Here is a 58,433-nt window from a genome sequence, read left to right on the forward strand (position 1 = left end):
CAGCGTGCGACGGTTGTTTAATTAGAGGCATTTTAAATGCGGCCAGTCGCAGTGTCGGTTTCAGCGAGTGCCGCGAAACGCTGGATTTTGTGTGAACAAAGCTGACTACGTGACCGTCGGAGGCATATCACAGAGCAGAGCCGCCGTAGCACTGTCGAATCCGCATCGACGGCAATTTCTGCGAATGCCCCTACGTACTGATCTCGTGCGGCGCTTAATTAAAAAGCGACCGTGGATGTGACGCAGGCGCTGCGAGTGCAAATGCTACCGCGGCTAAAGAACGACGCGCGACGCTCGAGACGGTGGGTGGCAGTCTTGCCACCCAGCGCGCTGGGAGCAGCCGGCCGGTCTGCCTACAGGTCCGCCTACAGATGTGTTCGGCTTAGCACTGCGGCGGATATTCGAGTGCCGCTCTCGTAAAGCGGGATTCACACGACGGAGAAACCCTCTCTTTTTGGCCCGCGGGACCCGCTCACGTGAACGGTTTTAGGCTCCGCCCCTCGGTGGGGATAGCCCGCGGTGGCTCCGCGAAAGAAAATGCCTCCGCATGTTTTCGCTCGACGGCGGTGGCCCTCGGCGGGGAATGGAACCTGTTCCTCGGCGCTGTCGTCTGCTAGTCACTCCGCGTAGCTCCGCACGTGTGGATGCGCCGCCAGGCCGGATAATCCGGTGACGTGCTGTTGACGTCACATATCCGTCCGCCTCCGTGAGAGGGTTTCTCCGTCGTGTGAATCCCGCTTAAGCGGTGCAGATGACAATTTTTAATGCAACCCGCCATCGCATCATTAACTCCTTTCTCATGTAAGCCACCATGGTCGGGACTTGGGGACAATTTCGTGCACGGTAACAAGCTATCACTCGAGCTACCTGCGCCGGCCTGGGCCACTTCGCGGCCGTGGCCGCCGCCTGCACAGCGACCGTGCGGCTAGCTCAGTGGGCTTTTCGTGCCTCCGGCGCGTTTTCGCATCCAATGGTAGTAAACAGTAATAGAAACAGAGTGCCTGGAATCGCTGTAGAACTTTGGTCGCGGCCAGCTGCTTGATGAGCTGACGAAATCACGGCGCCTTCGCCGCCAACGATCGGGTCGTTCGTTCTCGAGAGCAGAAGCTCCGCCCTCCGGCCCTCCGATTGGAGCGGCGAGCCGGGCGAGCCGGCGAAAAACGCCGGCAGTGCGGAAGCGGCAAAAACAAACTCGTGACGTGTTTGGATGTTGTTTATTTACACAATATCCTCGGGATGTCGATTGCGCGTGGTCCTCTGCTGGCTGCTCGGTTGCGTTTCGCACACTTTAAAATTGATTTTAAATATGTTCTAGGCTGTATTTGCCGCTGATATTTCGCAGATGATGTATATGTGTTCCCACCAATCTATCTCCGAAGTTATCTCGCCTTCAAAATTTTGTGTCAGTGCCCCTTTAAATCCCCCCCCCCCCCGCCACATTCTCAATATGGCTACCTCTCTATACTTTCTGGGGAGTACCCTGCTCCTGATAGAAAGGAAGCATTTTACATAGTTATCTCTGCCTTGAAATTCCGTGTCCCTACTCCTTTAAAGATCCAAGGTGGTCAAAATTAATCCGGAGCCCTCCACTACTGCGCGCCTCATCGCCTGTGAAGCGTCAACGCGTTAAACCCCACTATCAACTAATCAATTGAAATTATTATCAATTACCGCTGCAAAGGAAATCTACTCTTCTACAATGTCATGCCATACTTTGCACATTTTTTTGTGACCAGACTAACCAGACTACTAGACTACCCAAAAGCCCTGCTTTTCCAGAGGGCAGGAAAGTTAAAATTTTCTGTGTTGGTCTTCCAGCACATACACAAGAAATCTGTTTAGTTTATGTATCATTATATTTTGCAAGATGCATATTGGAGTCAAAGCAAGGGCTATATTTGTTTAAAACATTTTTATTTGTTTCACCGAGTTCAAAAAATATGTATTGTACTTTCGTAAATGTTTTCCGAATTTGTTCCAGAAGCCGCATGGGAGTGCCGCCAGGAGATCTTTACTGTCATCAACAAAACTGCCTTGACTTGTTTACCACTAGGTGATGAGCGCTTGTCAAACATGGAGGCGAACCGGTTATTTTTGTTGGTATCCGGAGGAAATTTCTCACAATTTTATCATAGCGAGTCGCCACGCTGTTGATATCAGGCTTTTTTTCCGCAAAACCAGCAATATTTATTCTGGCCTGCAAACACTGCAAACAGCACTTGCCCCTTCACGCCGCAACTGTATACAAAATTTTTTTCACAAATGTGCCCACGAGATGTACTGTGCGTGTGATGGCCACTGTGCCCAGAAGAGGGTCCGAGAGTTTCCTAAGGAAGCTTTTCTCTGAAGGCGTGTGGGACTACGTTCGCAGCAGCTCATTCCAGGTGGTCAGCATGCAGACCTGGAAGGGGGAAAAGGGCCATCTCGTGCGATGCCCCAGAGAAAGTGTCTCTGGGAAAACCAAGGGCGAATTCCTCACCAGTCCATCCCGGACTGCTCGAAGCTCCAGCGGTGACAGTTTCGAGTAGGCTCTCTGCAACACACGCAAAAGTTTGTTGCTGCAGTACAAGAAACACCGTGTGGCTCCAACCAAACCAGTTTTGCTGCAGATATGCATCGCCTACAACCGGGCCAGCCAGTGTGCCGGTCTGGGTGTGAGGGGTTTGAAATGCACACGGGAGCACCAGTCGAGAGCACCGTTTTCAATTTTTTATTCGTGTTTTTCTGGAATGACTGTCAAGGACAAATTTGCCCCTACAGAAAATGAGCCCTGCAAATTTGCTGCTTTAGGTTTAAAAATGAGGTCTTAAAATAGATTATGGTAAGGTTTTGTGGCCCACGTACTTTCACTGCACTCATGTTCGTGAAGCGGGCCTACAGGTACCACCAGGGTATAACCGGTAACACAGTAAGCAGTGATGCTGTTGATCATGTCCAGACAAAATAAAACAGAAAGGTGAAGTGCGGCCTCCATAAGTAAAAAGCGTCAACAACCCTGTGGGAAGAAGGGCTCTCCCATTGTCCTGCACTGGCTTCCCAGTTTCCTCACTCCGTCCCACTCGGTTCCACTGTGGTACAACTGCAGCCCTTTTCTTTTTTTACAAAAAATTGGACCGTGATATCTTGCCCTCCAGTTTGTTGCTTGATCCAGGAAGCTCGTTTTTCTGCTCCCAACCGTTAATCCTACCACCCATTGTTCCATGGCCCAACGTGAGTTTTCTCAGTAAGGCGCGATTTCGCTCAGTATGTTATCGCCGGTAGAACGCATTGGTTGAATAAAAGAGTGATAGAGGTAGTTGACTTTTAGGTAGTTGACTTTTCATTATTTGGGAGTGCTTGCCGAGTGCACTCCAGCCCATGCCTATTCAGCGCCAGATTTCTTTCTAGGGGTTGGGATCAGCACGGACAACCTGTCTAGCGGTCTAGCGTTCCATTACCTGTGCCGAAGAGGGCGCTTTCAGCGTGGATGTTTATGAATACAGTTATCCGCATCTATTTTCTAGCCCTACTAGCCTCCAATGGCTCAAGTATTCTGCGCTTATCTGTAATCTTGCGTTTTCCCCGGCAAGCTTCCTGAGTACCACCTCCATACATGCTGTGAACAATTTTGGCTAAATGGTATCTCCCAGTTGTATCCATTCCGGATCGAGAACTTTTCGCTTTGCTCATGAAGAATTTTCCTGCCCGTACATCCCTTGCATATGCAACCGGCCAGCTCTCCGGAATTGTCCGGGAGGCTCCCGAATTTTGACGCCACCTCCCGATTTTACGAATGCTATCTGAAATCTCCCAAAAAGTGTCCACCCCAGCTCAGAGGTTGGTTTGTTTAATCACGCGCATACATGAGTGTTTTCTACTGTGGCGGCAGTTGCGCAACTGCGGAAGAGCGCTCGCCACCATACTTGTCACTCATTGTATCCGTACCGTAGAGCACCGCTAAGCATATTCGAAGTGCCATAGTAAGATGTGCGGGACGAAGGCCAACGGGAAATGGAAGACGCAATTGTCGTTGATGGGGAAGTGAAATTTGGTAGAATGCCAAGGTGGTGCTCCAGCTACTTGCCATTCATTCCCAGCAGCAATGCTGATTGTGGAAGGATCTTTAGCACCTTAAAAGGATTGAAGGACTCTGGCACGGTTACGAAGACGAGAACCGAATTTCGGTCATGTCTTTCCAATAAGACTGTCCGCAACTTCCTTATGGTAAAGTGCCACCAAACCAGATATTCTTATGAACCCTGTCAATTTTCTGAAGCTTGCGAAGTCCTTATTACAACTCAGAAAGAATACACATATCTGCTAGAGTCCTATAATTACTTGAACCTAAATACCGTTCCTACGCGACAAACGGCTAAATCCGGTACATTAATTGACCATGTTTTAACTAATGTACCCTCACATGCCAAAGCTGACGTGTATGATGTGCCCATTTCTGATCACCTTCCTATCTCCGTGACTACCAATGATCTGATCCAACCAAAGCCACAGAAAACAGCACCTTCAACTAGAGTAGACTATGCTTTAGCACGGGACAAGCTTTTGTCATTAGACCCTAATTTAATATACAACGACGACGTGTTAACGTCGAATTATGTAACTTGATTGGCAATCTCACTAGCGTCATTGCCAACAGCAGCAAAACTATATCTACTGGGTCGTACCAGGAACGACTGTGCCCATGGATGACTGATTACATCCTCTCTACCCTAAAACAAAAAGACTACTGGTATCATAAATGGAAGAAGAATAAACACAACGGGTATTACCTACGTAATTATAAAGTGATGCGTAATAAATCAGTGGCAGTTATTAGAATACGCAAAAAAGAATATTATAGCCGTCTCATACAACAAGCAAATGGTTATACTAAAAAAATGTGGGAAATAGTTAAAGAAGTTTCTGGCAACAGGCCAAAACAGCAGGTTCTGCCCGAATTGATAGACAGAAACATTGTTGGCAGCTTTAATCAAATTTTCACGAGCGTCGGCCCCTGCCTTGGCAGCAAAATTTGACAATTCGACTGAGAACCCATTAAAGGGTTCTGCTGCTGAGCACGAGGTCGCGGGTTCGATTCCCGGCCGCGGCGGCCGCTTTTATGATGAAGGCGAAAACCAAAAACGCCCGTGTGTACGAGATTTCGGCGCACGTTAAAGATCCCCATGTGGTCAAAATTAATCCGGAGCCCTCCACTACGGCGCGCCTCATCGCCTGCGTTGAGTCAGCGCGTTAAACCCTACAATCAATCAATCAATCAATCAATCAATCAATCAATCAATCAATCAATCAATCAATCAATCAATCAATCAATCAATCAATCAATCAATCAATCAATCAATCAATCAATCAATCAATCAATCAATCAATCAATCAATCAATCAACCCCTCTCAAGGCCACCCCTTAACCAACACTTTCTATATGTATGACATTGAATCCAATGATATTGAAGCTGTTCTATTAAACATGTCTACGAATAAGGCTGCTTGACCAGACCGCATCACGGTGCGGTTGCTGAAGGAAAACATTTATATCCTGTGCCCTATCTTATGTACATTTTCAATCATTCTCTGCATGCTTCTATGTACCCATGTCTTTTAAAAAAGCTAGGGTCGCACCGATCTACAAAGACGGAGACCCCGCTGACCCATCTAGTTATCGGCCAATATCCGTGCTAAGCGTCCTTAACAATCTATATAAGAAAATTCTTGTAGCCCGAATACATAAATTTCTAGATAAATATCACATAATTTGCCCACAACAGTTCCCAGTACTCAACATCAACCGCGGTGCTGTCTTTACACAAGCAATTAACTCTGCCCTAAACAATGACAAATTGGTGGCTGTCGTGTACTTAGACTTACAAAAAGCATTCGACACCGTAGATCACTCAATTCTATTAGTCAAATTGAAGCACTACGGCTTTAGAAATACATCTTTTGACCTATTCTCAAGTTATTTTTATGACCGGTACCAAATAGTTTGCATTAACAATGTATGTTCTTCGCCGCAGCCTATACAAACTGGAGTTCCACAGGGATCCGTCCTTGGGCCCTGATTCTACTCTTAGTATATAAGCGATCCGCCATTATCCTTACATTGCTCAGACATTTTGATGTACCCTGATGACACTGCAATAATTATTACAGGTAACACTATCGAAGCAGTTGAATATAAAACAAACTGAGAGTTATCAAGAATTTCGAAATTGTTTTGTGCCAACAAACTAACAGCTAATACTAACAAAACTAAATATACAATTTTTCATTCTCGTAACAAGACCGTAAACGTTAACTCCATCAAAATAGCTATCAACAACCATTCTCTTCTTCATGCAACCTCTTACAAGTACCTTGGCGTTTATTTCGATAACCACTTAAACTGGCAAAATCATGTAGCGGAAATTTGTACTAGGTTGGCGTCCGGATGTTATGCTTTGCTGCAGGCCCGTGACTACTTCGATAAAGACATTTTACGAACATTATACTTCGCATTCATCCACTCTCACATTACATATTGCATTGAATCTTGGGGATGGACTTATAAGAGTTACCTAGAACCTATTCGGAAATTACAGAAAAGATCGCTAAAAACAATAACATACTCTAAGCCTGATCATCCGAGTAAACCACTGTTTCACGATATGGAAATTCTACATTTTGATGCATTGCGTCAAGCAAAGACAGCCAGCTGCGTAAATAACATCATACGACACAATAACCCTTTCAATGCATCCTTGTTTTACACTACTTCTCGGCCCACTAGAAATGCTGCGTCTGGTAATTTCAATCTGCTCCCCACAAACAACGCGTACGGAGAACGTCAGTTGCCGTTCATAGGAGCAAAAATATGGAACAGCTTGCCACCTGAAATAAAAAAAGCCCAAAATTTTAATACTTTCATTAAAAAAATTTGTCTAAGCTTGAATGATGCGAGCTAACTTTGCGATTTTCTTTCCTGGCACGTCGTTTTGTGGTAACAGAAATACCATACGTGCTGGATGGTTATTTGGTTTGTGCATTCTTTGATATCTGTGCTGCTGTTCTGGATTTTGAATCTTGTTGTGGCCTAGCATTGAATGTTTGTATTTGTATTGTATTTGGAAATACCGGTATTGGTATTGTTTGGCTACATAAATGTTTGTTAGCTGTCTTTGATGATATTATGTCCATTTTAGTGATTTTCCTGCATTGGTGCATCTTTTCAAACTATCGCGATTATAAATGTTATTGCTGGGCACGAATATTGCATGTTAAAAATGCTTGTACTAGTGTTTTACAACAGTCTGTGTTTTGGAGTGTTAGTTTTTTAATTTTCTGTAGCAGAAAGCCTGCATCACTGCATACTTTTTCTTTTTGGACCCAGGACTAGCCATTGGCTACGGGTCCAAACAGTCTGATGATCCTTGTATGATTTGACAAATAAAAGAAAATGAAATGAAAGTCTGCAACTGCCAGGCCCCTTCACAAGTAAAGAAGTTTGGCACTCTCCACAAGAAGCAGTTCAACTGTATTGTAATACCAATACCAGTCAATACCAATCTCGCAATTTCCGAGGACGTGTGCGCGCAGGTCCTGAATAACACCTTTTCTTCAGTGTTTACTCGATGACGCCACATCACCAGCTGTTAACGCTTCAATGCCCGAAATAGTTATTAACGAGGCTGGTATACTTTCTTTACTCAGCAAACTTAAAACCACTTCAGCATCTGATCACCTTGGATTCAATCACAAAATACTAAAAAATGTTTCTCAAGGCATCCATCGTATCTTATCACCTATTTTCACTCAATGCTTGTCATCTGGCTTAATCCCCGATGACTGGCGAATCGGTACCCATCTTTAAATAGCCATCTTTAAATCTGGCAATCGTTCATCCCCACTTAATTATAGACCTATATCGTTAACAAGCACACTTTGCAAACTTCTCGAACATGTCATTCACTCGCACATAATTAACTACCTAGACATCACTTTCAATTTTCATTTTCATTGCACATCATTTTCAAGTACCAGCACGGCATTCGAAAGAGCTACTCGTGCGACACTCAACTGGCCGGGTTCATTCACGATTTACGTTCTTCCATTGACGCTGTCATACAAACTGACGCAATTTTTCTTGATTTTTCCGAAGCCTTTTACCGGGTTCCTCATCACAAGTTGCTAATCAAATTAACACAGCTTAACATCACCCGCATGTACTCGCATGGATAAAAAATTTCCTTTCAAGAAGACTTCAGTCCACATCCGTTAATAACAGTTTCTGTTCTTTTGGGGAAGTGTACTCAGGCGTTCCTCAGGGCAGCGTGCTGGTGCTTTTTTTTTTCATTAATGATTTGCCTAACACGACTTAATCTCAGATCAGGCTTTTTGCGGACGATTGCGTAATCTATCGCAAAATTTTGTGCAAAGATGATGAACAGGCCTTCCAGGCTGACCTAGATGGTATAAGCTCTCGGTGCTCTAAATGGTTAATGTGCCTTAATAATTCTAAAACAAAGCAAATCTCCGAGCATCTCGCATTTAAGCCTCGTACTCTTTAAATAATACTCCAGTTGAACTTACTACTAATTACAAGTACATTGGTGTTTACCTCAGTTCGGACTTATCCTGGAATCATCACATTAACGTCGTACTTGCATCGGCTAACCGCTCACTATAGGTCTTTAAAGCATAACTTGAGGCATGCCCCATCGCACCTACGTAAACCCGCTTACATCACACTTATACGGCCAAAAATCGAGTATGCATCAGCCATTTGGGACTCTTACCAAGCTTACATAATCAACATCGAATCACTTCAAAACCGCGCAGTTCGCTACATCTTTTCCGACTACTTCCGTCATTCCAGTATCACAGCCTTGAAAATTCTGAAAACTGCTCCAACTGTCGCAGCGACGCACAGTTTCAAGGTTATCACTTTTTCATAAACTTTATCACCATGAAAATTCTGAAAACTGCTCGACCTGTCGCAGCGACGCACAGCTTCAAGGTTATCACTTTTAAATGCAGAGCATTTCAGTAACTCACGATGTCACCCGCGTTGGCGTCCGTAGTCCGCATCGCTCCCCGTCGGTCTGGCATTGGATTGGATTCGATTGGATTGGATTGGATTGGATTGGATTGGCTTGGATTGGATTGGATTGGCTTGGATTGGATTGGATTGGATTGAAGTGGATTGTGTTGGATTGTGTTGCGTCATAGCCGCGCCACGTTGCGTCATAGCCGCTCCACGTTGCGTCATAGCCGCGGCAGGGGGTTCACGGCACGTTTCACGTTTCACCATCGACTTCATCGACAATGTCTACGCGGGAAGAGAAGGCGGCGCGGCGGCGTGCTGCGGATGCTGAGCGCAAGCGCCGCAAGTGAGCCGCCGACGCCGAACTTCGCCAGCGAGAAGCCGCAGCCATTCGTGAACGTCGGGCGGCGATGCGGGAGGGAAAACAAGCACAAAAAGAACAGAACTCCTGCTGGCGCAGTTTCAGGCAGGGGGCGCGCGAGCACTGCGAAGGCGGGAAATTTGAAATGCGTCGGGTGGTAGCAGTGAGCGGATAACGGCGCTACAGCCCATTATGGCGAATCAGTGCTCTGCATTTCCAACAGTTTTCACGTAGAGTGGAACAGCTGTAATTTCATTTTCATAAACTTTATCACCACCCATTGCTTCATGACGATTTCTTTTCTTCACCAGCTTCCATTCTTCCTAGACACGACCAGTCTTTCAAAGTTAAGCGTTTAGCATGTCATGGTTTGAACTATTCACGGTCATTCCTTCCGCGTACGATAATTGACTGGAACACATTGCCATCACACATAGCCACCGTCACTGATGCTGTTAAATTTAATCAACTAATACTCGCAGAAGTTATGAATTGAAAACAAAACTATTGCTTTTTTATTGTATAACTTCTGACAGATTAATCTTTTTTTACAGAGATTTGTTTGTTTTTGCTTCTTCTGAGTTTCTTTTTACGCGTTATTTCGAGCTAATCTACATTTATCATTCTTGTGTTCGTGCATGCGCTGTACTTTTTATGTTCTATTTCTCCCAGTGTTCATATGTTTGTTTTTGCTGCATTGAGTGCGTCGCACTGACGCCTGCTGTGCGAGCAACGGGGACTTCTAGTCTTGCGGATCCCTGCCCCACCTACGCCTATACTGCCCTGCCCCTGTTGCTGAGGCGACATTGGAACACTTCATAGGGACATGTCCAGGGCTCCCACCAGCCTGAGCTCGGCACATGGGGCCACGGGACATCACCCAGGCGGCCCTGCCGATATTCATCGGTGGACGTACAACCTACTTTACGAGAAACTCTCGGAATTCATTTCCGAAACGGGACTCTATAGTTTCCTGTAGTGCCCGCGTCATTGTGTTTCTTTCTTTCCTGCTGCATCGTACTTCTGCCCTGTTTTGTCCATTGTTTCCTTGTTACTTATGCCCTGTGGCAAAATGACGCAATAAAAAAAAACTCCGCCGGTTTCAACGCGAGATTCAAAAACCACATAAAGTAACAGGAACGGTTCCACATTATTGTTTGATCCGGAAGCAAGTTTTATCTTGTTAAAACCCCAAGAATCAGAGGGAAGAGAATATACATCTTGTCATCTCGCGTGCAGTTGTCGCACGGCTCAGTGCCACGGTTGCCAGCATCGGCGGGACACGGCTGCTGGTAGATCTAAACATTCCAATTTCTAAAGCTCTGAGGGGCTATCAGCGCAACCGTTTCGGGTTAAGCCGTTTGAAGCGTTGCGCTTTCATTTGGGACGGAGGAAATACACTCGACAAAAATCTGTCCCTTCAAAGAATCCACGGAACCGTAGCCATAAACAGCGCCATTGCAAAACCGAGTGATGCTGCCCCCTTTCAATGCTCCTCACGACTTTCAAATTTTTACAGCCCAGCTCTTTACCGCAAGCGCCTGTATGCATGGCCCGCACAGAAAATAGTAGTCGGAAGAAAGGGCGTAAGGGGAGGTTTTATAGCACGGATCCTTTTTTTCTTGATATTTATTTCTTTGCAAAACCAAGGGGAAGCTGAGACTAAAGGCGGACGTGGCCTGTCAGAGGCCACCCGATTTACAGTGTACTTAATAACAGCGCTGTTCACAAGTTCAAACATGTAGAAATATAGCACAAAGCAAGGTCATTACTACATTTCCTGTGTATTATACAAAGCATAGGTCTAAAATTCGCAGAAGAATCACAGTGTACACACAAACGCAGTAATTCGTACGCATTAACTTTCAACAATTGCACTACTTCGTCATAATTGCGTATTAATGTATTTTAGTTTGTAATTGTTCTAATTTCAACCTTTAGGAGAACATACAGACATATACTTCAAACACTTAATTATATATCATATTGAGAGCGTTTCGCTGAAGTAACATTTCTTTGGCCTGTTTTTTAAACGTGGGTTCACTGGCGCGGAAGTTTAATTTTTATTTATTTATTATTTCAGTCGACTGGTACAGGAAAGATTGCTCACCATAGTTTGTTCTTATTTTTGGAATGTGCGGTATGGTAGCCAGAGTTATTGTTAACTTGATTGTGGGTCTTTTGCTTATAAATGGTGTGCAGAACCTTGATGTAATAGATTTGGTCCGCTCGAAGCATTGAATATTCAGATAATAAAGGATTTGTCCTCATATCTGCGTAACAGCCATGACAATCTATATATATGCGCAAAATTCCTTTTTGTAATACAATGAGCCTGTTATATAATTAGTTTTAGTTGTGGCTCCCCACACCAAAATCCCGTAGCATTGTTTCGAATAAATGAGAGCGTTGTATAAGTTTTGTTTCAACCAAATGGTATCAAATGGCCGATTCTATATTTGAGACCTATACTTTTAGAGAGTTCGGTGGACAGGTGAGCAATATGCGTATTCCACGAAAGTTGTTCTTGAAACTGAAGAACTGAACTCTTTCCTCACATCTATGCCACATGCAGCATAATTCTGATTAGTTCTTATTTTTTGTCGCTGTTTTACCTTTTTACTTTTTCACCTCTCTCATTCATGCCAACCTCTTCACACCCGTCTACCGATTAAGCAATTCATCGGGGCTTGTTGTATATTTCTGCAAATAGATGTAATTTCCTTTTGCGTTCGCTTCTTTACTATTTTGCAACTTGTAAAAATCACACAATTACTTAGGAGTGTTGAATTACCCTCTTTTCTTTCCCTGTAAATTTTCGCTTTTGTTTCTTTTTCGCTGTTCTGTTGTCGAATACCTTGTGTTGCCTACGAGGTATCTTGTTATGCTTTTTGCTACTCCTGTTTGCTGTTTCTATTAGATTTTTTGTGTTCACTAATATAGGAGGTCTCGATTCAGTCATTGACTATGGGACCTCCTTCTGTATACAAAAATTTTGTAATTTATCTCTTGCCTAATAAAATCCTTTCAAACTTCTGACTTCTTTTTCTGAAACAAAACACCTAAGAACTTCTGTTCTGTCACTCGGTTTAACTTGGTTCCGCTGAATATAATCGGGGTTTCTTTCTCGACATTTTTATTGTACGACCTAAATATCATGTAAGTTGTCTTTGTAGCGTTAAGTTGCGGTTTGTTGTCTAATAAGCAATTTGATAATTGTTCCAAGCAAACATTTACCATTGAGTGAAGTTTAATTATATTATCAGATGTGAAGAATAGGTTAGTGCCTTAGCACGAGCTTAAACTCAGCAATAGAGAGAACGCAGCCAAACGAATGAACAGACAGCGCCGAAATTCACCATCTTCACATCTCCTATTCATCATCATCACCATCAGAATCATCATCATCAGCCTGTCTATGTTCATGCACTGCAGGACAAAGGCCTCTCCCATAGATCTTCAACTATCCCGGTCCTGTGCTAACTGCGACCAATTTATCTCCGCAAACTTCTTGATCTCATTTGCCCATATAACTTTCTCCCGCCCCCTGCAACGCTTGCCTTCTCTAGGGATCCACTCTGTTGCCCTTAATGACCAACGGTTACCTTGCCTTCGCATTACATGCCCTGCCGACACCCATTTCTACTAATATGCCCTTAATACGTGTTTGTTCCCTGACCCATCCCAGTCTCTTCTTGTCCCTTAACGTTACACATGCCATCTTCTGTTCCATCGCTCGCTGAGTCGTCCCCAATTTAAGTTGAACCCTTTTAGTGAACCTCCAAGTTTCTGCCTCGTAGGTGAGTACCGGTAAGATGCAGCTTCCTCTTCAGGGACGATGGTAGGCTGCCATTCATTATCGGAGAATGCCTTGCGAATGCCCTACATCCTATTCTTATCCTTCGAATTATCTCTGCCTCATGGCGGGATCCGTGGTCACTACTTGGCCTGAGTAGATATATTGGCTTACCACTTCCAATGCCTCGCCACCTATCTCAAACCGCTGTGCTGTCCCGAGGTTAGTCATCATTACTTTTGTTTTCTGCATATTAATTTTCAGGCCCGCGATGATTCTACAATGCTTGTACAGAGCGGTAAGCATGCTTTACGATTCGTCTTCCGAGTAGGCAACGTCATCAGCAAATCCAGCGTATTCTCTATTAACCCTTACCTTCCCCTGTTCCCTAAACATCCCATTACGCGGCGGCAAAAATGAGCAGCGTCGCAAAACGTGGGAGACAGGTTGAAGCTGACCGCAAAGAGGCAAGCAAAATATCCATATCGATGGGAGCCGCGATATGAATGCGTGTCAGGCCCTTGAACATCTTTTCCTGTGATTTACGCGTTAAGATAAAACGCTACCTACTCGCCCATATGTTACAAAAAGAACACAAGGAACTTGCGGGTAGGAAATTTGCACCCACTGTTTTGCAGTCCGAAAATGTACGTGATTGGGAAGCTATTATTTCACAGAATCGTTTAGTGAGTAACTAAACGATTCTGAATACGAAGTGAGTAATACGAAACTTCTGAGAACGAAGCGAGTAACTAAAACGGGGAGTACTTACCAGCATTTCTCTTTGGTTTTCCATTACGCAGTCCATGTACTGCAAAGAAAAAAAAAGCAGCACAAGGCATTAATTACTGTACATCCAAGCAGCCTTGGTGCTTGTGCCTCGACGGAAGCAAAAAAGGGGGCATATGAACGCTCATAAGCTAAAAGCCATTCGGCGCATGTCCACTTTAATTTCACTATCATTCAGCTCGTGCTCAAGCATTATTGGGGGCACGCGCCGCCTGTCCCATTATCAGCGTACGGTACCAAGCGAACACTTGAAACACGCGGAAAAGACTGACGATTCTCCAGTGTTCATGTACTGCTGAAAACTGGAGGTTTTATACACTCAATTGCGCAGCTGCCAAAACGGGTCCCCCAGCAGCTCGGTCAAGCTGAACCTTGAAACAGCTTTCGAAACCTCCCTCCGGCATCGTGTACTCTGTATGTGATGGAGAAGTAAATTTTAACTGCGAAACGGGTGAGGACGAGATAGGGCACGAACGAGCGCAGTTTCACGACTAAATATTTTATTTAAAAGAAAGAAATAACAGTACATGCATACGTGCTGTGCAGGTGTTTCACGTGCACGTAAGTTAACAGGAAGCACTGAAATGCTGATGAAAAGGAGGGAACGACGAGGACGCCCATGTTTGAACCAGGGTGTCGAACCGGAACCCAACCGAATCGAAAACCAGAACAGAACCCATATTTTTGCCGGAACTGAAACCGAACCCGGACGGCTATTTTTTGATCCCGATGAACCCTAACCATAACTGAACCGAAAAAAGAAATAACGGTACCGGTTCACGACGAAATTTCGGTTCGACCATCCGCTGCTGAAACGCGCGGTCAATTTAATTCGGTGCTTTTCTATTTCGCGCCATTAATTTCGTAACTCACCCTTCAGATCAGTCAACACCATCACCGCACTATTCGCTGCTACAAAATGAGGAGAGGTAGGCGCACTGATGTTGCTACTTGCAGCTGTATTGTAGTGCTTGAGTGCAAGGCTGAGCAAACGAGATGTGGCCTCCTCGGCAGCCTGCATCCCCTCTTGCGCTGTTTGCGACTTTGCGCGGCGGCTGTGCAAGCTTGGCACTGCGCCGCCACGGTGAAGGCCAACACCCGAACTGACGTGCACACTTGTTGCATAATTATCTTTTAAATGGTCGCATACCCGGAAAGTGTGGCCACCAAGAACTGCTCGGTGGCTCAGCTGTTGGCTGCTGACCACAAGGATGCGGGTTCGAGCACCCCACCCAGGTGCCGGGAATTCCCCGATGTAGACGAAAAACAAAAACTTGCGTGTGTCGAGATTTCGACACACGTAGAGATCCCCAGGCATAGTATAATTGTTTTGCCGGCCTGCAGTATCAGTGTGTCTCATAGCTTCGGGGCATCCAAACACATCAGTATTTTAGATGCGACTGCTTCTCATTCACTCGCCTTGTCCCTCCATACGGCGTTGTTGTTGTCCGTCCACACCCCTCCCCCATTCTCCTCGCCGCGCCAGCTGCGCTCTCCGCCGCTCACCCCCTCTCCTCCGATAGCGAACACTCTCTCGTGAGGGTCATTGGATTGGCTCGGATTGGATTGGATTAAAGTGGATTGTGTTGCGTCATAGCCGCGCCATGTTGCGTCATAGCCGCGGCAGGGGGTTCACGGATCAACAACGGAACCCCCTATGCGTCGCATCTGCACAGGGGTTCCCGCGAGGGGAGGTGGGATTAATTTTTTGGGAAGTGGGTTTCTCCGGAGAAACAAAAACCACGTGGTTTTGAATTTGGGGGAGCAAACTGATTTTTGTCAAACTCTCATTACACAAGTGAACACCGAAGCAGTCTTGTTCCGAAACTCTGGCATACTCGTCCGCATTGTGCGGTGAACCTCAGGTGGTCCAGACGCTTGTGCAGCATTCTATGCAAGTAAAAAAACGCTTGCTTCGATATATAACAGTTTTGTTTGGACCGGATCAGGTAAAGCGCCCAAGAGCCCTCTGCCACGTGTGGAAACGTACCGGCTGGAAGAGTTCTCTCTGGGTGCAGAAAACTTCTCTGGCTTTGTCCTTGTCAGCATGAGATCCGGCGACTTGCTTCAGGCACGCGCTGTTGCGGTCCTCGCTCAGGGTGGCCACCTAGTTTGGAGGAAACAGAGACTTCTTACGTGCGCCTTTGCGAAAACATTACGTTTTCCTTCAAGCTGTTCGATTCCTCATATCTCCCGTATTTACTCGCGTAATGATGGCACAGTTTTTACAAAAAATTGATGCAAATTTAGGGGTGCGTTAATTACGCCGGGCAAAATTTTTCGCGAAAAAATTTTGAGCACAGAAAAGGCAAGCAAGCTGCGGGTCAAGATTTTTACCATAGGTCTCATGAACATAATATAAATAATAAATAAAATCATAAAATTAGTTCCCTTCCACTCTGTGAAGAAGGATGACCTGCAAAGCTGCACGCAGTTTACGGACTGCACGAAACAAAACATGCTTGTTGTATTTGCGATAGAGCATACTTTCTAGCCAATCAGCTTAATGAACATCTGAAGGGTACCAGCTTTGTTCCTGCAGGCAAACATGGAGCTCCGTGTGTTTCTCCCGCGTCATAAGCATCTTGCTGTTTGTGTAACGCACAAACTAAACCACTCTACCACTAAGGACTCCGGACAGGTCCCGTTTGGCCGTTTAACGACCGCGTTTAAACCTTGCACCAGCACAACGATCATGTCCTCCATCAGTACGGGCATGAAAACCATAGCTGCTCGTGTACGCCCATCCTCCTTGCGCCAACGATTCTCCAATACAAACATGCACACGCATAAACCGGCGACCGCTCATGTGCGCGTGCTTAGAAGTAACAGACGCGGTCGAAAATATACCCTGAAATCTCTCTGAAGAAGCGATATTGGATTGTAGAGCGCATGCCACGGAGGCGTTGAAACAGAGACGACCAGACCACGTAGCAAGCCGGTTTATTCCGAACGCCGTGGGGTCTCTATCTACTGATGCCAGGGGCGCGCGAGCCCTCCGGCGGGTGAGCGCGTCCGTGGGCCTGCATGCGTCACGCTGCTGCCGCTGGCACTGTGGCTTGCCGCTACAGGGCTCCCCCCCAACAGAGGAGCTGGTGTGACGCTCTGATCGCCCCAACGTACATGATGGTCACGGTGGTGTGCAGCCACAGTGGGAGGTCTCGTAGGGTTGATGTCGGCGGCGGTGACGTATGCCGGCTTCAGGCGCTCTAGGGCTATGTTGTCGTGAGAGCCATTGATGTCGATGACATATGTTGACGAGTGTCGTTATACTACAGGGAAAGGGCCAACGTAGTGTGGTTGCAATGGGCGGCGCACGGGTCCGTACCGCACAAACACATGTGTTGCCTGTTGAAGGTCCGGAAGCACATAAGGTCCTCTGGGTTTTCGTTCCCATGTAGGCTGCGGTCGAAGGTCAGCGAGGATCAATCTCAGCGATTTCACGTAGTCCGCGGCGGAAGATGCTTGAGACGGTACCTCGAACAGGTCGGCTGGTAGTCGAAGCTGGGTTCCAAAAACGAGTTCAGCCGAAGAACACGTCAGGTCAGTTTTGAAGGCGGTGCGTATGCCCAGAAGTGTGAGGGGCAAGCGCTGGACCCACTGTGTTGGGCAGTTGTGTGCTGTGAGCGCGACCTTAAGTTGGCGGTGAAAGCGTTCGACGAGTCCATTTGTTTGTGGCCGGTACGCTGCCGTGCGCAAACGAGTCGTGCCGAGGAGGTGAAGGAGCTCGGCGAACAAAGCAGACTCGAACTGCCGTCCGCGGTCGGTGACGATGGATGATGGGCATCCGAAGCGCGCTACCCACGTCGACACGAATGCTGACGCTACCGTGGGTGCGGAGATGTCGGGTAGCGGTGTGGCTTCAGGCCCGCGTGTGAATCGGTCCACACAAGTCAGTAGGTAGCGGTAGCCTTGCCAAGGGGGCAAGGGACCGACGAGGTCAATGTGCACGACGGCGAAGCGCTCATCAGGTTGTAGGAACGTCTTTGCCGGCGGAACTGGATACCGGTGAACCTTTGCGCGTTGGCATGGTGCACACGCGCGGACCCAGTCGCGAACATCAGCGTTCATTCGAAGCCAGACAAAACGAGCCGCGATGAGTTTCTGCGTGGCTCGAATCCCAGGATGGGCCATGTTGTGCAGGGCATCGAAAAGCTCGCGACGGCAGGCTTTGGGTACGAATGGTCGTGGCTTTCCGGTCGACAAGTCGCAAACGATCTGCTGTCCGGCTGATGGCGTACGTCAAGGGTTTGTGGTCAGTGAAGATGGTGAACTGACGACCCTCAAGAAGATGTCGGAAGTGACGCACAGCCAGATACATTGCCAAAAGTTCACGCCCGAAGACACTGTACCGGGTCTGCGGTGGGGTTAGACGTTTTGAGAAGAAGGCCAAGGGCTGCCACGCGCCATTTACGTGCTGTTGGAGGACAGCTCCCACAGCAGAACTCGAGGCGTCCGTCATCAGCGCGAGTGGACGTCCTGGATTTGGGTGAGCCAGGAGAGCGGCGTTTGCCAGCGCACGTTTGATGGCATGAAAGGCTGCCTCAGCACTGGCGTTCCAGTCCAATTCAGTGGTAGAACGCTTCCCGGAAAGCAGGCGGTCGAGAGGCTCAAGCAGAGTGGCGCAGTTCCTGATAAAGCGACGGTAGAAGTTTACCAGACCCAAGAACTGGCGAAGCTTGGTGACCGACGTTGGAGTTGGGAAGTCAAGAATGGCCTGGACCTTGTTGGAGAGGGGCCGAATGCCTGTCGCATCCATTCGATGTCCCAGAAAGTCGAGGGCGGGAACACCGAACTCGCTCTTCGTTGCGTTGATGACAACGCCATGGGCAGCTAAGCGTTCGAGGAGAATGCGGAGATGGTGAAGATGCTCCTCTAGGGACGTACTTGCTACCAGCAGATCGTCCACGTAAGCATAGACGAAGGGCAGTCCGCGCGTCACTGTATCGAAACGTTTGGGCAGCGTTCCTGAGGCCGAACGGCATTCGGAGGAACTCGAAAAGGCCGAAAGGTGTGCTGATGGCCGTCTTGTATATGTCCTCCTCAGCGACGGGAATCTGGTGGTACGCCCGTACAAGGTCGATTTTTGAAAATATGGTGGCACCGTGCAGACTGGCGGTGAAATCTTGTATGTTGGGAAGCGGGTACCGATCTGGGATGGTGGAGAGGTTCAAGAATCGGTAGTCGCCACAAGGTCGCCAGTCACCGATCTTCTTGGGCACCATGTGCAAGGGTGGTGCGTCGCGGCTGGAAGAAGGTCGGACGATGCCAAGTTCCAGCATGTGCTCGAACTCTGCACGGGCGATCTTGAGTCTGTCGGGAGCGAGACGTCGCGGACGAAAGAAAACGGGCGGTCCGGTAGTGGTGATATGATGACGGACGTCATGAGTCACGGGCTGAGTCCAGTCGGGTGGTGACGTGACGGTGGGGAACTCCTTTAGCAGGGCGGCAAACGGTTCTTCAGCAACTGTAGCGCAGGAAGGCGCTACGTCAGCAGCTGCTGTCGCTACGACGCCTTGAACTGAGAGGAGGGTCGTGGAGTCGAGAAGTCGCCGTCGCTTGACGTCGACTAGGAGGCCATGTTTGGTAAGAAAGTCAGCACCAAGGATGGCAGAGCGAACGTCCGCGACCGCAGAAATCCACCGAAAAGTTCTGCGAAGACCCAGGTTCAAAGTCAGGGATCGCTGCGCGAACACGGGAATGCGCGTGCCGTTCACTGCCTGGAGGTAGAAGACTGCGCTGGAGTTGCGGTCGTGGCGTGAAGCTGGCAAGACGCTGACTTGCGCTCCCGTGTCGACGAGAAACTTTTGTCCGGTGGTACGATCGACGATGTGAAACAGGCGACATTCTTCAATGGGGCCAGAACCGCTTGTCGCCGCTATAGCGGTCTGCCGGGTCCGTTTCCCGTCCATGAGCATGGCAAGAGGCAGTGGCGAGCGTCTGCGCCGAAACGGCGGTGGTAGACGCATACACCGGGGGCTGATGTAGGGCTGCGTCCACGAACGGCATCACGGCGTCGGGAAGATGAGCGGTCGCGTCGGCGTGACGGGCGAGCAGAATGTGTTGTGCTGTTTCGCCTCGTTGCCGCGACAACGAGTTGCTCCAGTCGTTCGCACAGGTGATCGACACTGGCACGCGACGCAGACGCACCTTCGTCGGCAGGAGTTGACTTCGTGCGAGGGGCGGGTGATGCTGGCGTCGCGGTCACAGCAGCAATAGGTGAAGCTGTGCTGGCTATTTCCATTACCTTGTCGGCCAGGGACGCGAGCGAAGGCAGATCCATGGATGACGATGTTGCGAGGGCCATTTGCACGTTCGCAGGCAGGCGCTGCAGAAAGAGCTCGCGCAGCAATGCGCCGTCCATGGCTTGGGCACGTGAGCCGAGGAGTTGGGTCATGCGCCGCAGGAGTTGGCTCGGTCTGCGGTCGCCAAGCTCTTCGGTGTAAAGTAGCTGCTGTAGGCACGTGCGCTCAGATGGTGATGTGCGTTCGAGTAGCGCTGCTTTGAGCTTGTCGTAGGCCGTTGCAGGTGGGTTGCGTACAGGCGCGTAGCCAGGATTTTTGTTCGGGGGGGCTAAGATTGTTCTCGTCCCCCCCCCCCCCCCCCGAACAAAAAAAGTGCGGTAGTTTGCAAGCACCCTTAAAGGCTATGAAGATAAAATACATGTTTGGTTCATTCAAAAGTCTGCCTTGTCCCGATATCAATGATACCAGTTTTATCGCAATCTTCAAAGGAATAATCAAAATATTAAATTAAACGTTTGAAGCAATGGCGAATCCCCGCCCACGTTCCGGCGGCGATTTCACTATGACAGTTCAGGATCTTGTTGGTACGATTGGCGCCCAACGACTTAAGTCACCGCCAAGGAACATGATTGCGCGATTGTAGACGGGCCTCCATTGATCTTATCATTTGAATTCTAACGTGCAGTTAACACACTCATAACTACGCGTTAGTGCTAGCCTATATATATACCACTCCTGCCGATATCACTTCACTGCAGCGCTAAATTTTAAAAATTTTGACATTTGTTGCATTGCTTCGGTTTAAAAAACGCCTGTGATTGGAATGGAGCTGTGCGAGTTACCAAAGGCTAGTTGCTATTCAATTGAACAAGGTTGTATTTTGTCTTTAAAAGGCTCTTTAAGGTTCTCTCATGATATTGGTGTTGATTATGATTGTATTTGTGCCAGCTGAAGTTGTAAACTGGGCGGAAATCCGCAGACCACGTGGTACAAATCTCTGCCCGTGATACGGGACGTACATTGCACGCACAGGAACCTTGTGCAGGCATTGCATTAAACGGCCATAGTTTCATGCAATTACTTGCTTTATCTCAACGTGTGGAGTATGATAGGTGTGACAACCACAATAAAATGACGTAGGCCGTAAGAATTAGATTTTTTTTATTTAGTTGTCCTTGTCCAAAATGCAAAATAAAATGTTTTGCGTACGCCTGCACAGTAGCGGCCAGTGCCAGATCAATGGAGCTCATTCTGTGCAGTATACATCGATTCTATGCACTTGCGTTATCTGTAGCGCAGATCTTATCTTTAGAAAATGAGAGGCTATGAATTATACATACAAGAAGCGTTATATCTCTAGCAATAATTTTAACAAATATCAACCCTAAACACACAGACATCATGCGCAATAACAGCGCTGTTAAGCACGAAAATTACATGAACATGGCAAGATTAGTCCACACCAAAGCGTAATAATTCAGCCATTGGTATTTGTAAAGTCATGCCAGTTTAAATTTGCGCTTCTGTTTTGAGTCTCAACACAGTCCATTTCGTAGCTTCTATCAGGTCTCCGGGCGGACATGAGAAGCCTGTGCTTTGTAACATAATGGATCTGGTTTACATTTCGGCACAGCCTAAATGTAGAGTCTGCTGTAATGAGCTTGGTGTTCTCAAATAGTTGCATTATTACCTGTCAAGTTTTCAATGCTTCGTGCATAAATGCCCTATAGTCTGCCTGAAGGCGTGTACTATCCAGTAACTTTTCTGGAGCAGCCACCCCATTTAGCTACCACTCCTAGATGAGGTAGAGCAAGTCACTGCAAAGTTCACCATTCGATGCTGTATCGAACTTTATATTTAGCAAGAAAAAATAGTAACGCAAAGACGAGGATGCCTGACCGTACTCTTGCGGTTAGGCATGTTCTGTGCAATCTGAGCAAAATATTGCTGTTTTGAATTTTGTCGTGAGATCTGAGGAAAGAGTTATAATGCGGTCCTACCATTTTGGTTTCAAACTTTAATGAAAGGACATACTTTTTTAGCTGACGCGTGCACTGCCATTTTTCAGCCGAGTACACACTGCCGGTTTTAAAGCTAAACGATAAAAAAATATCAGTGCATAAGCATGGGTGGCTCTGGAGTGTATGGGGCGCACATGAGTTTTGTAGTTTTTGTTAGAGACGCGGGAAATGGCAATTATGTTGGGAATCTCCTTGGCCCACCAGAAAACGGAGGATTGGGCAGCTGTGCAGAGCCAGCATGACCTTCGGGCGTGGTGCGATGCGCGAAACAAGTCAGCATTTTGTTTTCCGGAGTGCACCAAGAAACCATGCGCATTGGCATGGCCCCGTATACAGAAAGACCAAAGACTACCATGCTTCAGCATGAAGCGGACAGTAATGACATAGTTAAACTTGGTTGACAGCGAGCGTGATGTTGAAACTGAAGCATGGTTTCAGGCTATACGACAGGATAGATTGGCTAAAAGTTGCAAAGTTGTTTACCGTGATAATTCCTCGGTCATTTCGGTTACTTAGGAAATGCTGACGATTGCTCAAAATGTCCTTCATGCAACATTTTAGAATGTATAAGTAGCAGTTGTGGATTCAGGAATAAAGACAACAGAGCGCACCCGTATGTGTGTGTGCGGGGGGGGGGGGGGGGGGGTGAGCGGAGGAGGAGGGCGGAGGTGTGCTGGTGCTCTTGAGGGGGCCTGCTGTCTGTAGCCCGTTTATTTAATTAGGAAATTATGTTGTCTTGCACGACCGATTGAGCCTTGAAAGAACGATACTCCTGCGTCCACAGAACTTCAAAGAAGGCCAGGAAGAGTTAAAGGAAAATTCTACCAGAAAGGCACGTTCGTTTCTTCGCCACCAGTACGAAGGTCCTTCACTTGCGCTGTGCACGTACGCTGCTATGGGTTTAAAATTGGGTGTAGCAGTCGATGCACGCGTAGATAATAAACGCGGTAACAAAAGTCCCGATAACGCGCACACAATGCAACAGCGGCTACATCACATGGAGTTTCGTTCCAGTAAAAGCAAACTATTAAAACTGAAGCCAGAACAAATATATTTTTCACTCTTCATGTACTGATACTCACGCTGTCCCGATACACTCTGAGTAACCCTCTCCAACTTCCAGCATAATAAAATATTTAGGCGTTACAGGAGTTGAATTTACGTTTTCCCTCATTAAAAATCACCTATCCGCTCCACCTCGCCGACCAGGTCATGCTGACGGAGAGGGCTGAACGTGCGAAGACAGCGTTTGGACTTCTGGACTGAGAAGCCACTCCCACGCATAAATACGCTAAATAAAAGTTGCTCTCTCTCTATCCGCTCCACCGTGGGCGCCTTTAACAACCAATTCAAACGCAAATACTGCATTCGGAATAAAACGAAATACACAATTTTAGCTCGCAGACGCAAGGTACTGGGGCATCGTATAAATATAAAGAAATTATTATTTAAATATCAGAGAATGCATAACTGATCTGCACAGCACAACTTAACGTACAATGCAACCTCCATCGTCAAAAGACATCAGTGATCATGGAAGGATTAATCACTGGAAGGAAATGACTTACAATTCGAGGCCTCTTTTGGGTGTTGGCACTTGGAACATGAGCTTCTCAAAACCAGGGGCGCTTCTATCCTCGCGACATATTGCCGTTGTGTTTCAGGCCCTTAATATACACTGCTCTGGGCAGCCGCCGTCCAGAGAAAAAGCGGCCGTGGACGCAATGGAGGGGCTTTAGTTGTGATCGAGGTAGAATATGGCCACCTGATCGTTGTTACTCTCGCGACGTCGTCTGCCTGTGGCAGGGCTGGTGACCGCGGTGCCTTCACATTTAGGATAAAGTCTGGGACTGGCTCGGGGAGCTGCAGCGCGCCTTTTTTGTCGAACCGCTGTTCTCCAGTTTCCTAGGTTAGGGGAGAATACCGCCGAACAAAGCTGCCTAATCGCAGGGGTGAAATTGATTGTCGCAACATCGCCGTCGGAAGGGGACACTCAGTGCGCGCAGTCTGAGCCCACTCCAACAAAACCCTCCCTGGCTCGACAGAAACGTGAAAAAGGAAGAATGAAGGGCTGACGCGAGGAAGAGGGGCGTACCTTGCTGTGTGTCTCATTCGCAAAGGCCCTTTGCCCGCGCACGACATTCATCCAGCTAAACTGCATGTTTCATCCATTACGTAGCCCCATCGCATTCTTCAGTTACCTTGCACGAGTCTTGAATGTGCACGTGCCCACGGCCGCTTGATCTCCCCTTTTTTTTCTAGGAGATGGAGCGGCCGTGGTCAGCCACCGCCGCGTGCACGTTGTTCTGCTTAACATACAAAGATCGTCTGTTCCCTTACGGGCCTTCATCGTACCAGTCTTCAACCATCAATGACCGGCGGTCCCTCTTTTTTTTTCCCGCGAGTTAGTGCGGACCACTCCTTGCTTCCCCGGCCGAGTCAATCTCCTCTGCTGAGAAGTACACAGCCGGCCTATTATTCTCTGTGTTGCCACATGTCTCGCACAAAGGGACACAACGCATGCCTGTGTCGTCCCGTGCGCTGAGCTTACCTGAAGGCGCCGTGGCTTTCAGGGCTGCCCCCCTCCGCAATCATCCCTCAGCGGTTCGCACCCTTCAGGGGCTTCATTTTGTCACGGCCGGACACGACTCCCTTTCCGCAGCGCGGAAAAAGAGTCGAGTCCGGCCGTGGTTTTGTGTAAACACCCTTGTGTAGGGAAGACATTGAGTCGTGAATGCTTCTACTAGTGGCACTTTCAAAGGATATGCAGCTTTGTTCGCAGGCGACGTACCAGGCATATATAGGCAGACCGGCGACGGCCGGAAAAATTTCGGGGGGGGCTGAAGCCCGATCAGCCCCCCCTGGCTACGCCACTGGTTGCGTATGAAGGAGGCAAGAATGTCCGCAACCTCTTCCGCAGCAGTCGCTGGTAGAGCTCTCACGACGTAGTGGAACTTGCGTTCTTGGGAGGTGATGCCAGACAGCGCGAACTGTGACTCGGCCTGGAGGAACCAGATGGTCGGGTTGTGTTCCTATACGGCGGCAAGTGGATAGCCAGGGTGGCGATCTCGTTGCCGGCTGCTTGCGGTGCTCGCTGGTTGTGGTCGTTGCTGAACATGGTTCTACAACTTCGCTGGGAGGAATATCACGTCCGGGTCACCAACTGTAGAGCGCATGCCAAGGAGGCGTTGAAACAGAGACGACCAGACCACGTAGCAAGCCGGTTTATTCCTAACGCCGTGGGGTCTCTATCTACTGATGCCAGGGGCGCGCGAGCCCTCCGGCGGGTGAGCGCGCCCGTGGGCCTGCGTCACGCTGCTGTCGCTGGCACTGTGGCTTGCCGCTACAGGCTCACGCCGGCGTTCCAAGGGGGCAAGTTGCTGTTCATCGGGGAGGGATTCGCCGCTACTCCACGAGCTGAACTTCAGGCCGCAATGGCGGCGCCATCAGCTTTCCTTTGTTTTTGCGCCCGTTCGAGTTTCAATTCAACGAGTTTCAACAAGTTTCAACGCTTCAATTCTTGTCCTTCTTCCTCCAAACGAACGGCACGCATCCGTCCCATAACAATTTAAAACGTAGAAGCCCTTGAGCTCTATTCTCTTGAACAAATACGTGGCTGCCCGTTTCCCTTCCCCCTAGTAGGTATCTTACTGCCTGCGTAAGTAAGATGTCTGTGTAACATATCAACCCACACCCGAAACACTCGATTAAAAAAGACATCCGACTAAGCGCATTGAGCGTTGTAACGAGCACAACCGGCATTTCATCGGTAGCGGCATGATGCTAGCTACTCGTTGCGGATCTGGTAGCGTGACCGGTGATGGCGTTCGTTGATCCGGAGTTGGAGCAAACATTGGGGCCGAGTAGGGCGAAGAAAGAAACTTTATATACAGATATTTAAGGCGATAGTCTTTCTTGGGCTACTTAAACCCAGAAATTTTGGTATGTCTGTATGTCTGTCTGTTGAAGACGATAGTCTTTCTTGGGCTACTTAAACCCAAAAATTTTGGTCTGCCTGTATGCTGTCTGTCTGTCTGTCTGTCTGTCTGTGACTCGATTCAGCCACCAGGGCAAAGTAAAACAACGCCTGGGCAATAATATAGTCACAGCTAAATCTACCCGTCTAAGTCCGCTGTAATGTTCATACTCGTCAACATTATTGAAGAAGAACAAGACATTACGCAAATATAAGACAACAGATTAATACAGAAGTGATATTTCCAGTGTTCCTTTATAAAAAATCATACATTAAATACTTCATCAACTCCAGAAAAAAATTCACTCCGCCGTCACCTGCTGTCGCCCGCGCCACTATTGGTCGCGAGGCCCACCACTGGAGAGGCTGGCGCTGCGATCGTTTTGACGTCACTTGTAGGATCACCGTTCCTACCTTGCTGCACAGTTGGCTTGCAGCGCGTGACACTTAGCTTAGGACGCGCGTTCTAAAAGTATTTTCGTGTTAATTTCCGTCGTTTGAAGTTAATTCTCAGTGCGTCAAGCGCTGTTTGACGTCATGGGGATTTTATAACCGTATCAACTGTGGTACATTCTCCGCAAACAACTTGAGCGAGGTGGCGTACGTGTACGACCGAAGCGTAAGCTGCGGCTCGTTTCCCCGATCAACAATGTAGACTACGATGATTGCCAAGCTACGTTTCTAGATTTCCCTTGTTTGCAACAAATGTGTAAAGCGAGGCATCATGAAGCGTTTACTGCTCGCAGAAACGCGCCGCGCACGCACCGCCGTGCCTGCCCGCACGGCCGACGGAGCAGCTCGAACCGACGCAGGTCGCGGCAGCAACAATTCTTGTCGCCGCTTTTTAAAATCACGCTAGTTGTGGAAAAGTAATTCGACAGCGGTGAATGTGGATGTTAGAGTGGTGAAAAAGTGTGCTAGTTAGTGTCATCAGCTGTGGTTTTCAAAGCGATGTTCAAATATCTGCCGCGATCTACGCCGACCGTCCCCGAAGGTCGGTCCCGGCACCGCCGGCCCGTTAACGTGCGGTCCGGCGAGCGGTCGAAGGATATGTGCCTGCGCGCAAGCATTGGCCGAGGCCGTGGCAGGTTCTTGATCATCGATCGCTTAAACGGACGTGGATACAAAGTTACACATACAAGAAAAAGGGTGACAGTGAAGTGAAAAGTAGTATTAGATACTCTCATTCGCAACTGTAACTATAGCGGCGAATAAATACCTGCCGCAGATATCGGAGGCCTTCCATATTCACACGCAGGCAGAGAACTGCGTCACTGTGCCTTACATCGCTTTTACGGCTAAAGAGCTAAAATTCTGGCTAGGGCGCATGCGCTAGACGTAGCTTGGCTGTGTGGGGTTGCACGCATCTTTGACTGCACGTTGTTTGATATCATTTGTAAGTTTTAATGCGTAGCATCCTTTGCGAGTACCGCTACAGCCAGGACCGTGTAACGACCTGCATTTCTTCAATAATGCAGATTTCGCGAAACTTCCAAATGCAATAGTTATAGTAACGGGAATGCAGATAATGGTGGGACGAGATTTTGAAACACGAGAAACTAAAAGAAATATTAGCAAATTGCGGTAAATAGCAAATCCTCTAACGCATGACATTTTCACAATAATGCAGATTTCTCAAAAGCTCTACAGGTAATCGCAAATGAAGATAATCTGTCGAACGAAATTTTGAAAAACTATAAAAGATAAGAAAATTGTAAAATAATCACGGTTAATCGCGAACCGTGTCACGCCGTGCATTTTCACAATAATGCAGATGTCGCAGAAAGTTCCAAATGCGGTCTTTATGTCGTCTTTCCAAATTGGTCGGACGAAATTTCGAAAAACTAAAAAATAAGAAAAATATTAGAAAATCACGGAAATAGGCAAAACGTAAAACACATGGCATTTCCGCAGTAATGCAGATTTCGCGAAACCCGCCGCGGTGGCTCAGTGGCTAAGGCGTTGCGCTGCTGAGCACGAGGTCGCGGGTTCGATTCCCGGCCGCGGCAGCCGCTTTTCTGATGGAGGCGAAAAGCAAAAACGCCCGTGTGTACGAGATTTCGGCGCACGACGAAGATCCCCAGGTGGTCAAAATTAATCCGGAGCCCTCCACTACGGCGCGCCTCATCGCCTCCGTTGCGTCGGCGCGTTAAACCCCACAATCAATCAATCAATCAATCAATCAATCAGATTTCGCGAAAGTGTCACCTGCAATCGTTGATTGATTGTTGGGTTTAACGCGCCGACGCAACGCAGGCGATGAGGCGCGCCGTAGTGGAGGGCTCCGGATTAATTTCGACCACCTGGGGATCTTTAAAGGAGTACTGACACGAAATTTTCATGTTACGTTTTTTTCGCTGCTATGCGTGCCTACCAGCCCACTAATCATAGAATGACAGATTAGACGGTCGAGCGCAGCGTAAACATTCATTTACGGCGTCGTTTATTCGTGCCAGTTTCGGTTTCGACTGAAAAACGCCGAGCGGCCGCCATGACAGCATGTATAACATGACGTCACCATTCTTGCCGTATCGCTGCCTCTCTGGAAGCGCGCGCGAGCGAGCGCACGCGCGCGCCCAGACCGGCCGAGGTTTTCGCCGTCCCCACAGGCCCGGGCAGCATGACGTCAGTCCCAAAACCGTAACGTGTACACACGCCCGAGCAGCGCGCGCCAACCACTGCCAGCGCGTCGGCTCCGTCACGGGAGCCCCGACGTCGGCAGTTTGGGGCACGTAGCAGATGATGTCACGTCGGCCCGCTCTGGGCTTTCTCTTGGGGGCGAAGATTAAAATGGATTTTAAATATGTTTCGCTGAACGGTTGCTGTTGAAACTTGCTGGGAGATATCTCCTGATAAGAAGGAAGCGTTTTACATAGTTATCTCAGCTTTGAAATTTTGTGTCAGTACTCCTTTAACGTGCGCCGAAATCTTGTACACACGGGCGTTTTTGCTTTTCGCCTCCATCAGAAAAGCGGCCGCCGCGGCCGGGAATCGTCATAACAGCGTAAATAGAGATACTTGGTCGAACTAAATTTCGCACAACAAGAAAGAAAAAAAGAAAAAGATAAACCAATTACGAAAAATGGCGAACCGTTTAACGCCCGGCATTTCCACAATAATGCACATTTTGCGAAAGTTCTCAATGTAATCGTTAAAATAACTTAAATGGAGATAATCTGGTCGGACGAAATTTTGAAAACCGAAAAAATAGAATGCTGAAACTTAGGAAAATGATGGCGTTTCCACGATAATGCGGGTCTCGCGAAAGTTCCACCTGCAATCGTTAAAATAACGTAAGTGGAGAAAATTGATGAAACGAAATTTTGAAAAATCTATAAAAGTAAGAAAAATATAAAATAATTACGAAAAATAGCGAACGTGTAACTCCCTGCATTTCCACAATGAGGCAGATTTCGCGAAAGTTCCAACTGTAATCGTTATGATAACGTAAATGGAGATAATTTTTTTAAGAACGTTTATTTTGCCACAGGGCATATATATGGGATTATGAGGTGATGGTGATTAGATGAAAATTAAAATGTTCGCTTCGCGGATGAAGTCAAGCAGTGGACGATGATGGCGCCCATGTATCCATGCGGCGTATGCGGAGGCGTCGTCTGCGCGGAGGCCCGTCGCCGCAAGGTGCCGCAGTTTCGTCGGCCTCAAGGCGAGGCAGGACCAAAGCAAGTGGTGAAGGTCGGCAATCGCGTCGCTGCGGTGGCACACTGAGCAACCAGGGTTTGTAAAAGAACCTCGGTATTGAGGCCAGTGGCGGGTCACGGCGGGAGTTAAGGCCACACCCACCTGAATCCTCCTGAGCGCAACCTCCTCTGCACGGGTAAGACCCGGGGGGAGGATGGCAGCGCACGGTGGAATAAGAGCACGTGTGCGGCGCCGGAGGTGTTCTTTTCTCGTCACCAGGAGAGTGGCATCATCCAGCTCTAACGGGGAAGTCGGAGATGGAACGGATGCTGCCAGTCGGGCTGCTACGTCTGCCTTGCAGTGTTCTGTGAGTAGGTCACGTGGAACCCATTCAATCAGGATCTTGTGAGCGATTCCTGCCGCAAGTTGATGAATACTCTGAGCCAGCACAGGGCTTCGACTAATGCTGTATTCGGGTGGTCGTTTTAGAGCGCTCTAGAGCACTCCGAAAAGCGACTCCGTGTTCGGGTGGTCGAAATCGAGCGCTCGACGTATGTTCGGTTGGTCATCTCAGAGCGTCGTACTCCACTCCGAGCACCTCCGACTGCTCTGACTCCGAAGTTGGAGTGCCGCCGAAATCCGGAGGCGATTGGGTCACGTGACCCCGGCCGCCGCGGCTCGCCTCTGGCTCGCCCCGCTCGCCTGCCCAGTCGGTGGCGTTCGCTGAATCCTCCCTTTCTGTGCTGAGGCCTCGACAGCGGTTAGTTGTGGGAGTGTTTCGACGATTTTGCTTCTCGTGCTATTCTCCGCATCATGTCGAAACGGAGACGTCTCTTGAGTGAGGGAAGCCGTCTCCGCTACTTCTGCAGCTCGAAATCGACGCCGAGGAGGACAGCAGCTCAGACGACGACGACTCGCACGTTTACGCTGCGAAGTTCGCCGAACTGTTCGCCGAACCACTTCCAGTGTTCAAAGTGCAGGAATACGTTCGCAAGGTTGTGCACACCTATTCTTACCTTCAATCATTGCGAATAACAGGCGCTCAGCTGATGTCGGGGAATTTTGGCTTGGAGCTAACGCGTCCGAGGCGGAGGCCGCCATTTGCTGAGACACCTTGGCCGGCCTGGCTGTTTGCAGTTGCCGTTTTGGCCGCGCCGCGGCGCCACGGTCGCGTGCTACTCCAAGATCGGGTACCCGTTCGGTTGGGGAGCGGTGACTCTTGCTCGGATTGGGGGAAGCGGCGCATCGGCGTACTCCGAGTCGGAGTATCAGAGCGACTACCCGAATACAGTATAACTAACCGTATTAGGCGGACTGCTTGTAGAGCATCGGTGCGAACTTCGATGCGCGCCCCGGGCAGCAAAGTGATTCCGGTTACAGCAATCAGAGCCTCTCTAATGGCTATAAGTTCTGCACAGAACGATGATGGAGGTTCCGGGACCTTAAATCTGGACGTCTTGCTAAGGGCTGGATGGCTAGTGCAATGAATGGCAGTGGCAATCACAGTCTCTTGTATACTGGCGTCAGTATATAATATGATAGAGCCGGGTGGAAGGAGGCTATCCGTGTCGGCGATGCGTTGTTTGAGGGCAGACGCCGAAATGTTGGAATCTGGACGACGAAGGTCAGTTGGTTTGTTGCCACTCAATTGCACGAACTGCCACGGGGGAAGTACTCGCTGCGGTAGGGCTGGTAGCGAATGAGAGACTGCGTAAGCTATTAATGCTCGCGCCGAATCGCACAGCGCATTCTTCAATTTCTGAGCTTCGCGACGTTTATGAATAAGTTCATCCAACGTGTTCAGTTGGGCTTGTTCCTGGAGAGCAACTATAGGGGTGATGCGTGGAAGCGCAGTAATTGCTCTCATAGCCTCTCTGTTAATCGCTTCCAGTCGATCCCACTGTGTTGCCGTCAAATGCTGGAACTGAGCAGAGTACACCAAGCGCGGTTGTAAAACTGCTCTCACTATTTGTCGCGCCACGTGTGAGCTGGCTCCACCAGCTTTGGGAGCAATACGGCGTACTAGTGACAGCGTTTGAGCAGCTTGGTGTTTAGCCTGAGCAAGCCAAGCTGTCGCCGTTCCTGACTGGTGTATCCGCAATCCCAGGACTTTGATTGCTGGGCTCTCCTGCAGTGGTTGCCCAGACAGATGAAGGCGGATGGGACAAGCAGCAAGCTTTCGGCGGCCCCAGCGGTTTGCAACGGATGTGTATGTTGTTTTACTCATTGATAGCTGAAGGCCCACCGAAGAGGCAAAGGCTGCGGTAACATCCAGGGCTGACTGCAACGAACTCGCTTGAGTTTCCAGGTCATGTAGAGTGCTCCACACGGTGATGTCATCGGCGTAAAGGAGAAATTTAACAGCCGGTACATCATGAAGGCGCCATGCCAGTGATATTAAGGCCATATTAAACAAGGTCGGAGCCAATACCGATCCTTGGGGCACACCACGTACAGGAACGAAGGACCCAACAGCTTGTCCGTGAAGGCGTATGGCAAATGTCCTGTCTTGAGGGAATGACTGGACGAACTGCCGTACCCGCATGGGAAGGTGGAGCATATCAATTGAGTCCTGGATAGCAGCGTGACTGATGTTGTCATACGCTTTTTGGATGTCCATTGCTAGGATGGCCCGAACAGCATGACTTCGGGTTGACGACAGTGTTGATGTTGCCAAAACGCTAAGCCCGTCCTCCGTGTCAAGTGATGGGCGAAAGCCGATTTGCGCGGGGTGGTAATACCCATGCTGTTCAAGCCACCACGACAAGCGAGTGGCTAGCATTTTCTCTGCAAGCTTGAAAACCGTCGCCGTAAGTGATATTGGCCGCAGGTTTTCTAGCACCATCGCTGGCTTGCCAGCTTTTGGTATGGGAACGACGTGCGCGGCTTTCCAGCTGCCAGGGACGACTCCACTAAGCCATACCTCGTTGATGGAATCGAGGAGCTGAGCGAGCACATCATTGTTCAAATTCTTGAAGGCTTCGTAAGGAATAGAATCCGGACAAGGCGCAGTTTTCCGCTTAGAACAGTCTATTGCCGCAAGCAATTCTGCCATCGTAAAAGCCGTAGCAATACCTTCGATGTCAGAAGAGAATGGAGGCTTGTCCACATGTGCAGGGAGGAATCGAGGGGAAGGCAATAGATTTCGGACAGGTGTCGCATCATAGAACGAAAAAAAAACGCCCTGGCCGCTTCCTTAGCAAAATCTTCGGGACCTAGCCTAGCCGCAAACCAAGCATGGGCAGCCGGATCCGGAGAGCGCCGTCCACGTTCCATCGCCCGGAATGTTCGCCATAGAGAGGCATTCGAGGTCTTCGAGGAAAACCCTTCACACCAAAAATACCATTGGCTACGCGATAGGTCTTTTTCGTATCGGCGTGCCTTCTCTGTAAGGAACTGCAAGCGCGCACGGGCGTTTGGAGAAGCAGGGTCACGAGATGCTGCAAGATCTACTTGCCTGCGAGCAGCCCACAGATTAAGGAGGCCGATGTCTGGCGCAGGCCGATTCACGTCCACCCACGTGGTAGTGGTGGCACCAACGAGCGCACTTCGTATCCTGTCGACAAGATCTGTTGCTGCCTCCACAGACGGGGCAGCCAGCCTAGATCGGAAACTGTCCCAACTCACGACGCAGCACTTGCGATGCAGCCGGTGGGCCTGCGACGCGTGTAGTCTTATGATGATTGGGTGGTGATCACTCCCCCAGCAATCGGGCTCCAGGTGCCATAGAGGAGTGCCTTGCCCCAACCACCAAGTGAGGTCTGGTGCATAAGACGCTCCGCGGGAATACTGCACTGCTCGTGTCGCTGCGCCGGACTGGTTGAGCAGCACAAAGGACGCATCCGCAGACGCATCCCGCACACGTCTGCCACGGGGACTTTATACGGGGTAATCCAACTCTAAATGGGGTGCATTAAAGTCCCCACCCACCAAAATTGGGCACCCTGGGTATTGCTGACGAATAGCCAATAGCCAGCCCAAATTAATGCGTGAGGGTGAGCCACCTGCGGGCCTCACGTAGCAAGAAACGACAACCACTGTTGCCCTTGTAAATTGAACTGCAACTGCCACTACCTCCTGATGCGAGTTGCACCACCGTTCAAGGGAGAGCTGAATTTGCGGGCAACACGCCGGCACATACACGGCCGCCTTACCCGGAGGCGCCACAGCGTGCACACGACGATCGACCATAGATGGGGACACATGACCACTGAAACCCGAAATAGCAGGCAGAGCGTTTGTTTCCTGAAGAAGCAGAGCCCAGACGTGCAGCTTGTTGTTGAGTATATGAGCCTTTAGCTCACCAATCTTCGATGACAGGCCCCTGCAGTTCCACTGTAAGATGCCGGACACAGGTGGAGTCGCCAGGGTGATTAAGAGTCCAAGCGCTGTAGGAGTACTGATGTCAGGTGCGATAACTGGTTGACCATAAAACGCAAGAGCGACGAAGTCGAGTTGTCGGGAATCGCGGACGAGTTTTGCGACCCGAAAAAGGGTGGCGGCTGGCGCATCGTTGGTGCGGGTGTTGGGGACAGATCTGCGCGTTGGTCAGGTCGCTTCCGGCGTAAAAGTAACTCTCGGTGCCGTCGGAGTTTAGTGACTTCTGCTAAGAGTTGTGCAATTTGCTCATCAACAGCCGCCGTGTCATCATCGGGTTCTGGCATAGGTGTATGCTGCAGGGAATTCTTTTGGCGGCGACCACCCCCTCGGCGCGCAGCATCACTGTACAATACTGGTTGTTCAGGTGCAGAACACAAATCAGGGAGGTCTGGCCAGTCTTCTTCATCCCACTGAAGAGCCGAAAAACGGTTGGCTGTCGGTACGGCAAATGTGGTCATTTTGACTGCTTGGAGCCTGTGGTTTTGACGGCGGCGTAATGTTTCGGTAGCCTTCCGCTTGGTCGGGCACGTAAGCGATGTGATGTGGTGATCGTTACTTTTGCAAAGGCCACACTCGTACGACACCTTGCTCTCAGCCATTTCCTCATCCTGACTTGAGGAAAGGCAAGACTTGTGCATGTGGCCAGGTCGAAAGCATTTGTAACAGTACACAACACTAGGCTTGTAGGGTTGCGGTCGCAAAATGCACCCGTAGTAGTGCAAGCAGGCGGGGGGTGTAGGAGGTCCTTGCAGCGTTACGAGGCAGGAGCCCTTTTTTCCCATGTAGCGCGCTGCTATGATACGATGTGTAGGGCAGTAAAGCTCACGCTGGAGCACCGCCTGGTCTTCGTTGCAGTCAACACCGTACACAACGTAGCGCTGCAAGTCAGACCCTTCAACTAGGTACACTTTCACGGGTACCACATCTTCGGGTGTGATCGTTATGAACTTGAGCATTTGCAGGCGATCCACTGCAGTCAATGTCGGGAGCCACACAGCAATCGTGTTTGACTTCGGACGAACAGCGAAGCCGCGAAATCCTTTGGTGCCGAGGCAGGAGTCGAAGTTCGCTTGTAAGATTCGGTTCGGGATGGTTGCAAGGCTTTTAGGTGTTAAAGCCTTAACCGTGGCCTTGTACCGGACTGATCCAGGTGTAAAATCGACTGGGTGGTCCATAGTCAGGCAAGAACGCTTCCCTTGAGAATCACGAGGGGATGATTTCTTTTCGGGGTCTCCTGTGGGCCGCTTATGGCCAACGCGATTGGTTGTGGACGTTGATGGTGAAGCGGATGTCCCAGAAGACAAGTCTTGCGTCTTGTTCACTGAAGTTGTCGGGTTGGTCATTTGGAGGTGCGATGCAGCTTGTGTTTCATCCCGAACCACGGGTTGAATGTCCATTGGCACGGTAGGCTCGGAAACCGATTCGCTCACCGATTGACGTGCCTCGGATGTTGGGGTCGTGCTGACAGCATCGTAGCCTTGCCCGGGTGGCACCGGAGCATCCGAAGTTGGTGGGGTCGCCGTCGTAAGAGTTCGCAGCGGGGGTGGAGACGGCCCCGCCGAACCCGCGCCGGGCAAGCTAGGCCTACCCACTGCTCGATGATCGTGGACTTCCGCGACGCCGAGAAAATCAACAGATGACAGGGAGACCGGTAGCGGGCATGCGTCCGTACCTGTTCTGACGATGTAAACTCGATTCTCTTTGCGTAGGGGAAGTATTTCCGCGGTGTGCGAGATTTTCCTTCAGAGCGATGAGAAGCCAAAACGTATAACGCACGGCATTTCCGCAATAATGCAGATTTTGCGAAAGTTTCACCTGCAATCGCCATAATTTCCATCTTAAATGTTAACATCCCGTTCAGGGTTAGCAATTCTAACGCCATTACTGACTATCTGAAGCGAAATTCGTACCGGAGCTTTTTTGCTTGCTCTATCGACATAAACGACCTTTATTGCTCCCTACCACATGACGCTGTGCTCACCTGCGTTCGAGAATGTATTGACGAACTTGGTGTTACCTTTTTAAATAACGCAGGAACGACTGCTGGTGGGTTTGTAGAGCTGCTGCCCATGTACTTAAAGTCCACCTATGTGTGTTTTGACGAAAAAATATTCATTCAGAAGAACGGCGTATGTATCGGCTCTTGCATTGCGCCTGTGCTAAGCGATTTATAGCTTGCACACCTGGACAGAAAAAATCACGATTCTCTTCATAAAACGAAGGTGCTGAAAGTTTTTTGTTACGTGGATTAATATTAGACTGCCCTCCCCACGACTTCGGAGCCCCAGCTGAGCAGGCCATAGCGCTTCTTAGCACCTCCAACCTTTAGTTGTTACTAGCGAGCTACTCCACGAGGCCCACGCCAGATTTTTAGACGTAAATCTCCACTTCGCCAACAATCACGTTTGTTGGGCTTACGCCCCCAGGGCGAACAAACCGCTCCTTCCGTTTGGGTCCGCCCACTAAATGCTGGTCAAGAGGGCCATTGCCTCCCTATGCGTTAGAATGCCTTGGCGAAATCCTGCCCGCACTCGATGACAGCGAGCCTCACGCAGCAGGCGGAGCGGTTGTCCAAGTCTGGGTACCCTTCACACCTTGTTTGTATCGGTTGCCGAAAAAGTGCTCAAAGAGGCTAAGCTGTCAGCGCGAGCTTTGGCGAGCCCGTCGGCTGCGGTGAATTTTACTCGTAGCTAAAAAGATGCAGTGATTCCGTACATCCACTGGCTCAGCCGTAACTTGAAACGCATCGCCAAGCGAGCAGGGGCCGATGATGCATTTTCCGCGCCTAATAAACTGTCCAGGTTTTGTCGGCAGGTCAACGGCGCAGAAAAAAGAACGAAGTGGGTGCAAAACAAAACACCAGAACAGGTTCGTTGCCTAGAAGGAGTGGTATAAGATTCCTTTGAAGTGCAAAAAAGTGTACATCGGCCAGACCGGCTGATGTATTAACGATAGGCTTGGGGGGCACAGGAACAACGTCATTATTTCTTCTAGGCATCTTGCCAATAATTGCCGTGATGGCAGATCTTTCCCTTTTTAAAGAAAATGGAGTTGCTTGCCATGACCTCCTCGCCCGGGAAATAATACAGACAAGGGAAATTACACGCTCGGGTGACGAGTGCATTAGCATTGCATCCATATCTTTATCTTCTAAAGAAATCGCATTTCTGGGTGACAATTGACCGGTCTGTGGATGCTTGCGTGTAAAGTGAATATAGGTTTTGTCTGTTTTAGCTACTTTGTTGTATTTCTTTTTTCTTTTTCGTTTTCTATTTGTTTGTTCGCACGTGCCGATGGATGAAGTATATATGCACGCGGAAATAAACCCAGTTTGTTAGTACGCGCTGTGTGTTGTCTCCCTTCGCTTGTCCCGTCCTTACTTGCGCATTTTTGGTACATTATATATGTCCAATGCACCAACTAGCCCCTCAGATAGCCTTGATAATAACAGCGTAAATGGAGATACTTGGAAGCACCGACAAGTGGGCAAGTTGGCATGGAGACATGCTAAATAAAAGCTCAGAAAAACGCGACACAAAGAGAAGAACTACACGGGACGAGCGCTTACTAACAACTGAGCGCTTACTAACAACTTGGTCGAACGAAATTTTGCAAAACGAAAAAAAAGAAAAATATAAAGTAATTACGAAAAATAGCGAACCGTGTAACACCCGGCATTTCCATAATAATGCAGATTTCGTGAAAGTTGGAAATGTAATCGTTAAATATTTTAAATGGAGATAATGGGTCGGAAGAAATTTTTGAAAAACCAAAAAATAGGACAAATTCTAAAAATTACGGAAAATAGCAAAACGTATAACGCACGGCATTTCCACAATAATGCCGATTTCGGGAAAGTTCCACCCGTAATCGTTATAATAGCCTAAATGGAGCTAATTGCTTCAACGAGTTGTTGCAAAACTAAAAAAATAAAAGAAATATAAAGTAATTAAGAAAAACGGCGAACAGTGTAACGCCCTGCATTCCCACAATCATGTAGATTTCGCAAAATTTTCACTTGTAATCGGTATAATAGCGTAAATGGCGATAATTGGTCGTACAAGATTTAGAAAAAACCAAGAAATGTCGCTGGAAACAACTCACACTCAAGACTAGCGGCATAAAAGTGCTACGCATCAGTAAGTAATTCTCTGAATTTCTGCAGAATTTTTACGTCTTTTTATCGTTGTCTGTTAGCGTTATCATATACATTACGTGTCCCAAGTAAACTTCTTCAGTTGAAGTCTAGCGATTGTCCTGTCTCCATCTTTCCTTTTACCTGTTTCATTTTTCGCTGGCACTGTGGTTCAAAGTCAACACCAATTAGCCCAACTGTCAGCCTTATCTCTACGGGGCGCACTGGTTTCAAACAATCACCGAACATCATGAATAGTACGTCTGTATTAGCGACAATGGTAGAAGTAAGTGTGCGAAGAATATTTTTGGAATGTATGCGTGTTCGTTGGGGAGCTGAACAATTTGAAATTGTAATACCGAACGGCGACGAAAATATTGGCGCTGGGTTCTTTAATGTGGAACAGTTTCTTTCTGCACTACTGATTCAGGATTAAACTTACTAAGAGCTCAGAAATACATCCGCCCTTTTTCGCGGCAGCCACTCACCGATCGCGGAAACATTTCTTCGCATTTCCTGGTGGTGTTCCTCATCTGGTCATTGGCATCCGCTGGCAGGTCTGGGAATTCAAAGGTGCAGTTGTTGTAGCAACGTATTTTTGCGACAGATGGCTGCAGGGCTTGGTAACCAACAACGTCAGCTTATCTACACTCATTTTGCGCAGGTAACGTGCGTAGGTAGCGCGGGAAAGGGGGTGCATTCCAGGTTTTCAGGTTTTATTGAAAAGTATTTGCATAAAGGAAAAGAACAATGGCAATTATTATTACAAAAGGAGGTCCCAGAGTTTACACTGCCGAGGGGACCTCCTGTGCTGAGTACAAAGAAACGCACACATAGGCAGGTAGAGTGTTACAGAGATCAGTGAAGCAATATTTGGCAAAGAACAAAAAACACCAATAGAACATAAGTAAACAGATATATTCAAAGAACGGGTTAGACGTAATAATCGAGGTTAATGGTCATTGATTACGGCAAACTGTTGACCACAAGGGATTTTTTAAGCAGTTGTGAAATAAGCGTTCAGAGTTGATGAATTTGATGTTTGTGGGCAATGAATTCCAAAGAATTATTTCTGAAAAGAGGACTGTTTGTTTCTCGTAATTAGTGCGCCCTTTTGGTAGTAGCATATTGTTTTGTTCCGCGAATCTGGTATTATTGGGGTTTAGTAATTTTGGGGCAGAAATATTATTAACGACAGTACCTTTATTTCGAATTCGATGAATTAGAACGCCGAGCTTTAATTGTAGTGAGTATGTGAGTAGAAGAATGTTCAGATTTCGGTAGATTGGGAGGGCAGATGTCTGGACAGGATTGAATGTAATCAGTCCCCCCAAAGTATTGGGAATCTTCCCAAATTATCGGGAATAGGCGGCCGGATATCATGAACAATTTGTCGAGCTTTTTTAGTTGATGGCGAGGGAGCTCCGGTATGTATGTATGCATGTATGTATGTATGTATGTATGTATGTATGTATGTATGTATGTATGTATGTATGTATGTATGTATGTATGTATGTATGTATGTATGTATGTATGTATGTATGTATGTATGTATGTATGTATGTATGTATGTATGTATGGATGGATGGATGGATGGATGGATGGATGGATGGATGGATGGATGGATGGATGTATATATGAGTGAGAGCTGGTTCATCGCAGGAACCGTTATGAAGTCGGGCTTTAAATGTGATTTTCGGACGATACCCTACCCCGCAATTTCGTGGTCGTCTGCGTTCTCTACTGTGCGTTCTCTACTACATCCTCCCCTTCGCTTTCCGAGGTCTTCTTGACTGCAAATTCTTATTTCTGTCATATATATATATACACACACATACATACATAGGAAATGAGGGCTCGTTGAAAATAACACAGAAATAAGAGTTGGCAGTCAAGAAAACCTCGGAAAGCAAAGGGTAGGATGTGGTAGGTAATTGAAACAGATAAAGAATTTTGAAAGAAAGAAAGAAAGTGGAGAAAAAAAGCCCGCCGGGTGGGATCCGAACCCACGACCTCCAGAACACCGGTCTGGTGCGACAACCAGTACGCTACCGGCGGGGCGATTCCCAGCACAGGAAACAAAAACGCCTAAACATAAATACCCCAGAAAGTGGAGGGGAAAATCGCCCCGCCAGTAGCGTAGTGGTTGTCGCACCAGACCGCTGTTCAGGAGGTCGTGGGTTCGGATCCCACCTGGCGGGCTTTTTTCTCCACTTTCTTTCCAAATTCTTTATATATATATATATATATATATATATATATATATATATATATATATATATATACTCCGAAAAAAGAAAGTCCTCTTCCTGAAACGTGAGTAAACTTTTATTGTTTTATTTTTAATGTCTTTCTCGTTTGTCTCTGTCTCTACTTAGCTTATATATATTGCCACAGTCAAGTCAAGAGAAGGCAACTCTGAGGCACTCAAGAAGCGCAGGGCGGTGCCGTCAAATCCTCGTTTGCGCGAGATTGGGTGTGCACGGGAACACCCCGGCTGAAGGAGGAAGAGGACTTTCTCTCTCGCGCGGGCTTCCCTCAGCAAGCAGAGTCGCCATTAGACTTTGGTCTCTTTTCTTATTAAACTATACCCCTTACTGTTGAGCAGTCGCTGCGTTTACGCTAGAATATATATATATATACATATATATATATATATATATATATTATATATATATAAATCTAGAGAAAGATAAAACTCACAAAGCGCGCAGAAATAGTATAAGTAAAGAGTCGGATACACAGCAAGAACAATAACAAACAAGGTTTACTTACGTAGCGGCAACGGGACTTGCCTTCATCAGAGTAAAGTTACATGATTTTGCTGTCGCAAACATTTGGGTAGCATTTCGGCTGGCGTACCCGCAAATTTTCCCGCCATTTTTTCCCGGGGTTACCATGGTTGCCAGACCAGGACTGTCTTTACGGGCCCCATACGTTTGTAGTACCTCCCCTAGGGACTAAGCGAAGAAAAGAAGAACGAAACGAAAAAATAACAAACCCGGGCTTGAGCCCGCGGCGCGAGCGCGTAGAGGTTTGTAACCAGAGCGGGCTGACAGATCCGAGGCCTTTACGGGCCCCAGTACGTTTGTAGTACCCGCGAATGTATGATGCGAGCTAATCAACAGAGGGCACTCCTGGTCTGGCAACCATGGTAGCCCCGCGAAAAACTGGCGGGAAAATTTGCGGGTACGCGCGCCTAAACATAAATGCCCCAGAAAGTGGAGGGGAAAATCGCCCCGCCGGTAGTGTAGTGGTTGTCGCACCAGACCGCTGTTCTGGAGGTCGTGGGTTCGGATCCCACCTGGTGGGCTTTTTGTCTCCACTTTCTTTCCAAATTCTTTATATATATATATATATATATATATATAATCCAGGGAGTAGTAGAACTTTGAAGATGGTAGAGAACACAAGAGAAGAAAAACTTCGAACAAGGTAAAAGCACGATTGTGGCCTACGTTTCAGCAAAGAGAACTTGCTTTCCTCAGGGCTTTCCAGAACTTGCTTTCCCTGAGGAAAGCAAGTTCTCTTTGCTGAAACGTAGGCCACAATCGTGCTTTTACCTTGTTCGAAGTTTTTCTTCTCATATATATATATATATATATATATATATATATATATATATATATATATATACCAACTATATATATATATAGTTGGTAAGGCATTCGAGATCTAATCGAAAGGCGTGGGTTCGGTCGCCACTCTGGGCGCGTGTTTTTCTTTCTTTCTTTATCACGTAATTAATAAAATAATAATAATAATAATAATAATGTAACGTCACTAAGGGTAACAAATAGTCCCACCATTCCCCTATGCCTTCTTTGGCGTTGTAGACTGCCGGCATTTCTTTCTGTATATATATATATATATATATATATATATATATATATATATATATATATATATATATATATATATATATATATATATATATATATATATATATATATATATATATATATTGTAATGAAGATATCACGGCCACTTCCTTAAATGGGTGTGTGCCGTGCACGTCTCATGTCGGGCGATGTATGTGCTTGAATTGGGACAATCCACTACAAGTGAGTATGTGCTTGAATCTGGGCTAGACAGCCGCATCGAGAGCGCTGTGCGCAAAACTGGTGCCCCGACCCCGAGAGCTCGCTTGGACGCGTTTGGACTCCGCGATAATCAGGCCTCGCTATACCTTCCTGCCAATAAACCCCACTATATTTTGGTGGAGGTCGTACACCTTATAAGGTCCCCAACCTGGAATTTCGCAGCAAGCGAGTGCTTACACCCGCTGCTGGAGGAATCGACCAGGAAATGGCGTCGCCGCAGCCCGCGCTCATCATGTGCTCCGGTGTTCTGCCCCAACGCGAACCTCCCCACTTCAGCGGCAAGGATGATACCGACGCAGAAGACTGGTTGTCCTCCTACGAAAGGGTGAGCGTTCATAATAAATGGGATGACGCCATGAAGCTCAACAACGTCGACTTGTATCTGGACGAATTAGCCCGAATGTGGTTCCGTAACCATACAACCGATGCGCGAACTTGGTCGGATTTCAAGGCCCGATTCTTGGCGGCGTTCGCTCGACCCGCTGTCCGCAAGCTTCACGCTGAGCAACGCCTACGCACGCGAGCCCAGCAAGAAAACGAGACATACACAAGCTATATAGAAGACGTCGTGGACCTGTGCAGGCGAGTGAATCCTGAGATGCCCGAGTGCGATAAAATCAAGCACATTTTAAAGGGCATTGAGGACTATGCCTTCCAGATGCTGCTGGGAAAGAACCCGCAGACTGTGAGCGAGGTTACAAATTTGTGCCTAAGCTACGACGAACTGCGAAAGCAGCGCGTTTTCACACGCCAGCGTCCGTCACCGAATGATGACGTATCTCGAGGGTCGCTATCGTCTGTAACCTTACCTCCTGACCCTTCGTGCCTTTTGCCCCACATTGAGCAGTTCGTACGTGAAGAAGTTACGCGGCAGCTGTCCCTGCTCCCCAGTGCTTCTGAGCCTGCGTGTCCTTTGCCTGCGAATGTGCGCCGCCTAGTCCGAGTGCCGAGACGCTTCCTTCAATCGGCCAACCCACGCCTGTGCCCGCGCCTGTGACCTCCGCCGCAACATCCTACAGGACCTCTGCAGCCACTACCAAGCCCCGCGCGCCCTTTCGACCGCGTTGGAATCGACATCTACGGGCCCCTCCCCACCACAACTGCAGGCAACCGTTGGATTATTGTTGCAGTGGATCACCTCACCAGGTATGCGGAAAGAGCCGCACTCCCCACCGTTACAGCCCATGATGGGTCCCAATTCCTCCTTCAGAGGTTTGTTTTACGCCACGGTGCGCCCAGGGAGCTTCTGAGCGACAGAGGACGCGTCTTTTTGTCGGACGTAATACAAACCCGGCTGACCCAGTGCGAAGTCGTTCACAGAAAAACTACAGCGTATCACCCGCAAACCAATGGGTTGACCGAAAGATTTAACCGCACGCTTGGCGACATGCTTTCAATGTATGTTTCTTCGGATTATTCAAACTGGGACTTAGTTCTGCCATTTGTCACGTATGCGTATAATACGGCGACACAGACGACGACGGGCTTCTCGCCCTTCTTTCTACTTTATGGGCGTGAGCCTTCCGGCACCCTAGACACCATACTGCCCTACCGACCCGACGCCTCCGAGTGCAGGCCCATTTCCGAGGTGGCTAAGCATGCCGAAGAATGCCGTCAACTGGCTCGATCCTTCACCGCTGCGGATCAAGGGCGCCAAAAATCTCGTCATGACGCTTCGCCTACCTATGCTACCGGATCTCTCGTGTGGCTGTGGATCCCGTGCAAGACGCCCGGTCTTTCGCCGAAACTCCAAGCTAACTACCATGGACCCTACAGAGTTCTTGATAAAACGTCCCCCGTCAATTACGTAGTTGAGCCGATCGCCACGACCGATCTTCGTCGCCGAGGGCGTGAAACAGTGCACGTCCAGCGTATGAAGCCCTACTATGACCCCCTCGTCGTCGCATCGCCTTGAGTCGCCAGGATGGCTCCTCTCTTTGCCGGGGGGTGATTGTAATGAAGATATCACGGCCACTTTCTTAAATGGGTGCGTGCCGTGCACGTCTCATGCCGGGCGTTATCCACTACAAGTGGGTATGTGCATGAATCTGGGCTAGACAGCCCCATCGAGAGCGCTGTGCGCGAGACTGGTGCCCCGACCCCGAGAGCTCGCTTGGACGCGTTTGGACTCCGCGATAGTCAGGCCTCGCTATACCTTCCTGCCAATAAACCCCACTATAATATATCTCTCTCTCTCTCTATATATATATATATATATATATATATATATATATATATATATCATTTTCGTAGAAGACTTGTCTCGAAGTCGAAACGTCGAAATAAACCCTCCGCTGTTGCTGTTACCGAGGTTTCTTACTTTGTGTTCACCACGCCTTCGGCCCCATCGCCAGTATGCCAGTTATATATATATATATATATATATATATATATATATATACTCCGAAGAAAGTCCTCTTCCTGAAACGTGAGTAAACTTTTATTGTTTTATTTTTAATATTTTCTCGTTTGTCTCTGTCTCTACTTACCTTATATATATTGCCACAGTCAAGTCAAGAGAAGGCAACTCTGAGGCACTCAAGAAGCGAAGGGCGGTGCCATCAATTCCTCGTTCGCGCGAGATTGGGTGTGCACGGGAACACCCCGGCTAAAGGAGGAAGAGGACTTTCTCTCTCGCGCGGGCTTCCCTCAGCAAGCAGAGTCTCCATTAGACTGCTATAGGGTTTTTGGTCTCTTTACTTTTTAAACTATACCCCTTACTGTTGAGCAGTCCCTACGTTTACGCTAATATATATATATATATATATATATATATATATATATATATATATATATATATATATATATATATATATATATATATATATATATAAGGAAATGAGGGGCTCGTTGAGGAAATACAGAAAGATAGGTCAGCAGTCTACGACGCCAAAGGAGGCATAGGGGTGTGGTTAGGCTCCTTTCTTTTTTACTACGGTTAATGAAGTGAACATTTTTTTTAATATACAGAAGAAAGAAAGAAAAACACGCGCCCAGAGTGGGGACCGAACCCACGCCTTTCGATTACATGTCGAATGCCTTACTATCTGGGCGACTGTGTTCTCCTTCACTTTCTGGGCTATTTATATTTACTATAGTGTATCTGACACTTGAGGGTGGTAGCCAGCGCCACTCTGACTACACGGGGAGAAGGGGACCTTCTTTTCAACCCCCGGGGCGTGACTCCAACGTCTACTGCCTGTCAAGAGCGGGTAACTGGCGGGAAGCCCTCTTATGCTACCTAGGCATCAAGGCTGCCAGAACCGAGACCCTCGCTAGGCTTTCGCAGAATAATATAATACATGTCGATTACATGTCGAATGCCTTACCAATTCGGCTATCTGGGCGACTGTGTTCTCCTTCACTTCATCGAAAGGCGTGGGTTCGGTCCCCACTCTGGGCGCGTGTTTTTCTTTCTTTCTTCTGTATATTAAAAAAAAAAAAATGTTCACTTCATTAACCGTAGTAAAAAAGAAAGGAGCCTAACCACACCCCTATGCCTCCTTTGGCGTCGTAGACTGCTGACCTATCTTTCTGTATATATATATATATATATATTGTAAGGGATATAGTTGACCCTCCGGTAGTAGACCAAACGTTGTTTATTGGCAGGAGCAGAAGCAAGGCGAGCGCAGGTACAAGCGTACCGACGATGGCCGAACACACGCGCCAAGCACCTTCAGCCGTACTTCTTCTTCCACCGCTACCAGCGTGCGCGCATACCGTCGTGCATAGATTGGCCACGATCGCATGGCACTCTTTCTTGATGTGGCGCATACCCGGATAAGCTGATGGCGTTAAGAGCTGCTCGTTATCCTTGCTACAATCGCCCCCGGTGAAAAGGAGCCATCCTGGCGACTTAGGGTGAGGAGGACACCAGGGGGTCGTAGTAGGGCTTCAGTCGTTGAACGTGGACTGTTTCACGCTCCCGGCGGCGAAGATCAGAGGAGGGGGTGACTGGTTCCACAATGTAGTTCACGGGCGAAGTGCGGGCGATGACTTTGTAAGGGCCATGATATTTGGCGACAAGTTTAGAGGAGAGACCCGGTGTCGGGCAGGGCACCCAAAGCCAGACATGTGAGCCGGGTTCAAATGTAGGAGGGGTGGTGAAATCGTCACGGCGATGCTTCTGGCGCTGTTGGTCTGCAGTTGTAAAGGAACGGGCGAGTTGGCGACACTCTTCGGCTTGCTGCGCTAGTTGCGAAACCAGTTTAAATTCTGTGGCGTCAGGGTTGTAAGGCAGAATGGTATGCAGTGTACAGGTCGGCTCGCGTCCATAAAGTAGGAAAAACGGAGAGAATCCTGTCGTTGTCTGCGTAGCCGTGTTGTATGCATACGTTATGAACGGAAGTACGAGGTCCCAATTGGAGTGATCCGACGACACGTACATTGATAGCATATCTCCCAGGGTGCGGTTGAAGCGCTCTGTGAGCCCATTGGTTTGCGGGTGGTACGAGGAGCTCGTGCGGTGAACAACGTGACATTCGGCGAGTAGAGCTTTCACAACGTCCGATAGGAAAACGCGGCCACGATCACTCAGAAGTTCCCGAGGCGCTCCGTGACGAAGTACAAAGTGACGCAAAAGAAAACTGGCGACGTTACGAGCCGTGGATGCCGGCAACGCAGCTGTTTCGGCGTACCTTGTGAGGTGGTCGACCGTTACAATTATCCACCGGTTACCGGCACCCGTTAAAGGCAGGGTCCCTTACAGATCGATTCCAACGCGATCAAAGGGTTTCGAGGGGCACGGTAGTGGTTGCAACGGGGCTGTAGAGCGAATAGGCGGTGATTTGCGACGCTGACACTCCGGACATGAGCGCACGTACTTCCGCACGTAGGTATACATGCCCCTCCAATAGTAACGTAGGCGTAGTCGCTCGTACGTTTTGAGGACGCCAGCGTGCGCGCAACTCGGGTCGGCATGAAAGGCGGAGCAGATGTCGGCACGCAGATGGCGTGGGATAACCAAAAGCCACTTCCGACCGTCCGAGTTGTAATTCCGACGATAAAGGAGCTCTTCACGCAGTTGGTAGTGAGAGGCTTGTCGCCGCAGTGCTCTGGGTGCGCCGGTAGCTGAAAGACCAGCCAGGACGCCGATGATGGAAGCTATCCATGGGTCCTTACGCTGCTCGGCAGTCATGTTGGTGACACTGATCGACGACAAGCTACAGTCCGCTGTGGCAAGGTGAGACACGTCAGCCGGGATTGGAGAGCGGGAGAGCGCGTCAGCATCAGAATGCTTACGGCCGGAACGGTAAACCACGCGGATATCATATTCTTGCAGGCGAAGAACCCACCGCCCAAGACGACCTGAAGGATCCTTCAGGGAGGCGAGCCAACAAAGCGCGTGGTGATCGGTCACCACGTCAAATGGGCGGCCATACAAGTACGGGCGGAACTTCCCAAGCGCCCATATTATGGCCAAACATTCCTTCTCTGTGACGGAGTAATTTGTTTCTGCTTTCGTCAGTGCCCGACTTGCGTACGCAACAACATACTCCTCACAGCCGGATTTCCGCTGAGCGAGCACGGCACCGAGGCCAATCCCACTCGCATCAGTGTGCACTTCCGTGGGGGCCGACGGGTCGAAATGCCGTAATATAGGCGGGGATGTCAACAAACGACGCAGTGTCGCAAACGCCTCGTCGCAGGATGGTGACCAAGCAGAAATGCCGCTGTCGTTACCGAGGAGCTTGGTAAGAGGCGAAATGATGGTCGCGAAGTTGCGAACAAACCGTCGAAAATACGAACAGAGGCCAATGAAGCTCCGAAGCGCCTTCAGTGTGGTCGGCTTCGGGAACTCTGCAACGGCTCGAAGCTTTGTTGCGTCGGGGCTGATGCCGTCTTTGGAAACGACATGACCCAGGATGGTAAGCTTGCGTGCGGCGAAGCGGCATTTTTTGAGGTTTAGCTGCAGCCCAGCGTTCGCAAGGCAAGTCAGGACTTGTTCTAGGCGAATCAGGTGTGTCTCGAAATCGGGGGAGAAAACGACTACGTCGTCCAGGTAACAGAGGCACGTCTTCCACTTGAGGCCACGGAGGAGACTGTCCATCATTCTTTCGAACGTGGCGGGGGCGTTGCAAAGCCCAAACGGCATAACGTTAAATTCGTAAAGGCCGTCTGGGGTTACAAATGCCGTCTTTGCGTGATCAGCCTCGGCCATGGGAACTTGCCAGTACCCGGAGCGTAAGTCGAGTGACGAGAAAAATTCCGCTCCCTGCAGACAGTCCAGCGCATCGTCGATACGCGGAAGAGGGTACACGTCTTTTCTTGTGATGGTATTCAAGCGGCGATAATCAACGCAAAACCGAATAGAGCCGTCTTTCTTCTTAACCAGAACCACTGGTGAAGCCCACGGACTCTTCGAGGGGCGAATAACACCTCGTTGAAGCATATCTGTGACGTGGTCTTCAATGGTTCGCCGCTCTGTCGGAGACACACGATATGGGCGCTGTCGAAGTGGAGCATGTGATCCTGTGTCGACTGAGTGCGTAACAGTAGACGTGCGGCCCAGCGAGGTTTGCGTGCAATCAAAGGAAGAACGAAACTTCGAAAGCAATGAAGTAATACGTTCTCGCTGGGTTGCATCCAGATTGGCGTCGATGCAGTGGGCAAAGGCATCGGATGGCAATAGCCCGGGCGAACATGGAGAAGCACTCAGTTCACTGATCTCAACATGAGAAAGATCACCTGGTACGTCTACAACTAGACGAGCATCTACAAACTCTGCGAAGCCAAGTGTTTCTCCCTGTAAAAGAGCGCACGGGGTCGCTGACGGATTGGTCACCAACATAGTGGTGGCGCCATCACGCACAGCCAAAACGGCGGAAGGCAGTGGAAGGCATTTGCGGCGAAAGAAAATGACAGAAGGCGTAAACAAAACAGTGGCGTCGGGGACAGAGGTACAGCACAGGGGCACGATGACGGAGGAGCTGGGCGGGACGTCGGTGTCTTCAGCGACGAGTAATTTTGTAGCGGCATTACAGGAACCGTCGAAAAGAACAGAAGAAAGCTCGACTTCAGCACGGGAACAATTAATGATAGCGTTATTGTGGGCAAGAAAGTCCCACACGAGGATGATGTCGTGAGAGCAAGCTGGCAGCACGATGAATTCAATGGTGTAGGAATTGTTCTGGATGACGACATGAACTGTGCAAGCGGCTAGCGGCTTAATGGGCTGTGAACTGGCGGTGCGTAACGAGAGTCCTGAAAGGGGCGTCATGACTTTTCGAATAGAGCGGCAGAGGTCGGCGTGGATGACCGAAACAGCGGCTCCAGTGTCGATGAGAGCAATGGTAGGGACACCTTCCACAATTACGTCGATAACATTTTTAGGCGAGAAATGAGGACTTCTAGGATTCGATGGCGACGCAGTTCTTGCCTCCAGAACTGGGGTTTTCAGTTTTCCTCTTCGGCATTAGTAGGGCGGCGACGCATGGGAGACACCGAACGGCGACGTGGAGAAGCTGAACGGCGGCCAGCGAAAGTTGGACGGTCAGTCGGCTCAGGGGGCAAATTGTACGGCGCTGGTTGAGCGGCATGCGGCGAAAAGTAAGGGGTGGCGTAAAAAGGCGCCTGGGGATAGCTGGCGACGGGCGGCAATATGCGGCGGCGACAGTAGCGAGCGACATGCCCTGGCGTGCCACATGCAAAACAAATCGGACGATTGTCCTGCGTGCGCCACGCACCCGTTAGCTGGGGACTGCTCACCGGGCTTATCGGCGGTCGTGCTGGTAATGAAGCTGGAGCACGGGGCGCTGATGGAAAGGAAGCGGCAGGAAAGGAAGCGGCAGGTGGGCATACAACAGGTCGGCGAGAGAACGAAGCAGGCTGGTGCGATAGCCGTCCTGCTACCGAGGCGTAAGTCAGGGGCGCAGCTACGGGCAGGTTATGCTGAGCCGATGGTAGTGCCTCAGCGACCTCTTCCTTGATGACATTCTGAAGCGAAGGCGCCAGGGTGGAAGGCGGGTCTGGGAATGTTACAAGACGACGACGAGGATGAGAACAAGGAAGTAGGGCAGGCGCGCAGCCGGCGCCGGTTCGGTCTCTCGGCCGACATCTTGTAAATAGTGTGAATACATTGTTCGCCCATCTCATGGTTCACGTCCTTTGTCCTGCCACCACGTAACATGTTTGGTGGAGTGTGCGGGGCGATCACCTTCATCCTGGCCCACAGCATCTCGTCGTCTTGACTCCTGAAGCGATCTTCTCCAGGCTCTTAGAGCGTGTCGGCATGCCCCAGCCCCGGTGAGCCATCACGGCATCTGTTCCCCAGCCCGAGCCCCAGCCTATGACGAGCCGCAATCAGCCGAGACGTGAGAAGCCGCGACCAGACAAGACGACGATGCCATCCCCCTGCCCCGTTCGCCGGCGCGTCTTCTCAAGGGCTTTGGACATTGCTTCATGACGTCGGCGAGCATGGGTGTTCTGGGGCCAGTGTTCACCAAGCTCTTCATCCTCACCGTGGTGGAAACGACGTATTCACTGTGTATTATAATGTCATCGTTCGTGCTCACTACACTCGCTCACCTACTAAGGCCGCGACCGGGACGGTCTCCCTCGACGGCGGGGTAATGTTACAAGACGACGACGAGGATGAGAACAAGGAAGTAGGGCAGGCGCGCAGCCGGCGCCGGTTCGGTCTCTCGGCCGACATCTTGTAAATAGTGTGAATACATTGTTCGCCCATCTCATGGTTCACGTCCTTTGTCCTGCCACCACGTAACAATATATATATATATACATATATATTTTACGTAACGATTAATGTAATGAAAGTTACGGAAAACTAACGTGCTTATCCCTCGATTAAAATTGGCGGCTTCATAATTTTTATAACTATGTTCATTTATTCCTACCCATGAGTTTCCCATCAGAATTCGCAGAAACTCTCCTATTACAGCAGCTTTATTAGCCTAATGCGGCTCAACAATGCCATTTGTCCTGGGGAAGGAGGCCTCGTTCCCACCACCACTTAAGAATGTTTAACTCTTTGTGATCTATTCATGTTTAACCTTTCGTGACCCTACCTATTTCCTGTTCAGTTGCTAGCTTCTGTGAAATGCTCTTTTGTGCCCCCTATCTATTCTCTTCATCCGCGGAGGGCACACCCATCTTCGTTTCCGCCCCAACTAGTCTCCCCAGCCACTGAACACCTTACTGTATACTCTTCCCTTTCTTTTGAAACCGCGGTTGTCCAGTTTCCCGCATTGTCTGAACTTGCAGCCCGCGCGGCATACGTTTACCGTCATCGTTCAACCTTGAACGCTGCTTTGTTAACACGACCCCTTTCTCTCTCTCGCTCCGCCCCACCTTTTTTTTTGTTGTTGTTGTTGTAACATAGGCGTAGCCCGAATGTATGCGTACTCTCCTTTTCCGAAACATTTTCCGCTCCTTCTCACAGTTTTCTGCAAACTTATGTAAGGCATGTGTTCCAAATGTTTGCGACAGCAAAATCATGTACCTTTACTCTGATGAAGGCAAGTCCCGTTGCCGCTACGTAAGTAAACCTTGTTTGTTATTGTTCTTGCTGTGTATCCGACTCTTTACTTATACTATATATATATATATATATATATATATATATATATATATATATATATATATATATATATATATATATATATATATATATATAGCAGAATCTACTGTGCTGGGACAATCGCCGTGCTCCGATAGGACACCCTATCATCATCGCTTCATCTCCATCATTTCGGTTTCTGGCATCATCATCACGGCTTCCTGACGGGGTCTTTATGGGTCCTCGGCTCTCGGAATAAACCGCTCTCCTTCACGAGTCCTCGACTCTCTTAAGTGGTGGAGGGTGCCTTCGATCCTGCAGTCTGCCTCTTCCGATCGCACAGCTGGAGCTTCGATCATGTCGGCGCTTACCAACTAGCCCCATGGATCGCGAGGGCAGCAATGGTGGCAGCAACGCTGAAGTTCCCGTCCAGCCCACCTTCACTGTCACCAGCCACCATCGCGAACCGCCCTTTTTCGCTGGCCTTCGGGACGAAGACGTTGAGGAATGGCTTGACCAGTTTGAGCGAGTGAGCGCGTTCAACCGGTGGGACGACGCGTTCAAACTGAAGAATGTTTGCTGGTCCCCGAGTGAAGTGGCGAAGACGTGGTTCCTTAACCAGGACGACTTCTCTAATTGGGAGAACTTCTAGGAGGATATGCGTAAGATCTTCGGAACGTCCTCTGCTCGCCCGAATGAAGCCAAAAAGAAACTTGATGCCCGCGTGCAACGCCCGGAGGAGACTTACGCTTCATATATTGAAGATGTCCTCGCGCTATGCCGCCGGTTCGACGAGGACATGCCTGAAACGGAGAAGGTACGCCACATACTGAAAGGTATCGCCCATTTTGCCTTTAATGCTATGGCGTATCAGAATCCCGCTACCATTGCCGATGTGCGAAGAATCTGCCAGCGGCTGGACCATCTATAGTCCATCCGGATTCAACACGACACCTTGCCTGCCTGACCCTCAGGCTATGCCGAGCTGCGTACTCTGATTCGCGACATCATCCGTGAAGAGTTGCATCAGCGTGACACACCCTGCGCTCAGAACAACTACGGTGGCGCACCTGGTCTGCGTGACATGATCAATAGGAGCTGGTGTGAATGACAACTCTTCCTCTGCCATGTCATAGTGCTCCTCTTCCCATACCAACTTACTCTGAGGCCATAGCCCGATCACCTGTGCCCATGGAGCATATCGTGTCCCCGCCCTCGAACGGCCACTTAACCGCCCTTTCTGCACCTTCGGCCGCGCCGCCTTTCCATTCAACTTGGCGAGCACCGCGCCCTATTAGCGACCGGCCCGTCTGCTACTACTGTGGCATCCGAGGGCACATTTCTCGCTTTTGCCGTCGACGACACAACCTCGACAGCGTTCGGGTGACCGCTTTCGAAGAGGGGGGAGGTAAGTGTGAGCACCAGCAGAATCGACAGTCCTGGGACAATCTACTGTGCTGGGACAATCGCCGTGCTCCAAAAGGACACCCTATCGTCATCGCTTCATCTTCATCATCTCGGTTTCTGGCATCATCATCACGGCTTCCTGACGGGGTCTTCCTGGGTCCTCGGCTCTCGGAATAAACCGCTCTCCTTCACGAGTCCTCGACTCTCTCAATATATATATGTAGTCATGAAGTAGAGTTCTTACTTGCTGCAGGAATACGCACAAAGTATAAGTACGCTCTTCGGAGACTTTATTTCCAACGTTTCGACATCAGAAAGGTCTTCCTCAGGGAGACAGGTACACACACGAGAGCGCCTGCCTGCTGTCAGTACATGGGCTCCAACTGCAGGAGCGTGGTGGTAATCTGAAAGGACTGCCACTCGTGTTTTACTCCAGCTCTAGCTAAACAAACTGCACCAAGATGGTGCGCTCGAGCGAGTGAGTCAGTGAATGAAAAAAATCCCGCCATCTCCACGAGGTGAATGATGATGAGAGGGGCGAAGTTAAATGCTTATCGGTAAAACCGCGAAACATTCGCCCACACATCATATAAAGACTCGACACGTTGTTATAGGTCTTCTTGACGGCGCGCACCATCTGAATGTGTGAAGGACATAAGGCGCGTTCGTAGCCATGCTCCCGTCACGGTTTTTAGCGCAGTACTAGTGGGAAGAGCACCACCCGTCACGGCCAGAGAATCGGGATCGAAACCGGGCGCCGCCGCGTCAAGACCACCACTCCTTGCTCGCAAAACTTGAGACTTCCCACCGCTCTGTTGACAAGCCCGTCGACGACATCGATGTTTGTGGTGATCATGTAGGGCTCGTTTGGGACGATGAGAATCTCCATAGGTAAGTTGGCAAATTCGGTGTGTGACATCTTAGCCACCTTGGCCATCGCCTTCTGCAGAGCGTCTTGTGTCGCCTACCCCCGGTACGTGTCGAGCTCGCAGACGACGAACGACAACCTCTTCTTCCTCCTCTCCTCCTTGTTGGGTAGCAACGAACGCGTTGAACGTTTTGACCTCTTCGTCCAATCTTTGGTTGGCCAATCCCTAGGGACATCCTGCCACAATCATCATCAGCGGTATGTACACGGCGCTACGAGGGACGGGACAGGGCACGAGCAAGAGTAGCTTCGTCCCTAAAAGTTTTATTGAGCCGGCGAAGTGGGAGCGGTTTCCAATTTCAGAAGCCATGTGATGAGCGGGCAGCCATCGCTCTGGAGGACGTATTGTCTGGACATCCAGATTGCTGTTAGTCACCAGGTTCTCTCACAGCTCAAGGGTGGGAAAAGTGGATGGAAGAAGGAGGAGCTTCGTTTGCTTGCACTCTTAAAGAGTGCCAGGTTGTAAACACAACTAGAATTCTGTAGGAGATTGCGCTGGGAACACACGTGGAGGCCGGCTGGGTGAGGGGTATTCTTCCTCGTAGGAAGTGCTATCTCAGAAGATATGAGCGATGGCCATCGGTACAGTTTTATCATACGTAACATGGGATCACTAAGGGAGACGCGTAGTTGCCGAAGGTATCAACAGATGGCGACCGCTAAGCGAACGCGGAAAAACTCAACTAAACTTTACGTCCAAAGGGATGCAGATTAAAAAAATCTCGCTGACCTTCTTATTCGCACGTTAGGACAAAATCCTGAAATTGGTTTTTTGGCAATTAAATAGGCAGCATTTTTAAGAAAAAAAACGAATGGGAGATATCAACTGGCTGTGTGGTTATATAAGAATGTGTAAAAACAGTGTTTCCTCGAAATTCTGCTTGCCTCTAATGTGAGGGTGTCATTGAAAAATATTGTAGAACAGTGGTTAGATACCTGAGTAAGTTGCCAATCTCAACAAAAAAAGTTTGATATCTCGAATGGCAGGAGGTAAAAAAATTAATATCTGAAAAATTATTTTACCGCTTTTCACTATCCCCATGGTGGGATATTTAAAGTTTTCAGAAATATTGACCTCCAACACCATAATTAGAATGTGCCCTTGAAATCTGTAGCTGTTTGAAAGAACACTTTGACTAGACGTGTACATAACCTGTTGGGCCTTTTTGGCTCGTCAGCATTATAAAAACCAATTTGGCCCTTTTAGCGGCGTCGCAGGGTGAAATCCTTAAAAAGCATATGTATGAGTAACATATGCTAGCAAAATCATTTGGATAACTGAATCTGTGAAAGATTTATTCGAGATTCTTTAGGAATTCCATTTTATTTCCGGAATGCGGACTCACCTTGGTAGTGTAGGTTAGGGCGATATCCAAAAACTACTTTTTAGATATTCTTAAGGGCTACATATACGATCAAGAAGCGCTTCGATATGTGAATGGGGGACCGAGAAAATCACGAATTCGCGAAACCACAATTTCGCCCTTTTCCGCAGTTAGGAGTGCAATTTCTGAAAAACCCGCCTTGGTGAGCACCTACTCAATGACGCAAATAAACTTGCCAAATTTCAAGTCTCTAGATCTAACAGTTTTGGCTGGGCGTTGATGAGTCAGTCAGTCAGTCGGGTACTTCTTTTTATAGGTATATATATATATATATATATATATATATATATATATATATATATATATATATATATATATATATATATATATATATATATATATATATATATATATATATATATATATATATATATATATATATATTATATAATATATATATATGTGTGTGTGTGTGTGTATGTATATATAGGGTTTTGGAAATGAGGGACTCGTTAGGAAATACAGAAAGAAATGGCAGTCTACAACGCCAAAGAAGGCGTAGGGGAATCGTTTGACTATTTTTTACCGTTAGTGACGTTCCATTATTTTTTTTATTATTATTACGTGAGAAAGAAAGAAAGAAAAACACGCGCCCAGAGTGGGGACCGAACCCACGCCTTTCGATCCGGTAAAAAATAGTCTAGCCATTACCCTATGCCTTCTTTGGCGTTGTAGACTGCCGGGATTTCTTTGTATATGTATATATATATATATATATATATATATATATATATATATATATATATATATATATATAGACAGAATAAGGGTTGGCTGTCAAGAAAACCTCGGAAAGCAAAGGGGGGAATGCGGTAGGTCATAGAAACAGATGAAGAATTTTTTGAGTCAGAAAGAAAGTGGTGAAAAAATGCCCGCCGGGTGGGATCCCAACCCACGACCCCCAGAATACCGGTCTGGTGCGATAACCACTACGCTACCAGCGAGGCTGTTTCCTCCGCATTCCCCCCCTTTGTTTTCCGAGGTTTTCTTGACTGACAACCCTTATTCTGTGTTAATTCACCGAGCCCTTCATTTACCATTTCTGATTCCCTACATGCATAGCGAGGGCGTCTGTTCTGGCAGTCTTGGTGCCATAGGAAGCTTAAGAGGATTCAACGCTGGTCGAGCACTCTCGAGATGTCGTGGACACTCGAGTCACGGCCCGGGGGTTAAAAAGAATGTCCCCTTCACCCTGAGTAGTCCGAGTGGCGCTGGTTACCACCCCCCAAGTGCAGGAAACAAAACATACCCTGACATAAATACCCAAGAAAGTTGTGGAGAAACAGCCCCGCCGGTAGCGTAGTGGTTATCGCACCAGACCGGTATTCTGGAGGTCGTGGGTTTCGGATCCCACGCTGCGGGCATTTTTTCACCACTTTCTTTCTGACTCAAAAAAAATTCTTCCTCTGTTTCTATGACCTACCGCATTCCCCCCCTTTACTTTCCGAGGTTTTTTTTGACTGCCAACCCTTATTCTGTCTTAATTCACCGAACCCCTCATTTACCATTTTTGATTCCCTACATGCAAAGCGAGGGCCTCTGTTCTGGCAGTCTTGGTGCCATAGGAAGCTTAAGAGAATTCAACGCTGGTCGACCACTTCTCGAGATGTCGTAGACACTCGAGTCACGGCGGGGGGGTTAAAAAGAAGGTGCCCTTCACGCTGAGTAGTCAGAGTGGCGCTGGCTACCACCCCCAAGTGCAGGAAACAAAAAATACCTTGACATAAATACCCAAGAAAGTGGTGGAGAAACAGCCCCGCCGGTAGCTAGTGGTTATCGCACCAGACCGGTGTTCTGGAGGTCGTGGGTTTCGGATCCCACCCGGCGGGCATTTTTTCACCACTTTCTTTCTGACTAAAAAAAATCGCGTCAATCCACCCCGTGAATGTGGTTGGAAAGCAAAGCTGTAAACGCCACGCATGACGATTACGCATGCGACATCACTTATATTCACTCACATCACTCTACAAATAGCAAAACCAGAGAGAAGTGAAATGCACTTAACCACACCATTTATTACTTCAAAGAGATATTCTTGTTAAGGTTAAATCAATGCATGAAGCATGGACGGTGTTTGGTTGAGTTGTATTGGTGTAGCACAACAGTGGAAACATTTTTTATAGAATTAAAGTAAGCTCGAACCCGGTGTTAGACGATCTGTCTCCTCCGTCTCTGCGACGCGGACGGAGGCGACAAGATTTGCGGCAGAGAAGGAGAAGGAGGAAGAAATACTTCTGCTCAGATTTCTGAACGGCCGAGAGTGCAGCCTTGGGGAGTGATTCCTTCTTCTGTGGGGCCCATATGCAGTCCGCGCGGCCTGTGTTCTGTCCACCCGCTGAAGCTTGGCAGGTAGAGAGGGCCTGGACACCAGCATCTCCCATTGCTCTTGTTGGGTAGATGATGGAAAGAGAGGAGGGTGCTAAGGGCTAAAGTCGCAAGCCCCGATTACGGGGCGGAGTGTTCCTACTTCTGAGCAAAATTTACATTCAGCGTCGTAGCGATTCGGATAACATTAGGTGAAGACGCGTAGGCTGTGGGAAGGAGCCCGTATTGTATGAGCCATAGGGTAGTTTGTTGTTCTCTGGAAATGTCAGGGCAAGGCGAAGATACGGCCTGTCTCAGAAGGCGATAATGCTGGGTTATCTCCCTGAACGTGACAAGCGGGTGAGTGTCCTCGTGCAGTTCCATAGCACGGGAGGGTAAAAGCGCAGGCTTGTTGGGTGGGCGTATTT

At 48.6% G+C, this 58,433-nt stretch overlaps 1 protein-coding gene across 1 annotated transcript; it reads right to left on the reverse strand.

Moving 5' to 3' along the window:
* Nucleotides 1-1,888: 1,888 nt before the first annotated feature.
* LOC144173719 (uncharacterized) lies at nt 1,889-38,914 on the reverse strand. The gene is made up of 5 exons (XM_077702022.1): nt 38,847-38,914; nt 15,950-16,066; nt 13,943-13,981; nt 2,480-2,533; nt 1,889-2,401 (listed from the first exon to the last, which is right to left on the reverse strand). The coding sequence occupies exons 1-5, from the start codon at nt 38,889-38,891 to the stop codon at nt 2,360-2,362; spliced, it is 297 nt and encodes a 98-aa protein (XP_077558148.1). The 5' UTR covers nt 38,892-38,914; the 3' UTR covers nt 1,889-2,359.
* Between the last annotated feature and the right edge of the window lie 19,519 nt (nt 38,915-58,433).

This window comes from Haemaphysalis longicornis, unplaced genomic scaffold, assembly GCF_048455015.1.
Source record: "Haemaphysalis longicornis isolate Haplotype H1 unplaced genomic scaffold, Haemaphysalis longicornis Haplotype H1 scaffold_3, whole genome shotgun sequence".
Classification (NCBI taxonomy): Eukaryota; Metazoa; Arthropoda; class Arachnida; order Ixodida; family Ixodidae; genus Haemaphysalis; species Haemaphysalis longicornis.

Coding starts and splice junctions, on each gene's coding strand:
- LOC144173719 (XM_077702022.1), bottom strand. CDS start 38,891: ATGAGGAACACCACCAGGAAATGCGAAGAAATGTTTCCGCGATCG. Junction 13,982..15,949: donor AGAGAGAACTCTTCCAGCCG/GTACGTTTCCAC, acceptor TTTTCTTTGCAG/TACATGGACTGCGTAATGGA. Junction 2,534..13,942: donor AAAACCAAAGAGAAATGCTG/GTAAGTACTCCC, acceptor CGTGTGTTGCAG/AGAGCCTACTCGAAACTGTC.